The sequence below is a fragment of the Mercenaria mercenaria genome, chromosome 2 (genome assembly GCF_021730395.1).
Source record: "Mercenaria mercenaria strain notata chromosome 2, MADL_Memer_1, whole genome shotgun sequence".
NCBI lineage: Eukaryota > Metazoa > Mollusca > Bivalvia > Venerida > Veneridae > Mercenaria > Mercenaria mercenaria.
In genome coordinates, this window is record NC_069362.1 from 118,017,446 (window position 1) to 118,070,936 (window position 53,491).

Here is a 53,491-nt window from a genome sequence, read left to right on the forward strand (position 1 = left end):
ATAATCATTCAAATTGACAATACTACAAATAAATCCCTACTTACTCATATGCGCTAAAATTGCCTCTACCGCCCGTAGTCCCTCCTGGTGTCAGGTTTTATTGCTTCTTCCGAGTATATAGTGTTTTGATTTTTCTGACTTTCAGCAGAGTAAATGAGATACATGCATGTACATCAATGTTATAAAAAGTGTTACTAACATATCAAAATCACACCAAGTTTACAAGGTATACCAAGACAGGACAGACCAATAATCCAGGGAAGATAAGTTATGTCAAAATCATTTGAAAGACACATTTAGCACTGATAATCAGTTTTGTAGAGTAAACAAGTATCATCATTTTTTTGCAAACAACATTTTTCTCCCCTAAGCAGCAAACTGCAAAATACAAATGAGAGGATATGACTACACTATTTATTTTAACGCAATATTTGTAAAATATAAGATATTCATTATATATAGTTTTCTTTTCTGTCTGTGAATTTACATCTTTGCCTATCACATCCTGTCATACCTGTAAAACAAAAACACCCAGTGTCGTAAATTCTCTGTCATGTATACTGGCATTTTGAAGCTAAGTGCTGAATTCGAATCCTCTAGTTTGCAATTATGTTGGAATAATAATAATAATAACTTTATTTAAAGAAGGTAACACATAAAGATATATAACAGTGTTAGAACATATTAAACATCTTAAGTTTCAATGTGGCATTCTGTAATATTAATCGGTTGCAATTTCATGAAATCAAATTAAAAAAGCGAAAAAGAAAAACAGGTTTGAATTGACTTTAAAATACAATGGATTTAATAGTTTTAAACATTGACTTGAGTATCTTTGTTGAAAGACAGCAATTTATTGAAAATCTGAACGTTTTAATACAAATGCTAAATATTTGCAACTGAATATCAGCTGTGTTCAATAAAAGTAACAGTTTAAAAGATATTACAGTCTGCTCAATAGTAGTAATATTAATTTTCTTATAAAGCAAAACCAAGTTACTAAGACTAGAAAACTTAAAAAAAAATATGATGACGTCTAAAACAAATTATGATGAAGTCAAAAACAAATTATCTTACATGGAATGGAGCTCGCTGTTACAGTAAACAGACATTATGCCGAATGGACCATCATCGTCCAACTCGTCTGATATGACGTTGTGCATAGGTTCTTTATAGGTTAGAGACCACCAATTGTTTTCCCATAGACTTACATTGTAACATTATGGCGTGTACGGCCTTCCATACATCGAAACATGTATATCTAATTACAAGTTTTTCAAGAACTATCTTAGTTCTACCAAAATATTGGACGAAAAACATATGAATAGTGATACTTTATTTAAGTAATTTTCGTGTGAATGAGATGACCCCCTGTTTACATCATTGACATGGCGGGAGATATTCGTTTGATAAAACTTTTTTTAAATACACATAAAATGTAGCAAATTTTGTCAAAATGTATAATAAAATACTCTAAATGCAGTGAAAAACTATCAATTTTGAAAAAATAATCACTTCCTGGGTTTGTTTACATGACTGACCAATCAGAACGCACAGACGTTACCTTATTCCCAGGTATACCCTTACCTCATTCCCAGTAAGTTCCCTGTACTTTTTTGAATTGGTGGTCTCTGACCTAGAAGTTCATCCGAAGTCGAGTCGTTGCTATCTGTTGTTTCAATGTTGTCGCGAATGTTGTTAGAATTACGGAACTCGTCGACTGGAAATATTACGTGATCGTATACAAGATGTACTTCTTCTGGTGTTCTGTTACAGATTGGAGAAACGGTACGGCCACGCATTCCTCTAAATACCGGAGATTTAAAGATTTGGTGCACCATGAGGCCTTTGAGTTCACAGAGACTGATTTGTCGAACATGTTTAAGGCTGTGTTTCCTTCAGTCGCACAGCTCGGAGATACCTTGCGACCGAACATTTCATCAGCAGCTGACATCTCGGCGATTGCAGTTGCCGTGAATAGATAGACTTCTTTATCTAAGAGCATGTAGCGGATCAGCTCTACATACTTGGTCATTTCAAGTAATAATATCTTGCAAATCATTTCCGTTTTAGCTTTCTCAAACTGTTGAAAGGTGTGGTTTATAGATATCGCATTATTATAGACGTCGGTCAGGTTTGAGACTGGAGGTCCAATGTCACAATAGATATCTTCGGTCAGTGATTTATTGTATACCGTATGACCATAGCTTTCTGGCCGTGTCTGTATTTTGTCCGCGACTTCTGTTCCGTAGCCATGAATATTTCTTTCTGGGTGTAATGCGTTCTTGAAATGAGGTACCTTGCGGCTAAAGATTTCCGCACTAATGGTAAACCTCTTGATCAGATGTATGACATGATAACAGATTTTCTTAGATCTGAGGTACTCGAGCCTTGGAGGTTTCACATGGCCGATAACTGCCCCGCATAATTGAATTTTGTACGTTGGAACCATCGCGTAAATGTAGGGCTTTGGCGATGTGGCATTCACAGTAATAAAAAACACGGTTTTTTGAAATGTCAACTTCTTGTTTTTCACTTGTATAATGCATTCGTTGACTGTTTCAGTTCTCGGAATGTTGTCGGTTGGATTTACCACATGACTTATCATAGCTTTGGTCGATGATTGCTTGTAGAGGAACGTTGTCGGTGCGATGAAAGCCTCATTAACTGTTGGGTTTCTATCCGTCGTAGAAACTTCGTGCTTGAACACTTCGCCAGGTACATCAGCATGTTGTTTGGTAGAAAGTGTGTTTCTACGTTTCAATACCTTTTCAAACTGATCACCGCTGTCTCCACGAGTTGTTTCGAGAATTTTACTAGGAGCCATTGCACTGACGTTAGAATTTTCTTGAATGTCTTTTCTTCTTTTTTCTTATCCTTGACGGTCTTACAGCGAAACTGTATAAACCTTCGCCCTGCAGGACCCCATCATCTTCTGAATATTGAATGTCGGCTCTTGGTTTCTCGTGATATCTCAGAAATGCGTCCACACCGTTGGAAAACTGAAAACAACTTGATTTTACAACATTCGATCTGACTTGCTTTTCTTCGTTGAATTGTTTGCTAATTAGACTGTCTACACGACTTGCTACGGTTTCGACATCGGGTTTTAAATATGGCTTCCATTGAACTTCGCTTTCTTCTTCAACTTTCCTCTTCAGCCTTCTTCTGTCAAGTATACTGATAAATCGTTCCGCGGCAGTAAACTCTTCATGGGAAGGATCGCCAGATTTCATTTCTTCATTGGTGTCTACTAGGCCATTGAGTTTTACCAGTTTCTCTGTATGACTATCCTCAACGCCATCGGAGTTTGCAATAAAGTTCATTTCTTGACCAGAAGAGTTTAGTATCGGTCAAATTTCCATCCAGGATAGACGGTATGGAGGTTGAGTCTGAAAAATACAGAAAAAAAAAAACAATATTACCAGCTATATTTCATGTTGCTGAAGACAAGATCTGAAGGTGACAAGGTGACATCATTCGGTCTATCGTAGGTGCCGTTCACATCTAAGATGATTGTGGCGATGATAATATTGATACATTTGACAAGGGCCATTCAAACTATAGTATTCTGCGTGGATAAGCAGTACAAAATACTGATTCTAACACGATCCGCAGCAGTTGCTATATAAACATATAGCGAAATCGCCTATACATGAATCTACGATAAAATATAGCTCTTCCATTCCGCCCTACGATTGTAACACGACTGAGATTCTACTCTGCTTCGTTATATACCGACTAAATACTCGACTTTTTCAGTGTAATGTAGTAGTAATAAAAAGTACATCAAATTTTCTGAAACAAACAATATCTAACTAATAAATTTATTTGTTTATATTTTACCGTAAGAATATGTTTCAGCCCGGTAAGTTTCAACTTCAACACCAGTGCATCTATGTCTGGTCGTGTGTGTAGTTTACAATTTCTGCGTTGTAGGCACCACAAATGTCAACTAGATTCTACTTTGACAGTAAATAAATTATAATTAATTTTCCAATCTTCCAGTCTCAAGTTTTTACGTGTTTATATGCCGCCGCAATGTTCTGGCGTGTATGTTTCAGTGCCATCATGTAGGTGACGTGTACTATTTTTAGAAACTGCATATATTAAAACCTTGAATTAAGTATTTCCTCTGATTTCTATATCCGACCTTAGATGTTATTGAAAATAACATTTTCACGGCAATAACTACTTAATACTTTAATTAAAATTTACTGAATATCGGAAAATTCCGTTTGATCACAGGAGCCTGAAATTCTATCTGTAATGCTCCAAAATGGCTTAATATAAAAATGACCCCTCCTATATATATATAAAAAAGAACAGGAATGAAACAAAACTGTACCCCACCCACTTTGTGTAAACAAGAAACTTCGAAAAACAGCAAAGCATCTCTATACGTGCGGTCTTATTTTGAAGAGGACAAAAAAATCTACTAGAAACACTGCTTACTGTAAACTGTCTTCCTTTTAACTAACACAAAATCATCATTTTCAATACCTTTTCGTTCATCGCCGAAACCATTGCGTGACGTCACATACATGTACCTGTTTCACAGCCTCGCAGTTAATTCGATGTACTTTCACTTCGATGTGTCATAACTAATTAAGGGTCAAATGCAACATTTTTATAAAAAAAAACACAGGATTTCCATACCATATCGCAGCGCTCAGGTTATCTGCCATAATAAAAAATAGTCACTATGGAAGTTTCCAATTTTTAAATTTCCCTCCAGTGAATAATGGAGTTACTTCCCCTTTTGTTTACGTTTTTGTTTTGAAAATATTAGTTGAATACATTGACAAACAAATGCAAATATATAATTTTTATTCATGGAAAAATGAACAATAAATTATAGAACATAAACAATATCTTACCTTTAATTCTTATCGAAGTGAAAGTACATCGAATTAACTGCGAGGCTGTGAAACAGGTACATGTATATGTGACGTCACGCAATGGTTTCGGCGATGAACGAAAAGGTATTGAAAATGATGATTTTGTGTTAGTTAAAAGGAAGACAGTTTACAGTAAGCAGTGTTTCTAGTATATTTTTTTGTCCTCTTCAAAATAAGACCGCTCGTATAGAGATGCTTTGCTGTTTTTCGAAGTTTCTTGTTTACAAAAAGTGGGCGGGGTACGGTTTTGTTTCATTCCTGTTCTTTTTTTATATATATAGGAGGGGTCATTTTTATATTAAGCCATTTTGGAGCATTACAGATAGAATTTCAGGTTCCTGTGGTTTGATGCAACGCTTTCCATTCGTGGGGAGGTTTTTATAATAGCATATGGCCAGCTGAATGACAATCGCGCTAAAATGTAATGCTTCAAAAGGCGAAGAATTTACGTGGTTAGAATCGAAATAATAAATATGTTCCAATAATTTTATTAGTCAATAAAATATGGGCAGTCGTTCGGATGCGAATATTAAATCATTCGTGCTACGCACTCGTGATTTAATTATTACGCATCCGAACTCCTGCCCATATTTTATTAACTGATAAAATGTAGGCACATATTTATTATTTCTTAAATACTATTCATATTTGTTAAAATAATTGCTACATGGAATTTTTTTTACTTTCAATTCAGTAATTCCGCATTTGTTAAAAACTTCGGATTTTTAGTGGTTATGACTCACATGAGTCTTAAAACTTAATACAGATCGTTTATGTTATATAAAAGTAGAAGAAAATGGGTAAAATGACTTTATTTATTTCAATATCAATTAAAATCAGGTCTTTGTTATGTCGTGACTCAATGGTGCAAGGTTTAATAAACAAGACTAAACTTTTTGTAAAACATACATTGTATGTCCCCCACGATGGCTTGTCACATTTTCAATTTTCGTGATCACTATGACATTGACCTTTGGCCTACTATACCACAAAAACAATATGGGTCATCAACTGCATAAGCCTGGTCATGCTATCAAGTTTGTAGATACTGGGTGTTGTCGTTCATAAGTTATTGAATGGAACTCTTTTCAAGGTTCAGGTACCTGTGACTTTGACCTTTGACTTACTAATGGGGTCATCTACTTCATAAGCCCAATCTTGCATCAAGTTTTAAGGTTCTGGGTCAAGTGATTCTCAAGTTATTGAGGGTAAACCGTTTTATATGTTCATATCTATGTGAACTTGACCTTTGACCTATTGACCCAAAGCAATAAGGAAACCTGTACTTTATAAGCCTAATCATGCTTTCAACTTGAAATTCAAGTTGAATGTCTTAGGCCAAGGTGTTCTAAAGTTGATGAGTGGAAACCATTTTGAAGGTTCAGGCCCACATGACCTTGACTTTAGACTTACCCCAAAAACAATATGGGTCATCTACTTCATAATCCCAATCATACTACCAGGTTTGAAGGTTCTTGGTCAAGTGGTTCTCAATTTTGTATGCGGAAACTGTTTTCAGGACTCAAGCTCCTGCGACGTTGATCTTTGACCTATTGACCCTCAAAACATTAGGGGTCATCTACTTGATAAGCCCTATCAGACAAAGCTTAAAGGTTCTGGATTAAGTGGTTATAGAGAATAATAGGTTAGTGCCGTAGATGAGAAAGTTTATCTGGCGAGGTGGAGGAGGTTATCGGATGAGCCGAAGGCGAACCTGATAACGTCCGGAGCCGAGCCAGATAAACTTTCTCCATCTAAGGCACTAACCTATTATTCTCTATAACCACTTAATCCAGAACCTTTAAGCTTTGTCTGATAGGGCTTAGTTCGGACATTTCCAACACAATGGCGATGGTTTCGTTGCAAAATTTCTTATGACAACAATATCGATCATAAGGTCACATGATCAACTGACCATATATCACTGGTCACATGATCAACTGACGGTATATCAAGAAAGATATACGGCACCCTGATATCGGGTCGAAAATACTGCAAGTGACAGGATAAATCAAGTTATTGGGTGCAAACTGTTTTCAAGGTTTCTGTTCCTGTGACCTTGACCTTTGACCTATTGACCCCAAAAAGCTATAGGAGTCATATACTTGATATACCTAATCATACTACCGGATTTGACGGTTCTGGATCAAGTGGTTCTCACGTTATTGCATGGGCGGATATCGTTTTCAGGGTTCAAGTCCCTGTGACCTTGGCCTTTGGTCTACTGATGCCCAAAACTATTGGGGTCATCTACTTAATAAGTTCAATCAGGCCTCCAAGCTTGAAGGTTCTGGGACAAGTGGTTCTTAAGGAGGTAGGTTACCTTGATATTTGTAAGTGTGCATGTCCAACCGGAAGATAACGTGACGATTTACGACGACGTTTACGACAAACTAAATGTGTTTGTATATCCATTCTTCTGGAAATAAATCTTGAACCTGCCTCCGATCTTATGTTTAATGGTTTAATAATGCAGAAATAATGAATGAATTGCCGCAGAAACGCTTCAAAACATTGTTGCCTTAAAATGACGTCATTGACGTCATGACGTTACGTGTCAGTTACCGCGCAAAATTAATAGCTTTTATTTTGAAAGTACGTTATTCTGTGCTTTTTCTTTATTTGAACTATTTTTAAACAGCCATTATTTGCTGAAATACTTTTTAATAGTCTTTTGCTCTGAAAAATGATCAATATTTTGCTTCTTTTATGTAATTATATTGAAATGTTATGCGGAATGTAAGAAAATGGATGATGGTAACTGATGTGATTGGGAATATAGTTGGCTGAAAGGTAACTTATTACGGTCATTTACAAATAAAAATTCGGCAGTTTGATTTGTTATACCTATTTCCCAGTTTCCGTTGATAATTTGTTACTTAAATACTAAAACTAAGCTCTAAAATTGTTCAAATTTCAGTATAAAATTGAGGTGTCTTGAATTAAATTGATGTTACCATGGAAACGAAGCCCGTGACCTATATGTCTAATTGTAAAATTCAAAAGCGTTGACACTGGTCTATTTAAGGAACACAGCTTCGGCTTTTTATTTTCATTTCAACAATATCCATGAGAATAATAGCAGCATGCAGAACGATTTTTCAATAAAAATGTCAGACGACGGGCACTGCTGTAAGTATTTTAAGCAGTGAAATTTGTTAAATTAACTGCAATTCATACGAAAATATTACTAACGTTAGAAATAAGATGTTTTAAAGCTACATTAACAAGCAAGATAATTTTATATAATATTTTTTTATAAGAAATTACGATAAAAAGCAACATATTAGTTATTTTAAACATCTCTGTTGCCATGGTTACTCTAAACTTTAAGAAAAACATAGTATCATGTAAAGTTCTTGGTATTTTGCTAATCATATTACCCAAATATTCCATGTTGGTCAATAACAGAATGGCACTGAAGCCGTCGAAAAACCCGTTTTCATACATAATTGTTGAAAAATGAGAGAAAATGCGTTACCATGGAAACACGAGCCCCGCGACATATACATTTTAAGCTTTTATTAGAAAGCTAATGCGCATACTAGTAAAACTATTAATTATGCAGACTTCTACGGATAACAATGAAACCAAAATACACTGAAAAGTGTTAAATATCCTTATTTTCCTTCTTCTTTCTATATAAAATACCTTAAGAGGGTCATGTACTTCAAACCTGGATAAAAATTGTACTTGAAGGGACAGAGATAAACGGAACTGAGATTGTAGCAGTTAAAACATAAATTACACGAAATACAAAAAATCACTGCGGTTCAACTAATTTGAATTTACCCTGGTAACAAGGTAACCTACCTCCTTAAGTTGTTGAGCGGAAATTGTTCATTTTACCGACAGACAGACAGACCGACGGACGGGACGACCAACGCGACTGACAGTTACAAAGCACTTTGAAAATGGGATTCGGCAAAATAAAAATCTGACAAAAAAGCTGTGCATCGGCCGGGAATCGAACCCGGATCGATTGCTTGGAAGGCAACCATGCTGACCTTTACACCACCGATGCTGTTGACGCTATAAGTAATATAAAGCTACACATAGACAACACTACTATATACAAAAATAAATTACCTGAAGTACTGAAATTACAAAAGTTTTAAGGTAAGATAAAATTATAAATGAGATAATCTTTGCCTTTTGTATATTAAACACCTGTTTTACATTAGCACTAAGTTTTTCAAAGCTATTTTCGATACAATCAAACCTAAGATACGCTTTGAGTATTAAGCACATAAAAATACTGAATCAACATAATAAAACACTTTCATACAGCACAGTGCATTACAGAGCAGATGGTTCCGAATGAGCACATATTTACCACAGGTATACGTATCGGAGCTGTGATGAAAACGGTTTTAATCACAGACTAAGCCAAAAAATAAATAGCCTATAATTATGTTAGGCCTCTCGCAAATTAATCCAACATGAAAAGAACTTACATTTCTATATATCTTCTGAAAGGGACCAGTATTTCACTATGAAAAGTTTAAACATTACATAAAATCGGTTTATATTTCACTATGTATTTTTCATTCTTCAAACATCTGTGGGATATAAACAGATCGGTTTTTTTTATCAAACTAATTCCTCCCAGGTCCAAAATCTCGTGTCTGTAGGCAGTTTTACGGAGTCGGAAAAGGCTCTTTTGCATATGAATTGTATTTTGATATTACATGGCAGAAAATGAAACATTTTTGTGTATTATCACTATCAATCATTATCAATGACAAATTTTAGTTAAGAATTCGTGAAAACCGTTCTTATGTAAAATCCCACTTTATTCCTTTATGCTGATATATTGTGTTTTATGGAAACTGACAAAGAAATAGAAAAAGTAAAAAATAGAAAAAGGATTTTCGGCACAATTTTATCAACCTTTGTATTGATATCAGAACAGTCTCGACCTTTCCTTGTGATCATTTTCTTTTAAGTTTCCAATATATGAAATCTCATAAGTGACAAATAAAAGAACTAATCATCACAAAAATATAAATTTTCCGATGGTAAAACCCAGCGATTTTAAAACATGTAACTTTTATTGGGGAATAAACCCCACTACTTTTAAGTGGAAGATCCAAAACCTAATTTCCTTTTTGTTTCATTCAAAACCCCTGATATATAAAAATGTTACTTAAAACTATTTCAACCAATAGATTTTCAAATCATATCTGATATGATTCGGTTTATTCAATAACGCATAACCAAATGCATATAGAAAACGCCCCAAAGATTTCGAACTAAGCCAGACTCTGCGGCCGAAGTAACTGCTTTAAATTTAATTTAAAAAAACCTTGTGATGAATTAAATGTTGAACTTTGGTAATATTTTTGCACCTAAGGTTTCTTATTTTTAGTAATTTTGTTATTAAGTAAAATGTGTAAATGCCCTTCTTATTTCTATATAGAAAATCTGACCGCTATCGATTAGTGGCCGGAGGAATATTCTTCGGTATGACTTGATCGCTTTATTTCTTGACATCTTTGCACGTTATCATAAATGTAGATGATAATCTCTGAAAGGTATTGACCACCTGTGAATATATTAAATATAGATAGTAATAAAATTACAAAAGACATCTCAATACACTGCAATTCAACATCCTTATTTAAAATACCTGCACTTCCAACACTAAAATAAAAAAAAAATCTTTAAAAAAAAAATAGGGCATCTTTTGGGAATCGAACCAGGATCGTCTGCTTGAAACGTTATATCAACATGTGTAAGTATTACATAAAACAAGATTCTGACAACTTGACAACTCAACCAGACCGTAAAATGCACGCAAACGTAAACTTACCCGGCCCCCGGTGTTTTATACGAAAAATGATCTCATTATAGGCATACAGACACTAAATAGAAAAATGGCACTAAAAATGGTATTCGCATAATGGCGGATACAAACAGTCCTCAGTTTTTTTTTTCTGCTCTGTAGAGCTATTTTCCTTATTTTCTTTGCAATTTTTTTGCTAAAATCTCATGACAGATCTAAGCTTGACATGAAGGTAGCATTTTCATAATGAAATAAAAACATTTCAGAATTTTTCATGAAAACTTAGATCATACACCACCACTATAATTTTGGGTCTCATTTTCATGGGTGGTAAACGCGCAATCCAATTCCCACTGGGAATACGCTAAAAATGGGTTGCGCGACTTCCGGTGCTGGTGTTGCGCACCAATATATACAAAATCGAGGTAGGCGGGTTTTTGTTTTTGTAAATAATGACACATTTACGAATGTTTTCGAAAAAAGCAAAATGCTATTCGACATAAAAATGAATAAAGATCATATGTGTGAAATCAAATACCAACTTATTAATTCAAGAATCAGCTCTGTTATCATGAAAACTCTGCTGGCTCGAACTGTCAAAAAAGCATGGAATCATGAAAAATGCAAATTTTCTAACTCTTTGTGACAGGAATGGCAGTACCGGCGACAGTAACCATCAGAACAAATCAACACCCTTTTCAATATTTACAACTTTATTTACATAAGATGATTATTAACAATGAATAGATGATATGAAAAAAAAACTGATTATAAGAAAGAAAAAAAAAGTTCAGTATCACCAGATACAAAGTTCGTATAGTTCAATTCTAATGTGACGTGGCACAGTTCTTTAATTTAATTGCCAACTTTAAGTAGCACCAAAAAAAAAAATGTAACATATCTTCAGATCAAGTCCCTTTAAACCGTGAAAACGTTGATTCCGTTTTGGCTCCCTATGGTGGTAGGTGATTGCATCCCTGAGCTGACTTCAGAGGATAACAAAAATCAGCGTCTTTGCGGTTTACGGCACAACCATGGGACGAAAGCTCTGCGCTGGGAATATCACATCCAGGCGATTGAAGACAAGTGAACCTCGGGCATTGTACTTCCGGGTTATGACGTCACCAGGTAAAATCGTCTGGCGGAAGAAGCTAAAATATATAACATATGGTAAGCACCATAGTAAAACAAATAAGTCAGGGCATAAAACTGCTCCTTTGGGTACACCATATCTCTGTAGGCTCCCATAAATAATACGTGCTTCTTATACAAAACATATGTGCTACTAAGTTCATACGTCACGTGATTAAAATACGTCACTAATTACTTCCATTATTACAAAAATTACTTACTTACAGTTTGCCCTACTTTGTTATCCAATCAGAGGGCAAAGTTTTTAAAAATATTTGAAAAATATATCACATAAAATACGTTTCGCTTATTTTATGGCATAAAATATGTCACGTATTTTCTCTCGATATTGTAGGGACCGTGACGTCATCGGTCGTAACACAGGGGCGGGATTTATGCAAATAAGCAGGTTATGGAGTACAGATAGCTCAAAGCAAACACACAAATGAACTTTATTCAGCATGGCTAAATATCCAGTGAAAACTGAAAAGAACGGCTGAACTAGTATATATCAAATGTAGTTTGAATAAATGTCTGTCACTCTATCGAATTCGTTTGAAATAATCAACTAGACTGAAAAAGTGTGAAGCCCCAATTTAATGTCAACCTACCATAAGCAGTTTCACCAAAAGTTCACAAAATACAAGTACAGTCACGTAACAATTTCTACTTAAATTTCCATCACAGTTTTTTTTACCAGTGTCTGTAACTATCATGACTTTCTGAACACCTGCTGGTACGTTCACAGTTTCGCTTTCATTTTGTAATTCTGTTTTGGTGCTTTCCGGTTTCAACACACTTGAGAATCTAACGTTTTTCGAAATTCCGTGAATGTGGGATCGTCTGTTTTAAACAAATTTACATGCATCAATTTCTCTGTACGTAAATAACGTTGAATTCCTGCTGCAATATTTTGCAAAGTTGCTTGCGGGTAGGGTTCACCGTTCTTCCGCTTAATTTCACAAACATTTCAAAAGTCCATTTCCAATATCCAGAGGAATTTCAAAGCCCGGCTCCGACGCAGTTTCTGGTTGCAAGTTGCGATTCTCAGCCCATTCTTTCCACACATTTATCGCCCATATATTACTTCGAGTCGTGTTGGCAGGAACAGCGTTCCTCTGCTTGTTCTTGATATCTACTGTAGACATCGGCTTCTGAAATCTACCTGCAAAGAGAAAAGAATATTTATTTAATTCAAACTGCCACAAACACGGTACATGAAAGGGTTTGTGGTAAATTCATTGTCATTCCGATTTGATTGTTATCTATTTTAAGTTTCATGAACTTCTACCAAATGGCTACTGAGAAATGGCAGCGGACGTGGATTTTTAAAAAATAAAAAAATAAAAATGACGGGCATCATGATTATAGCAGTATATTGTTCAATATTTATTTTAAGTTTCATGAAATTCTACCTGCATGTTACTGAGAAATGGCAGCAGACATACGGAAGGACGCATGCTTTCGTTAAATCAAGGGCAATACTCCGAGTAAGGAAAATTGACAAATCCAATAAAAAAAATGACGGGCATCATTGCAGTATGTTGGTCCATATTTATTTTAAGTTTCATAAAATTCTATTAGCTAGTTGCCGAGAAATGACTGCGGACGGAAGGACGCACGGACGGACAACGTACGCCATTTCAATAGCTCTACCACCTCCCTTTCATCAGCGGGAGATAATGAAACATTACAAATCAGAGCAAAAATATTGCTAGAATTTCTAGCTCTATGATCGGTTATCAAAAAGCACTAAGTCAAAAATTAAATTAAAAAATACATACTGTTGCACACTTCTGCTGGGGTGTTCTCTTTGTTTTCTGCTTGATTACTAGTATCATTCTTGGCGTCGTAGAATTGTTGCGTGTCGACAGTAAGGAGCTGCGAAACAGTAACATCATTTTGACCAAACGGAATATAAAAGTTGTCATCGTTCAGGAAATCTAACTGATAATCCAGCTCAGTTTTGTGTTCTGTTGAAAAGGTCTTTTCTGCCATATTTTAGTTACTTTCGACATGTGCATATACATGTAATACAATTCACGAATTAACACTGTAAAATATGAACCCTGGCTAATGGTATTTGATTGAAGTTTCAAGTCAACTTTTTCCCCTCTAGACCTGTCAATCAAAATTCTTATGGGTGGACGTTTATCACTTCAAAGCGTACGCCGACATGGCGTACGTGACTTTTTGCACAGGCAAACTGTAAATCAGTTATTGGTCATATCAATTTTTATAGAACTTATTGCTGCGCTCCGCTACGCTACGCTTGCAATAAATTCCATAAAATTTGATATTTGACCAATAACTAATACTTAAAAGACTAAAGTTAAAGTATGAAAAAAAGATATGAAAAGTTTATAATGAAAAAAATATAGTAATGGAAATGATAAACTGCAGCCATTATTTACAACTACAAATTAACAAAATTCAATGTAAATCAAACGTTATATCATAGTTGGCATCCATATAATATCTAATGCCATACAACAAAACGGACATTGTATGTATATGCAACAGACTGGCACACAATTTCATATTACAATAATATATTACATACATGGTACTAGACTTGCCATATAGATTTAATCATTACAATGCAATGCAGTAATGGCGTTCCATAACAACGAAATGTTTGACGTATGTTTTGAAACAGTGCTTTACAATTATCATGTTACAAATTTCAGTATAAATCTTACATCTTATATAAACGAAACGTTTAGACTCCTCTTTCGAAATAATTTACAAAAGTCTGAAAAATTTAATAAATTATCATGATATACCGAAACTAGCTAAAATCATATGCCGAAAAGTAAATGTTACAGAATTCTGTAGAATGCACAAAAAATTACCAAATAAAAATCGTAATGCAAAAATCATACAAAAATCTAACAAATAAATTTCTTACCTCGATCGAGCATAAATTTCTAGCAAGAAAAATTAATCAGACATAGATTCGTCTATAATGTCGGAAGGTGGTGTGCGCAAGGCATATCTAGTCCAGTCTATTTAAAGAGTAATGTCCCGCCAAATACTAAATTTTATGGGACTCACGGTTACATGAGAAAGAAAAGCAGGAGACAGGAGCGGCTGCGATATACTATAGTTCTGAGAAAAGGCACCTAGTGCTGTTTAAAGCACAGATAAAAGAGGAGTGCTTTTCTTGTATAGAACCAGGACATCAAGAGCAAAAGAGTTTCAGTAATTTTCAGACACCGGACCTCTCCACTGACAGTTATCATACGACTTTCCGCTAAAGACTACCAAGCCAAAAATGATTGATTCATTTCGGCGAAAGGTTGAAAAAAATATTGTCGTAAGATACAGAAATATTGAATGATATTTCAATTTAGTTTCCATAAATTTTATTTTCTTCAAAATTAATAAATAGAATAAATGCCTGCATGCTATATAGGATGCTCCTTGAACAATGCAGTGTCTTCGAACACGACTAGGCAGACACTACGACAAGCAATTAAGTATTAGGCCTTATAAAGTGTAAAATCTGCAGAGTTTTAGAAGAAAACATAATACATAATAATTTTACTTACCCTTGTCGCTTATTTTTGATACAGTTCCAGTGCCCATCTAAATTGTAGTTTTGTTTCTTCTTTGTCGCATTTATTCTTAAACTGTTTTGAACTTTTACTCACCAGTAAACTGTTGCAACTTATCGATCGTTATAGAAATAACGTCTTTTGAACACGTCATCTTCTCTGACGTCAATGAGGTCATATTATTTATCCTTGTACATTCCTTACATAATTTGAAATGGTAAAACTCATAGTCCAGGATATCAGACACTTTTATTTACTTTTATAGCCAAAACGTTTTAGGCCGGTTTCTAAGGTAATTAAGTTCAAAAATCTATTTCTTACAAATGGTCCTGTTTGTCGTTAAGCCACAAATTTAAGATGGCAGCCAAGATACCTTCCAATTCCGTATTTTGCCTGCACCTAAACTACTGAAAGTAATACTCATGACCTGATGAATACTGCTTTAACTTTATCTACTCATCTTTAGTTGGCGGGCCAAACATAAAAAGTAGGGTACTTGGACGCAAACAACTGAAATGAAAGTTAAAAATCAGAGGCGGAGTTGGGGACATGTGAGAGGGAGGCGCGGGAAGTGGATGAGGAGTGATAAGATACCATGTCAAAAACTTAACTGAAGTGCAAAAAAAAATTCCAAAGGCAAAGGCGAGTTATTTGATTTTTAAATACGTAGCTGTTTTACTTTATGACTAAAAAGTTTGGAAACCATTTCAGTCTTCCGTTCACTGTGACCTTTATCTTTGACCCTAAACAAAGAGTTATAAAAATAAATATGTATTTTATACTTCTTTGCCCTAAATCAACAAGGATGGTCCTCATGTCGCGCTTAGTCATCTTGCGTAGTTTGAATGCAACAGCTGTCAGACTTAGTGACTTATAATCTAGATTCGGGAAATAATGACGGACGGACGGAAAACGCAATTCCACATTGCAACTTTTTTTTTCGAAAACGGGCGGATAAAAATGACATGTCCTATATTTCATAAAATATATTATCTGGTGCTGTGAAAGCTAGTATGTCTCGGTAACTAAAAGACGAAAATAAGCATTAAGTTTCGGAATGGACGCATATATAAAACACGCTAACCTCAAGTACGAAACCAGAAAGCTTATGGCAGTTTTAATGGATAAGGTGTCCTCGTAACCAGAATCATAGCCAAAACCATCGTCGAAAACACGAGAAATGTTTTAACCTTCTAATCTACTTTTTGCAATTACAAGCCTTGTCACATTTCTAAACAATACACGGACTATAAGAAAGACCAAATTTGTAAACCTTAATAAACCCAATTTGTCTGGCTCATCAAATCCCCATCCCCCATCCCCCACCCCCGCAAAAAACGTATGTCCAGGAAAAAAATCTACACAATGTTAAGTTGAATATGTAACGATCTAATTGTTAGTATGATAATCATAATGTTATAATGTGACCTTAATATCGGGCTGCCTAAACTATTTCAGGTCAAGAATCTAGGATGTTTACCTTTACCTTATCAACCTCCGCGTAGGAACATTGTCAAACAATCTACTGTACCGATACGGGGAGGTAACACTGTGTTGGAGTTTGTTACCTTGTATTTGACACACTAACATGAATAAGCAGAAAAACAATAAACGGAATTCTATCACTTAAACCGATCCGATTTCTGTCCAACAGATCCCAGACAAAGTCGACTGATCATTTGATAAAACGCAAAGAGATTTTAAAGATATTTTGTAAAACGACCAGTTACAACAAAATTTGCGCCATTTTAGATTTTTCTTCAAGCGATCCATTAGAACTCTTCATACTCTTATAGTCAGTTATCAAACTTGTATCTTTTCATGAGAGTTATGAAATGTGAAGAAAAGTACACATGTACTTTGGATTAATGTTCTTTTAGCTCACTACTTTTTTGACTGGGGCGTGTGCAAATCTGTCGTCAATGTAAGCAGAAGCGTAGGATAAGACACACTGGAAGTACTTGAACGAGCCACAGGCAAAAACATGAGCCGTAGACAGAAGGCCTGCAGGTAAAATTTTTGAAGTCTCAAAAATGCATTGTCTCTTAGCTGATACAGTCTGATACATTGTGTGTGGATGCAAAAGGCAGAAGGGTAATTGAACAGAGCCGGAAGTGGCGTAAGATGTAGGCACATTGCGAGATGACTGGAAACGTGTTTCGATTCTTGACAGCTGATACAAACTTACCATATTTCTAAATCATAAATCTGTTATAAATATAATTGTAGACAGGCATGACAAAATGGGTCGCGACATACAACAATGCGAAACGACAATGCGACACGACACATGACAATAATATCGTAATGTCGTGTCACATTGTCGCCTTTCAAAAGCGCGATATTTCGCATTGTCGCGTCGCATTGTCGTGTCGCATTGACGCGTGTTTTGTCGCGCGTCGCGAGCAGCAAAATAAAAGGCAGACCGCGACGCACGACAAGACACGCAACAATGCGACATGACGCTCTGCAATGCAAAGCGCTATTTCGCATTGTCGTCTTGAAATGTCCTGCGTCGTGGCTGTGCCGGAATCGCGACACACGACAAAGTAGGGACAATACACGTTTTTTTTTGTGTATTAACGTTTGCAGAAGCCCGCGGGAATATTTGTGACCGAGACCGAAGGTCGAGGTCACAAACATATCCAAGGGCTTCTGCAGACGTTAATACACAGAACAAACGGGTATTGTCGCTATTCCTGCATAAAAACATCACACGACGACTAAATGTATTGTTTTCATATGTGATGACTTTACGATTCCGGTACATGCCAAGAAATCCACAACACTACAAACAGCACGTAATGAAGGTTTGTAAACGATTTTTTAATCTTTTGTTATTACAAACATGATATTACCAATAATTGTTTATATTTCTTAAAAATTTGGTAAATAGGAGCACAATTTCAAGAATAATAACTTGACATTCGTGTTATTTTGAGTACGAACACATTTCGAGTACGGATGAGTACGAACGTAGGGACAAGCTTTCAAGCTAACATACCGACTGATACTTACCAAAATCATTTATATCAGACAATCAGTCCTAAAAACAAACAATCGCACAAGTTACACATGATTCTTGGCGGCTTGCCTCAGCGAGCTGGTATTACGTTAGGAATTTAGTGTGAAAACAACAAACTCCGAACGTTCCGAAAATTAGGACCAACCTGGATTCCAGCTTCATCTCATCAATAAAATAAATAACCGGAGACCAAATATTACGTTTTGCAAAGTAACCAGTAGATATCGGGCTTAAAAAGCATAAATTTACCCACACGTTTAGCGGTCATAATTATAGTACTTTGAAACGAAAAGAGATGTTATAAGATCAAAGCACTGAAGGTACTGATCGGGAGCCACGGTTAGTGCATACTTCACTTGAACTCGATTGAGTCACATATACAACAGAAAACTTTCTAATTTAGGACACAAGTGATTTACTTTGCTAGATAAACATGACATAAGTAACATTAACACGAAATTAGGCGCTGCCTATCTGACGGGAAAACCTAGTCATACAGAATCTACTTTCTGCATTCATTTTTCTTTTTGATATTTTCAGTTTTGACAGTAAGCCTGACGGTTTTGCTCTTCAGCCTTTTGTTATGAAAATTATGAACAAAGGCAAATGTTTTAAAATGCTTGGTTTAAATGAACAAGATCAGATCAAATCTTCAAATGTGTCAAGACTAGACAGACGACGGAAAAATAGTTAGGTGCACAGAATCTAGTCCCAAAATGCACCAGAGACCACTAGTCCAGTATATACAGTCGGCGCTACAGGCCCCAACGATCATGTCTTTGCTGTCGGTTCATTTCTCTAATACAATTTTCTGAATCCGGGAATTTAAAGTTTCTTTTCAGTTCATGTACACGTAACAAATAGTTTAAAAAATACACATTAATCCTGTGTAACGTCACATTCAATCTCATAGTATCAGCGCATTTTGATTATGTGGGTGCAACATCAAGTCAGACGTGACAGTATTCATACTTAATAGCAAACTTAGAAAACTTCTTTTAAAACTTATTTTTGTAAAGAGAAAATGGACATCACAATTAATAGGAAACCAGTGTGAATTTAGTTACTATCTAAAAGGCAGAATTCTCTTGATAAACCAACAGTTCCCCATAAAAATAAAAGAGGTCCAGTGTCCCATAAAAATAGAAGAACTGAAGTTGTGCTATCATAAATTAATGGCAATATCTGGTGTTACAGGTTCTTTTTATGAAGTTTGATGTTCTATTAAGTTATTAACATAATGTCAATTGCTTGCATTAATGATAATCCATAATTCCTGAATATTTAATATAAGTTTGTTATGATTCTTAGACTACAATAAAATTAAAACTCAATTTGGCATTTTTTAAATTTTATTAAAGGAAAAGAAAAGAAATACGTCTTCTACAACACAAGATGAGGAGAATTAATTAGAACTAAAATATTTCTGTTATACTGTTAATCCAGAAAGGTCTAATACAACGTATCAGTTGATCCAGGGATAATCATTTTAGTCAATCTGACTAAAATACTTGATCTTCTAAACGAAGATCTGAGAATGACCCATTCACATTCGTCTTCTGTATATTTTGGATTTCCAATATTGCTTTTTTTATTTTCGCAAATCTATTCTTATTTGAACTAATTTGACGACTTGTTTGAATGTCAAAGAGTAAGAAAAATTTGCAGTCAGTCCAAGGTTCGAACCAGAGACCCTCATTTACAGAGCAAGTGCCCTACCGACTGAGCTAACTGGCTATCTGACCTCTTACGACATAAGAATTGTAGATGTCAAAAACCAAGGCTTTTTAAGCTTGCAGAATGTTGTAAGTTAGCTTTTGATTGGCTAGCGGAAGGGTCGTCAGAACGAGGCTATCAATAGCTCGTGTTCAGATCCTAAACGTAGCGTAATAGGATATGTACTTTAGTCAGATTGTCATTTTAGTTATGATCATAGAAACCAGTTAAATAGAAATTTGTCTCTATTGACAAACAACCATTGATATGACAAATTATTATTTTAAATTCATTCTAAGAAGTTCTGAACCAGAATTTTATCAAGAACACAAACTATTCAAAAAAATCAATTTTGTTTACCAGACTCCTAACAGTCTAGGGCTGTGAAAGGGAGACAAGCAACACATGCCTTTCCATGCTTTTGAATTTGAATCTCAAAAGTTTTGTTCAAAATTTACAGACAGAACATTGATAAACTATACGCATTGATGAGTTGTGCTCCAAAATTTGTGACAAATATACTGGGCTTAATAGCATTAAAGCAAAAAAAAAAAAATGCGTAAGAATGATTCGAAGTTCACGCAATTGTCCATTGTCATGAGCAGATATGCATTGTGCAGGTTCCTTAACCCTGTTCTGCAATTTTACAGGTTATGCCCCTTTTCTGACTTTAATATTCATTCAGTTGACAAGGCTGTCGAATAGACGAGCGTTGCTGTCCTCCGACAGCTCTTATTAACTTTATTTGGTCACAGATAGATTCAAAATTTCCGTATAACATCTTAGACACAAAGTTTCCCTACAGCAATTATCTGCAGCTAGCCACAGACAGAGTCGCAGTTTCCTCATGCTTTTTAATTTTATACTTTTCTAATTTTATGTAAGTAACCTTTTGAAGGTATACCTACATATAAGGATTTTAATAGTTTTATGTTGGTGACTTAGTCATTTTAATAGAGATTAGGTTTTAGAATAAGTAAATGTGTATAGATCAAATTGTCTCTTATATTTCTGTATAGAAAGGCATACGCCGTATTTTTTTTTAAAATATTGTAATATTGTAATGTTTTATCGTGCTATACGTATGGAGAGACACAAATAAACTATTTGACTTGACTTGACTTGACTTGACTGATGATTGTTCATAAGAAACTTTATTTTGTCGAATGTCGTCCTGAAAATTATTCACCGCGGCGCAGCAGTTCCGGGAATAATGGGATAGATAGGACAACCGGTGAAGGTGTAGAACATATTCCCAAGTTATACGGTATATAGGCTTACTTTGATATATATATATATACACGTACACATTATCTATAGACGGAAAAACCTTCGGTTTTCGCGTACTAATGTGTGATCATGAGCCAGTACGCAGTGCAGAACGGAGTTAACTTGGGCTCTTTTCGTTTCGTTTCGCGTATTTCGGTTTTTAGACTAACTCTCTACACTGAAGTTTCCCGGGAAATATTAGATCCCACACATTTCTGCACAACGGTTTTGTATATATGCGGTGTACATGTCCACATCTGACCGGATAAAAAGAACGAAGCGAGCCGCTTTCAAGCTTTTTTTTAAAGCTAACCTTGTAAACATTCACGGTTACGTACAAAAACTGAATCGGCGCCGAGTTCTAAAAGGTGAGTAAACAATGGGAGAAGCGAGTACGAACATTGTTGATGCAGTGCATTTGGCGTTGGAAACTGATACAGCAAAACATTCTATGGATTATATTGCATTTTTTATGCTACCAGAAGAGGTTTTTATGAAAGGAACAAGACGCAGATACCAGATGTCAGTCTGCGCAGAAATACATAAAGATTTATGTCCCTGGCAAAGCATTTCAAAAATAATCAAAGGCCTGAATGGCCTGAGTCGGCTAATGATTGATGTACTGACAGTATAGTCTACCAGTTTCAGTTTGTTTTTAGTTTTTGTCTTAAAATTTCATAACACAGCTCGATATTTCCCCAAAATATTATATCGGATACGATTACACTTTTCTCCAGTTTGAACAATATATTTTACAAATTGTGATGATACGAAGACATTTAGCAGCAATTGGCAGTATCTGACATTGAAGTTTACGGTTAAATTACCTCTTATTTAAATCTTTTCATAAAAAAGTTGTTTCGTTTCGTGAAAGCAGCCAAACATAGACGATCTACTTTCGATTTCAAAAACTACAAGAAAATACAATTTAATGTTTCGCCGATTTGTTTATTTCTCGAAAAATAAGAATTAAAATCATTTTTAATATCAGTAGTAACTAAACAAACCAGTAAGAGCTTCTTCTTCCGATAATTTATCCGTTTACTGACTGCAAAATTCAACCCACGCAAAGTTTATAGAAATCATACGATGCGTGATTACGTTCAATGTGGGAGAATGAAGGCTGATCGGCTATGTTACCTAACGCATCCAGACGATTCAGATTTTGTTTTTAAAAAAGCATTGTGTGCGTTTCTGTAATTTTATATACGTTTTTATACGCTTAGAAATTATTAGACATGGGTATTTGCATTATTTCTATACGTAATTTACGCTAATACGCATCTTATCTGGAGCCCTGTGGAACTATTTTTTGTCTTTCGCTGGATGTTACCCAAGCTTTGTAAGCCTGCGCAATTCTTAAAATGCACATTTATGCTTAGTGAGTTACATTCGAGTATTGCACAATTACAAGTCATAAATATGACGACAGATTACATCGTATATTGGTCATAGCAAAGGGAATTGACACAACTTAACTTCATTCATGCAGTGAACTGTTTGAAGTTTGAGAAATCTAATGGAACTACATCCCTTCACTGTGTTATTTGGTCCATTTAGAGAATCGTTGGATAGCAAGGACTCGTCAAAAGGCTTTCAGCCTTTAGCCGACTCAAAAATCGGGTATTAACAGCACGTGAATTACATTGTTTGCACACGATTTTTCTCCCGTTAATACATGTGCAGTTTCAGTGAAAAAAGTAGTTTTTATGCAAGAATTCCAAACTACACATGACAAGGCGACGCGACACGCGACACCGCGAAGCGACGCTCGACAATGCGAAGCAATATTTTTATAATATCGTTTCAAATTGTGGCGCTTTTTTTGGTGATGGAAACGGGAGGAAGAAATCGTTTGGCCCCACCTCCTCAAAGTCTGCGAGTGTTCCTGAAAATGTTGCAGACTAATGCAAATGAATATTAACTTGTAAGCAAAAGTCTGCGACAACACAGAATTCGCCCTGAAATCCGTGACACTTCGCTGAGTATTACCGAGGCTTGTCCGAAATCATTTCGAGTCAGTTTGATAATAGTCTGCATTCACACCCTATGTTTTGTTCTTATGCAATAACTCCTGTGGATATTCAAATTTTGTATAATTATGCCATTTTCTTGTTAGAGGAATTAACTGAGAGAATCAAAGCGAGTAAGTAGACTTTTAGAAAATTCTTTTTAAAACTATTTAGTCGGTAACCAGACGACATGGAATTCAGTGACAATCCTCTGAACGATGGAGTCGTGTGGGAATGCAAAGTCTAAATTTCTGTGCCAAAAAACAAATGGGAATTGGTGATTGATATATTAAAGGTTTACAGTCTGCTTGGCATGGTCACCCTTCAAAACGCTGAACTCCAAAGATAGGCAGTGGAAGTAAAAATACAAAGTTCAAGAAGGTACTACTTATTTTAGATATGTACAAAAGTGCACAGTCTGTAACAAATAATTAAAATATCATTTTCAAAAAAAAATAAAAAATAAATAAATAAATAAATAAATAAATAAATAAAAATAAAAAAATAAAAAATTTGTAGGCTTAAGTGACTAGAAACCGGTTAACCAAGCACGTTTTACATGTAGGCATGAAAAGAGGATGCATAATAACTGTAGTGATCAGCGATTTGAAAAGAAAAAATATGTAAAGATCAAGCAGAATTTCACAAGGTAACATCAGTAAAGAACACTACTTCTGGAAAGAGCGTTAAGTGTGGTAAAATATCTAGAAATATGAAAACATAAAAAAAGCACTTCAGGACTGTTAGATGCATGACTGTGTTAGGTAATCTAGATGGGTTACTTTTCGATTGCATTATGGACAGGATTAGGATCAGTGAAAAAGAGGTATTCACTCAATGATTTCACTCTGAAACCAAATTGTTTCCCAATGGATAAAGAGGGTTTAGATTCATGTACTGACGAGAATTATTTTAATTTCCGGAACCGTCTAGGAATATCGAAACAGTTCTTTAATTCGCGTTTCGATATATGTTACATGCTTTTGAAAGTTTTGACAAGAAAGAATACTTTTTCTCATTATTTTTACAAAGATTTATTTTTTTACAAAATGAAGCTTATCATTGAAAAAAAAAAAGAAATATGGAGCCAGCCCACTCTTCATCTATGAAAGAACTCGAATTCTAAAACGATCCGATTCATTTTCCTATTAAACAAAGAAGGCAGAAAACAGTGAATTATTATACAACAAATCACTGTTCTGACGTCACAATTATTACGTCATGGCGTCAAAAACGGCATAGCGGCGCGCTTGAAAAGAAACCGATTGAAAACGGGCAAATATTTAATGAATGTCTTCAAGGATGTACTTAAAAATCCTTGTTAACGTGTTAGAATCGAAATAATATATCTCATACAGTGATTTGCTATTGAATAAATCATTGTTTGTCGTTCAGATGCGTATTATTATAGCACTCGGGCTGCGCCTTCGTGATATAATTCCTTCGCATCTGAACTCCAAACAATGATTTATTCAACGACAAATCACTGGGTGAGATATATTATTTCTTAAATTTATACAGAACATTGGCACGATCGCCTTTAGGATTCAACCAAAATGATCAGGAAATATAATAAAAACAGACATTATATTGTTAAACCTGTTCAGATGGCATTGACCCCGTTTACACACCACGCTTACGGCCAGTAAAGTTTGTTAATCTGGTTACAAACCATACTTTAGTTTCATCACACAATTAGGCGTTTCGTACGTGTTTCGTTTCTTCAGTGTTTCTTCTAGAAGGGAATTTTAATAGTCACCATGGCACACAGCCGTAGCGATAAACTGCTGTAAGTGTTTTATATGTACTTTTTCATTTTAATGCTATGTTCTATCTTTAATCAGATGTATTTGTTCTCATGACCTTTGTACACCTGATGTTAACTCGCGCAGAAAGAAAACAGAGTTAAGTCGAGCACTCGGTTAACTTATTTCAATTTAACTTTCTTCTGAATTCACAAAAAAATTTGCGGTCTTAGATGAGTTTAAGATTGAAATTTTGATAGCAAATTTTACTAGAATTTCAAGATTGAATTCCAGTTGAGACTATCAATACTGAATAGTCACATGAAATAGTCAATAACTTAACATCTAATTTTAAACATGCAGTTTAGATATAAATGACATGTAATTTACAGTTTCATAATCAAACTCAGCTGAGGCTGAAAATGTTTTGTGAATATGAGGCCAGGACGCACTGTTCACATGCACATATTGGACTCGTGCGTAATTCTCGCCTGCGCAAAATAAAATATTTCCGCCATTCATCCTGGCAAAATTTGTGGGGCGCTTCTTTTCGTCTAGCAGGATCTGCTGCAAGTATAACCAGCATTAAAAAAACATCCGTACGAACTACTTTGGAATTTATTTTTAAATGCATTCTTTTAAAAAACAGGTGAAAAAGTTAATAACTAAGCATGTCATTAATATTTGTCTCACTCTGTCCCTCTGGTCAGATCGCTCTGTGTCTCTACTAGTAGAGGATGAATTATGCGCCTTGTGTGGCTGCATTTGAACTATGTAAAGCGCCCTTGAACGTGAAATTGATCATGAAAAGGGCGCTATATAAATCTGGTATAATAATAATAATAATAATAATAATAATAATAATAATAATTGTTTTAGTTTCCTTTGTTGAGAAAATGTAATATTTTTTAAAGTTTTGATGTGTAAGCAACATTATACTGACTGTATTGATATCGATTTAACGGTTGATTAATGGAAAGATTTAATTGATTAATTAATTAATGAACTTCGTAAACAAAGTGATAGGAGTAAATTGATTCCCCTCCCACACTAGAACCACTCACTTCATATCAACCAAAGTTTGAATTACTCGGTGTAAAATATTTCGTTCTATGTAAGTAAAGTATATTGCGCCTTGAACGCAAAGCGCAAAGGAACAATGGTACGATTGCGATTCTACAAGACTATATCCCCGAGGAACCTCGCAAATTATGTTAAAATAAATGCAGTACTCGCAAATTGGCTATAACTTTGCCCAGGCAAAATGGACAGATGATTTTGTACAAGAATTGGACTTTATCTGGCTTCAAGTAATGAAAGAATCTACTGGTCCTCGTGTTTGTAAGGAATGATTTTGTAATATACGAAAAGTTAAAAGTTTATGGCAAAACGCACCATCGGTATGAACCATTGATAACAACATAATGTCATATTTAAATTTCAGTTGTATAATATGTTTTATTGTATTAGATTGTTGTGCCTTTCTATATAGATAGAGGAAGAGACTTGAGTTTATGAACAGTTACGGCAAAGCGCATTGCAGTACATTCCACAACAAATTCACCAACTCAGTAAACGACCGAACCGCACTCGTATTATTTGTGTGTGTGTTTTTTAACTGAAAGAAGATACTATTCAGTTATTTAGTGCGGTTTCTGTTGATCCATTGTTCAGTTATGAATGCCTCTTTTTTCTTGCCTTCGTTGATTTATATCTTTTTTCATACGTTGATATATCGGCGCCGCTGGTAATGACCGCTACAGCTAACTAACCAGCTAACACTTCAAGGTGACACGCGCAGTAAATATAATAGCTGAAGTTGTATATCTATGTTATATACATCTATCACGGTTCAGTAATCATGCCTGGTAGTTTACCTAATTTACAGTAAATATTAACTTTTTGGGGCCCTCAAGGAGATAAATTTTTGTTACCAAAAACAGTTGAAAGTTAGAAAACTTATTTCACCTTCGAGATGTGATTATTTACTACAAAAAGGAAAAAAAATGAAAATCTTCTCTACAAATGTGTCACACTTTCTAATATGACCTTCACATATTTTTTCTTCTCGAATTACTGACCATTGTAGTAATTATGCATGCTTTTTTCATGTCTACAAGGAAGAAGTGCTTTTTTGGAGATGATATGTATCTAGACACCTAAGCCTAATATAAAATGACTCCCTTTTTATCAAATAGTTTAACCAGTTTTTTTCGCAGAAAGAAACGTTAATATTTGTTTCCAGACTGTGCACTTTATTGCAGCGAACTACATACATCTGAAGTAGTCAGTGCCTATTCCATGTTTGTATTTTTAATACCAGTTAATACCTGATAAATTGTTGTAATCATCGGTGTTTCCAATGCAATAACAGCAATCATAACAAAATGCTTTGCAAGTAAAAAACTATCATGCAGGGCCGTAAAAAATTTGGACTTTGTTTTTCTCATGAAAATCAGTATGTTCACTAGTATCTGTAATTTTGAATAGGCTGGCTAGATATCTTTAAACACGTTTTTGTATTTTGTTTAATAATGTGACTTTAGAAAACCGTCAGCCCATCAGATCTGGTGTTTTTGTATTCAGTTAAGGATATGATGTTGACCGTTTATCTCAGACATCTAAAGTTCGGTCCCCAGTAACTACAAGCTTTCGTTTCTCCTCCCTGGATCTTTTGGTTAAAAAGGTCACTAATTGAAATCCTTCTTTGTTTCATTTAAATTTACCTACCTTTATAGCACATCGCTATTCTTAAACCCACTTTTCATGAAAGTTCCATCATACACTGACGAATGACGAAAAAAAAAGCAACAAACGAACATAGGGGGTTGAGTAATTCCTAGTAGAATTGCCAGCCAGTGATGGTGCGCTACATTAAAAAGACGCATATTTGCTCATGTCCGCATAAGAAGCTCCAACTTTCGGTTTCTGTGACGACTATGACTTCTCATATGACGCCAGTATGCGGACTCGAGAGCGGTTCAAATAAGCTTGAAGCTTTCATCACAATCGAGCTAAAATAAATTAGTATAAACTAAAGTATGCCACGGAAAGAAGTGACGTCACGCACTCAAGTCAGATAACATTTCAATTACAGCCCCTTTTCTACTGGTAAGAAAAGAATATTGGTTAACATTTTGCATGCAGCAATCAAGTTGTATCTCGGCATTAATTTGATTGAAATTTCATAAAAGACATGCTTTTTAGTCAGTGCTTTAGCAACTGGCTATAGCTCTAATTCCAGTTTCAACCTCTTCCTTCTTTTTCTATGTGACCGCATCACACAAATATTCTGGACGTGTAAAATAGTCCCATATTTATTTTTTGTAATCTTGGTATTGTGTGAGTGTGTGAACAACTGAAGACTACTGTTTTAAACAATAAAAACACGCAGCAACGGCTAGAATAATTATGGACTTTATATTTACATTCGAATTATTCGGAATCATTCCGCTCTAGGATTAGGGTTGGGTTAGGGTTAGGGTGGAAATTGGCCCCACCCTAGGGTTTAGCGTTAGGGTTAGTTTTACATAGAGATGTATAGGGAAAACCTTTAAAATCTTGTCTTTTGCCTGAACCACAATGCACAGCATTGTCTAGTGGACCTCTATCAACATTGTTCAAATCATGACCGGTCTATGCACAATGAAATGTTGATTCTTCAGGTGTATTATACTCAATAAGCAATGGCTATCAGTCCTTACAGGGCTTTGATTATCAAACGTTTTTACGTAATTTAGAGAAATCATGTTTGAAAGTATTTCAAATTATTGCCAGTGTTTGACGAAGTTTTGCAAGCAATTAATTCTCATTGCCACGATCAAATTTGTGATAAATTATAAAAAAATAGAATCTAACCGAGTTACAAAAGTCTTGCCAAGTTATGACCTTAATTCAACTGGGGAAAAAAGTCAAATAGTCGGGCGCGCAGTCTTATGGACAGCTCTTGTTTTTCGTCAGTTCATTCGAACTATTCACTGCGGCCGGGTTAATACTATTAGACTCTTAATCAGACCATGAAAGTGTATGTTTATTTTTATTTTTTATTTTGTATCTGCGTCTAAAAAGGTCAATAACTTTTTGGCTGTATGAAGTTACCCCATTTTAAAATTCTGAAATGTATACGGGTAATAAAGTTGTTTATTCCCACTGATTTATAGGACACTTCGTGCGAGATCAAGGCACAATGTCGCTTATGTTGCGTGACTAAATTCGTGGTATATATTCGGATAACATTTGGTCATAATTGGTTAAAAGGAAAATATTTGGATAAACGTAAGATAGGCTTAAGGCAGTGTAGACATATTCTTGCACTTCTATTTGATATATCTTTTCTCTATTCGGAATGTTTTGTCACAATACTTGTTAATGCAGACCTTTCGCATTTTGTAGTGTCAGTTGATTAAACATAAAATTAAGAATAGTGTTCTGCTTAACGCTGACCTTCACTTATTAAAATATAACTTTGTGGGATTAATTCAACAGACAGAAAAGTGGAAGAAAATATGTCGGATAAACCCAAAATCTTAAAGAGGCGGGACTCTAACCTGAAGCAATGGCAAGATGGTCTAGAGTAAGTACATGATATCAGAAATTTATGTGTACAGTTTTTTTTTTTTTTTTTTAAGTTTTTGACATATCAGCTCAGCCAGCATGTGTTGAATATGGATTGGTCATATAGTATAAACTATGGACCGGCGATTTATATAGAGTCATGTAATTACATAAAAATATAATACATGTTAAAATGTCAAGCTTACTATTTTGTACAATATCAGAGACATTTTTATGAAGCATTTAGACAGATGGTCAGAATTATTTTTCGACATTTAGAATTAGAAAGACAAGCATAGATATACCGTTTTGCAGACATTTTAACACAAAACATAACGTAACATTACATAATCTATCTTTGCATACAGTTGCATAACATTATACAAATGCAAATACAGATAATATTACAGATAATGTAGATCGCTCAAAATACAGTGGCTAAAGTTCTTTATAGACTGGCATCAGACGTTAGAGTCCTTTAAAATTAATATCTCTGACATTAAATCCCCTCAGATAGCACTTTCTAAAAAAAAAAATACAGATTTCTTAGAAATTACCAGTGTCATTATGAAGAAAGAAATAAAATTTGTTACAGATTACTTGATGTCAACAGACTTTGTAAGTCTAAGTTCCTTACAAATGTCAGATATCTGATTGCTCTCCGGCATAAATATTTTTCAGATTTTTTTTATTTCTCTTGAATTTTTGCTTGACACTAGTGTTTCAAATTTTTGAACTGTCGGCAATTTACAGAAGTATGGTTTAGAATATTGATTTGAGCCGCACCATGAATTTACGACCAGCATGGATCCAGACCAGCCTGTGCACCCGCGCAGTCTGGTCAGGATCCATGCTGTTCGTTAATGGTTGCTCTAATTGCAATAGGCTTTGAAAGCGAACAGCATTGATCCTGAGGCTGGTCTGGATCTATGCTGGTCGCAAACGCACTATGTTAATTTTCTCATGGTGTGGCTCATTTCATAAAGTATGATATACTGGACATACTTAAAGAAAATGAAACTCATTTTCAAATACACCAACTATACATTTTTGACATTTCCTTTCTTCAGTGCCTTCCTTTCTTCAATTGTAAGGTCTAAATGTTGCCAAAGAAATTCTGAACTTGTTTGTATTAATGTCACTTAGATAATGTTCACGTTTATAAATGCTGTAGGAAGATGATCTACTCGTGTTGCTAATATTTGAATGCCAATATTATGTATAGATATCGAGGACTCTGTTTTTTTTTATAGCGATGACACTTTCGCATTAGTTTGACTAGGATACATTTGACGTGATAAGTCAATATTTTTCTCTGCAAGTGTTCCTCTGTACGTATTTTCGTCAGTATCATCTTTTTTAAAAGAAATAGTATATACATTTTCGCTGTATGATATTTTCATCAAGATTACTTATTTTGAGCCAATATTTAAGATAGTTCTGCACGTAATGGCGTAACGCAATTTACCTCGAAACATAGAATAAAGCCTGGATTCGGCATACGAAAACAAAAATCATGTTATAAATTAATGGCAACAGGCGAGTAAATTTATTACAACGGCAACGTTACAATATTTTCTAAAGTTAAAATATGATATTAAAACAACTGATACGGAAAATATTAAAACCAGCTGTCTAAAATTAGCTCGAAATGCGCTATTGGCAAATATCTCGAAAACAAGAACACGGACTTATACATTTTATTTCACCATATTTTAGGCCTTGTGTTTATTTACGACTTTGGGAAGTTTCATAAAAATCTACGTAGTAGAAAAATTTCTGTTAGCGAAAATGTTAACAAAATTGTGAATTTACAATAGACCCCCGTGAGGAAAATTTGTACGAGTTCAAAAGTTTTCAAAAAATCATGCACACAACCCTTTCATTTTTATTTGCCGTGTTTGCTAGGTACACCTGAAGTTTTGAAAAATCAGGGTTTAATCAAATGCTCCTTTGTAAGAAAAATTTTGGTTCAAACGTGCAGAACTACCTTAATTTTCTAACATTGAATACTTTTCGTAAAAAAGAAATGCAGTTGTCTTATTCAATACTTTTGCTTCGTCATGCCTATAGTTCAATATCGAACCAATAGGCCTATCAAATAATTTGATAGCCGCACCATGAGAACCAACATAGTGCATATGCGACCAGCATTGATCCAGACCAGCCTGCGCATCCGCGCAGTCTGGTCAGGATCCATGCTGTTCGCTTTCAAAGCCTGTTGCAATTAGAGAAACTGTTAGCGAACAGCATGGTTTCTGACCAGACTGCACGGATGCACAGGCTGGTCTGGATCCATGCTTGTCGCAAATGCACTACGTTGGTTTTCTCATGGTGCGGCTCATTTTTTGAACTACTTCTGTATCGTCCCATTATTTAGTTTGAAGTTAAAGGTAGAATGTCACCCCTGTTCAAATATCCTTATTTTTGTCTTTTTAGTGCTGATTGTTATACCCCAGTTTGAACAGTATCGATAAAGATCATTGATCATAGATTGCAAAGTTGACGCCAATTAAAGATCATGATTTTTCTCGGTCAAAGATTGTGACAAAAAAAGTCGCACGGTGACCTTTAAGTTCTTATTTGATATGCCGAGTTGTCTTGTTTTGATCATAAGCCTTTGTTGTTACTGGAATGAGTGTATAATATACACACTGAGAAGTTATAAAAACTTGAAACTTGAAACTAAATGGAATTAAACCTTTTCGAAAAAAAAAACCTCTTTTGAAAAGTGTGTTTATGTGCCGCCGAGTCCGACTTTTGTACTGCTAACAGTAAATTCATTCACACTATAAAATGTATTTTTAGTTGCGAGCTCTTGCTGGTGGAAATCTTATAATATTTTCAAGGACAACTTCGACAAATATTTACGACAGGTTATTTTGATAAATATCTAAGGTCACCGACTTTGAAACAGACTTTTTAGTGAAAGTACTAATAAACTTTGATAATGTGGCAGTTGAGTCCAATAAGTCCAGGGATGTTCAAAGATAATCCGCCATAGATCTATTGCAAAGCAATTATTGGATTTACCTGTATTGGACAATAAACTGTGTCGATTGTATTCAGGTCAACTGCCACATTATCAAAGTTTATAAGTAATATAGCTGTAGACTAAAAACAATGTTAAACCATATCATGCGTTTGTTTTTACTAAATTTGCGGCGGAAATCTCGTGCACAATTGCATCAGCTAAATTTTATCTTAAATCAACGTTACGAAGGGCTATTCTAAAGTAAAACCTTTCTTCCCTCGCAGCCGGTTGTCATTATTGATTCTGTGAGAAATTTGGGTAAAAGCTCGATTTTAGGAATGGTGAAGTGTAGGTTTCGCAATTTGTTGTCACAAATGATATTTACAACGAAATACGAAATATGAATGGTTCCTCCAAACATCGTCGCAAGATGAAACACAACAGAGCCCTTTTCATTAAAATTATACATAATAAAAATAAAATGACATGTTCCTTTAGCTTGAACAAAACTGCCACGCTATTTCTAAATAGTCTGCGTTAGACAACATTGTGATTCACCGGAAGTTAAATGGTCAAATTTGTGTTTCTTTTCAGAGAGCTGCTGGCTTCCGGTATGGAGGATTTCGAGGAAAAGTTATTCAGTTTCCTTTGTGACCACAACGGTCTTGTTTCCATGGACAGATTCAAAAATGTAAGATTTCTTGTCAACAGTAATACCTTTCTTTGCGCAAAAATTGTTGTTTCCTTCTACAGATATTGCATGAGTTCACTCATTTGCATATTTATCTATTATCTATTTTGAACATTGTCATGGGACTTTTTTTTATTATTAATGCCTTCATTTTGGACACCTTCATTTGCACGACGTTTATACTGGCCACATGTCGTAAGTGATTTTCTTCCTAAAGTGGATTGTCTTTAGATGGAAGTCATTTACTTGGTATAGGGGCCATGCACTTTCATCTACTTTAAGTATTTATATAAACTAAAATCTACGTTTCGGTTGTACTGTTATTAAGTATGGTTATCTAAAATGATATGTGATATTAATGTCATCTGGTGACAAAATATTGCAGCAGACATCATAATATTGTAACATCTCATTTATATTTCCTTCAGTTATGACAAAATTAACATATATCACCTGTATATATAATATATAACTAGGTTATTTTGCACTAGACCTATTTCATTCCAGTTCATACTAAAATGCATAACGTTATGATTTATGTTTTTTACCATAAGTTGTGGCTGTTTCCGTTTCCTGGTATAATCGTGCAAAAAATCTGATATAATTTTTCCAGTTCTGGAATGAAATAGACTTAGCGCATTTAGTTCAGTATTCAGGTTGAAAATTCAAACTTCTATCGAAGCAATTTTAGAACATCTTCTGCTGCTTGTTCTACGCTGGCAATTACGTAAAACTGTTCAAGTCAGAATTCATTTTAACATGACATTAGGAATTCTAACGCATTTTCAAGTACCTACCAGTTTCCACTTGGGTGAAACGAAGCATTTTTAGAATGAACAGATAGTGACTTTAGAAATGAAGCCGTCAATTTCAGTACTTTGACCACACATGTCCTAGGGGATGGTACACACTACAAAACTTCAAATTTTCGTTAAGATATTAGATTCTATATGGATTTAATACTTTGGTTATAATTTAAAGTTTGAAATCTTACTTAGGGAGTCTATGATGAAGTCCGAGTAAAATAGTATTGGATCGTTTCGCAATGTTTGGACATGTGCAACTATGCATAGAAAATGACCGATTTTCTCTATTTTTCGCTATGAAATACTGAAACGATGGTGGTGTTCGCTCATTTTGAAAATCGTGGGCTGAAGACCCCTCCCCATCCTTCGTGCTTACGACCGCACCTTCTATTGGAGTTTATAGGACGCGGACACGAGAATCAAATCAGTATACAGTTGTTATCAAAATCCAATTAAAATCAATGAATATAAAGTAATCACGATGGTAAAAGAATCAAAATGACATAAAAGTATAACTTTTCAGCTGCTGGAGGAGACCGGGCTGCGGGATTCTGACTTCCGGTTACGAGAAACTATGTCCAAGTTTCGCACCGTTCTAGAAAGACAGCTCCATGATGAAAATGAACTCAGGGGAACAGTGGACAAGGATACTTTTCTTGAGTAAGTGAATAATGAAAACAGGGTTTCGTGTACAATGAAAGTAGGGTTTTAAGTACAATGAAAATATGGTTTCGTGTACAATGAAAATAGGGTTTTAAATACAATGAAAACATGGTTTCATGTACAATGAAAACAGGGGTTTATGTACAATGAAAATAGGGGTTTATGTACAACGAAAACATGGTTTCGTGTACAATGAAAATAGGGATTTATGTACAATGAAAACATGGTTTCGTGTACAATGAAAATAGGGTTTCAAGTACAATGAAAACATGGTTTCGTGTACAATGAAAATAGGGGTTTATGTACAATGAAAACATGGTTTCGTGTACAATGAAAATAGGGTTTTAAGTACAATGAAAACATGGTTTCGTGTACAATGAAAACAGGGGTTTAAGTACAATGAAAACATGGTTTCGTGTACAATGAAAATAGAGTTTTAAGTACAATGAAAACATGGTTTCGTGTACAATGAAAATAGGGATTTATGTACAATGAAAACATGGTTTCGTGTAAGTACAATGAAAACATGGTTTCGTGTACAATGAAAATAGGGGTTCATGTACAATGAAAACATGGTTTCTTGTACAATGAAAATAGGGTTTTAAGTACAATGAAAACATGGTTTCGTGTACAATGAAAATAGGGTTTAAGTACAATGAAAACATGGTTTCTTGTATAATGAAAATAGGGATGATCTAAAATGAAAACATGGTTTCGTGTACAATGAAAATAGGGTTTTAAGTACAATGGAAACATGGTTTCGTGTACAATGAAAATAGGGTTTTAAGTACAATGAAAACATGGTTTCGTTCGTGTACAATGAAAATAGGGATTTAAGTACAATAAAAACATGGTTTCGTGTACAATGAAAATAGGGATTTAAGTGAAAACATGGTTTCATGTACAATGAAAATAAGGTTTTAAGTACAATGAAAACATGGTTTCGCGTACAGTGAAAAACGGGGTTTATGTACAGTGAAAATAGAGTTTTATGTACAATGAAAACATGGTTTCGTGTACAATGAAAATAGGGTTTTAAGTACAATGAAAACATGGCTTCGTGTACAATGAAAACATGGGTTTATGTACAATGAAAACATGGTTTCATGTACAATGAAAACATGGTTTATGTACAATGAAAAAAGGGGTTTATGTACAATGAAAACAGGGTTTTATGTACAATGAAAGCATGGTTTATGTACAATGAAAACATGGTTTCATGTACAATGAAAAAAGGGATTTATGTACAATGAAAAAAGGGTTTCGTGTACAATGAAATCATGGTTTATGTACAATGAAAACATGGTTTATGTACAATGAAAACAGGTATTTATGTACAATGAAAACAGGGTTTCATGTACAATGAAAACAGGGTTTCATGTACACTAAAAACAGTGTTTCATGTACAATGATAACAAGGATTTATGTACAATGGAAACAGGGTTTATGTACAGTCAAGATAGGTTTTATGAACAATGAAAACAGGGTTGATGTACAATGAAAACAGAGTTTTATGCACAATGAAAACAGGCTTTATGTACAATGAAAACAGGGTTTATGTACAATGAAAACAGAGTTTTATGCACAATGAAAACAGGCTTTATGTACAATGAAAACAGGCTTTATGTACAATGAAAACAGGGTTTATGTTTAGTGAAAACAGGATTATATGTACAATGAAAACATGGCATTATACTCGGTGTAACCAGTGTTTTATATATCTGAAAAAGAAATGCATGGATTAGAACATCGACTTAAACGATACACATACGATATGAAAGAAAAGAATATAGCAACATTTTGGCTTATGACCACGGAATTCATGGCCATTTAATGTCTTACTTAGTTCTATGTCCGCGCAAACAAAGATGCCAGTTTTTAAGTTGTCCTGTAAGTGTGTAATCACTGCATGTACATACTCCAGTCTTCTGATATTTAATTTTTTGTGTAAATGTTTTTGAGTACTGGATAGTTATATTGACAAAAAAGATGGATTGTTTTCTAATGTCGAAATGAAATGCATCTGTTCTTAATATGCGTGAAACTGCACCGCCAACAGATTCCACCGCATTCCACTATTGTCGCCACAAAACCATCTGTCTCAAATAAAGAAGGTCACGGTTGGTTCTTTAGTATTTACTAAATCATTTATGATCGGTCATTTATAAAAAAGAAATGTAGGTTGCCTTTAAATCAGACTTGAGCGGAAAACGTCAACATAGCTCGTTAAGACTTTAGCAGGTGTCAGGAATGAAATAAATATATTGTTTATAATATGCAATAATACTTTTCAAACAGTGAACGACCTGTTGTTTCCAGTGTCTTTATATGCTATATCAAGGTATTATACTGTTTTGATATGGCTTTGGTTAAATACTATATCATTTATTTCAGAGTCTGCATTCTTTTTATCCTCGAAATATTTACATTGAGTTATGCAGAACAGAACAGAATAGAGCAGAACAAGATTTTTGTGAAATAGGTACATAGGGCACAAAACATGAATTAATCAACTGATACTTATTATGTACATTTGTATGACAACACAGACTAAATAGACTACTGTTTTTACAGTTGCGTCTCTGACAACATAGTGGTTATATCAAAGGCCCTGACCAGTCAGTTTGTCATACCAGAGTTCAAACCATTTACAGACATTATCGATAAAATCTACGAATCCTGTAAGGACAATATGCAGGGACTGGTGAGTGATTGTTTGTCGTTTCTGGTTTCATATTTTGTAGTCATCGCTTATTTAGGTCGCTTAGGCATAGGTCATTTTATAAAAATGATGTAGGAAAGGCAACAACCCATTTACATACATTCGGTTATTATGTAAGAAGTATGTTATTGAAAATCATAACAATTCAACAAGATCACGGTACATACATTTTAACATCAATTTTTTCAACGACTGCCCATCATACTAAACATAACTTTATTGTTTTGATTTCCAGCCTGCACAGTATATTCCGCAACTGGCCAGAGGAAATCCAAAACATTGGGGTGTCTCCATATGCACAGTAGATGGTCAAAGGTAAGTGTAAAGGAACGTTGTTTTCCTTACTTTGTAGATCTTGATGGTACCGAGTTTAAAGTAGTGGGTCGTACTGACAGCCGGCAGATTATATATTCTCCGTGGGCGAGTTCGGCAATCTCCGTTTTTTTACGGAGAGCAGCGTGAGCGTTCTGCAACGTTTACATACGAAGAATGTCGAAATGCATATAATTAACGATAATACGTAATTATAGGAACGGAAACCTCAGTGTCATTACGTCTGCACAACCTTAAAACGTTTCTTAAACTATTGATTTGATCTAATTTTATCGTTGGCTTTGGAAATATATTTTCTATTTCTTTCACTTATAAAATAGTTTAGAAACATTTCATGACAACATTTAAAATGTCTGTAATTGGATTGTTTTCTTATTCAAGCTAAGTTTTGTCAATGCAGGTACGACTTGGGAGATACGACCATTCCATTTTGTCTCCAGTCGGTTGTGAAACCGTTGAATTATGCACTGACCTTAAATGACCTGTCCCCGGAAGTGGTTCACAAGTATGTCGGTCAGGAACCTAGTGGGAGATCATTTAACGAGCTCACACTTGACTATCAACGTATGTGAAATTATCTAAAGATGAATGTTTTAATGGATAATGTGAAGTTTAGTGGTAACAGGGTTTTGTTTTTCATTCAGAAATTGCGGCTGTATTTGTGATAGAATTGTTTCTATGAAACAATAGTTATTTTAACATTATTCAGTACAGTACTGTAAATATATATAGGCGTGTCCAATATGAGTTTTCAGCAGAGTACTCGTTCAAATATATCAGAGCAAATTTTAATAAAGCATTCTGAGCTATCATTGCCCCCGTACACATTAACGTGATTCTTTCTACCACATCAGTCAGTAGCCGACTCTCAGGTCCTTCAGATCTTTGATTGTTACCTATGTATACTTGTCTGATCTTTTGTTTCCCTTCATGTCTTTACAAATAAGAAATGCATTTTTTTTCATCTCCGCTTTAATACTGTATTGGTGTCTGATATTTTCTCAATCGAAAAAATATTTATTGCATGTATAAATATTCAGATGTCAATTTCAGACAAGCCCCACAATCCAATGATAAATGCCGGTGCTATTGTTATTTCTTCGCTGCTTAAAAAGGGGCTGGTCATTGCGGACAGATTCGATTACGTAAGTTGTTATTTTCTGCTAACTTCTTTCATATAACTTGGTATATGAAATTGTAAGCGTTATCGAACCAAAGAAATCGAAATAAGCAGTAAAAATCTCTCGTACAACCGTGCCATACTGATGGAATTTGTGCGTACTTTAAGACACGTCTTAGAGGAACCCTGACTCGGTATTAATAATTAAATGTAGGCAGACACATTACAATGGGGGGATGATGTCACCAGATATTGCAACTAAATCTAAGATTCTGAACAAAGACTTTCCAAGGAGGGGTTTTAATAAGCAAATGTGCACAGCCTTTTTAGCATCTCATACACTAACAACACATTTTGAAAAGACTTACACACGGTCTGAAAGTAGTAGATCCGTAATGAAACTCGTCAGTTTCCGTATGATTACGTACTCCCGTTTTGCAATTCGGCATTCTTTGTACGCAGGTGTAGCTGAACGCGCACGCGACTGTCCGTAAAAACCCGGAGAATGCCGAAATTGCATACGGAAGAATACGGAAATTGCCGAATGTCAATACGGGTCCTCTGCCTTTTGACAGAACATAAACACTAGTGATGATGTTTGATGTTAGGTCGCGATAAATTTCTGTAACATCAAAACTGAACTGAATAGAATAAAAAAAGGTAGTACAAACTTCCCGGAGAATAGGTGACATTTTTTCTTTGTAGCCTCAGAAAAAAGATGAGCCCGATTTGAGATTTGTGCAAAAGGTAAAGTATGTCATCACATTTCGTGTACCCGGTGAATTGGAGAAGAGACAATTAAAACTGCGCGTTTACATAAATAATCATAATCTTATGAAAGATAGTAGTTTGTTTAAATATTTATCTACCTACAGGGACAGATTTCTTTAGTGCTGGTTGGCTTACCGTAAAAGAGGCTTAAGTTACAAAACCGTGTTATTATAAGAAAGAGCGAAAATTTGCTTTCTATTAGTACTGATTTTATTTGTGCCTGTGGCCTGCCGTGTATGACGCTTAGTTATGGCAGATATTTGTAATCGTTCTACTTGCAACTGGTTAAGGTATCTAAATACATGTATTATAATATATTATATATATGATGTAGGCGAAGTAAGAAATTGTAAACTATGCATATGTTATTAAACAAAATATTGTATTTTTAATATTTTCTGTGATTTTCAGTCAAATTTAGCCTTCTGTTTTAAACAATAGCATAATCTCTCCACATAGGAGGGCGCCAGAACGCTTCATCCGGATTCATTGTAAAAATATCTTAATAAGCCATTGTGATTTACTCGGGCGGAAATAATAGTCGACATTTTTATATAAATACAAGCTAAGTTTATACAACTTCCTATGTTAGAAGTACAATACTATTCTGAAATACTATATCACGTTAAAGTAAAAGTTTACCTTAGCACTGACAATGTCCTTGACTGTGCCGAAAAAACGCATGTTTCTTGTGTATATAGAAGCATGATAGTTTAATGTATCTGAAAACGTCAGACTGGAAAGATCACATTTAGAAACGTTTATCCTAATTTTTGTCCAGAATTCATAACTGTTGGGTTAGTTTCCAAGTGTTTTTTATTCATCCAAAATCGTTGACAGTTGAACAGCGTTAGTCACACAGTCCGAAAGTCGCAAGTTTTAACCCTTTATAGACCCGACTCATTTGATAGTATAGATAGTTTGCACTATTTAAGTGTTAAAAAAAACTCAGGTCTGGTGGTTAAAGTGTTAGCCGCTCAACCCGGGGGTCGTGGGTTCGAGCCCAACTGGGGTCACAACTATGATTTTTAATATTACACCAGTACTTGGTTTTCCAGGAAGCGGGCTCGAAAGTGGTTCATATACGCTTAAAGCTTTAAACACAATCGAGCTAAAATAAATTAGTATAAACTAAACTAAAGAAACTCAAGTCATTTTATACCAATGTCTGATTTCGCAAATTGTTTTCCGTTAGAAGCTATTGCCACGAGCAACGGCGGTATCATACGATATCTTACATTTGCAGGCCATGGACGAATTACGGCGACTGGCTGGACAGGAACACGTGTCCTTCAATAACTCAGTGTAAGTACAGTGTTTCAAATTTTCAATTATGCCTAAACAATGAGTACAACCGCTTGTGCAAAATATTATATCATTTCAAAATACTTATGTTCCAAAAGTATTTATACTTCTTTTCTTTTTCAAAAAAAAAAAAAAAAAAGAAAAAGGTTTGGTAATTGTGACATCCGATTGCCGATCTTTCACCAAAATGTATTATCTTTAGATAAATGTACTTCAAATGCAGAAAATTATCATCAAATGTGCTTAACAGTACTTAATATATAAACTAATTGTGTGTATAGCTACAATCCTCAAGAAATTCCATGCAGTCACAATTGTTTGTTAAAAAAGCTTGTAGCGTACATTCATACTGTGTTAACCTACATATGTAATAAGTGTGAACTAATTTAAACCTAATGCATAGTACTGGTTTAATTAATTTTGATGTTTACATAAACTATATGTAGTAATTGTTCAAATTTTCAAATATGAAATTTGGGTCTAGTACACTTTTAACATATAATATTTCAGGTACCTGTCAGAAAGAGCGACTGCGGATAGAAATTTTGCCTTGGGTTACTACATGAGAGAAAATAAAGTAAGATACATACGAGGGTTGTTCAATAAGTAAAATAAGCCCACAACAGTCCTACGCCATGAACTTAATAATGATTATACATGTCCTATATTTAGCGAGCATTAATGTTATTACTATTTGTGATATTGTTTCATTCTAGACACTTAAAACTACATTTTTTACTCATTAACCTTTTGTTTAGAATGCAAATTATAATGTTGCTAAATCATGTTTGACTCGGCATGTTTTTTTAACGTTTAGAAGGGTTGTTACAAAAGTTTAATGCAATGTCCAAAATAGTTCAGTTGCTGTATTACATGAATGGTAACAACGCATATGTTTATCTATGTTTCGAGGGTTCAGAGCGAAACTAGTCTATCTGCTTCTATTTCTATGTACACTTAGACTAGTTTCGCTCTGAGCCCTCGGTTTACCCTCTGCAAATTGGTCGGGCTGCGAGTTTTAGCAACTGTAGTGACAGCCCTCTTCAAGAATGTCCGATTCTTGTCATGTAGTTATTTATATCATTCATATCTTCTGCAACGACGATTTGACAGAGTGGAAAAATGAAGAAGAAAGAAATGTAAAAGATGATGTTATAAACATAAAAAAAAAAACATGCGAAGTCGAAATTTGAAAAGAGAGAAATATATAACACACTGACAATAATTGTGATACTTCTAAATTTTAATACTATGACATTGTGTAATTGCTGAAGAATCCTTGTTTCGTAGAGGTTTTATTATCTGATTGTACTTAATTTTCAGTGCTTTCCACCGGAAGCAGATCTTGTTGAAACTCTTGAATTCTATTTCCAAGTAAGTATATCGGAATGCCTTTGTTTTTTTTTATAGATATTGCAGACCACAGGCACGGCTGGTGCAGTAAGAAAACGTTACAAATACTACTTGACTGACCTTTTTGTACTAGAATTAGGGTTGTGCTCAGACAAAACAAAAACAAAAAAAAAAAAAAAACAAAAAAAAAAAAAAAACCCGCGCTTTTTGTACCGCTGATGTGGTGCTGATTTGCGTGACATTTACAGTGTTTTAAGTTAAGTACAGGTTGAATGTGCTAAAATGGAACGCGTGTTGAGCACTAACATGCAGAATAAGAACTCGTATGTGTTGATTCACGTTCCATTAAATTTCACTTATGTTCTGCCAAAACACTTATGTACAGTAATTTTTAGTGGTTTTCACTATCTTTCAGCTGTGCTCAATAGAGGTAACGGCGAAATCCGGAGCTGTGATGGCCGCAACTCTAGCTAACGGTGGTATATGTCCCACAACAGGAGACAATGTGCTCGACTCGCAGGCCGTACAAAATACACTATCACTGATGCACTCATGCGGCATGTACGATTATTCCGGACAGTTTGCATTTAAAGTTAGTATACATGTAGTTAGACTTTCACACTCGTAGCACTTTTAAAGTCTGTCCAGTTTGATTTTGAACCCGTGTCCAAACAGATAGTTTGTGGCATACCATGTAACAGTACCCGAGCGTACCACAACACACCTGTTTATATATGATTGATGATTCACCATACTAATGTTTTAGTTTTGAGCCATGATGGGGTCTCGGAGCGATATGTGTCTGGACGGTTAGATATGCTTTACAATAACAGAAAAAGAAACGTTGAAGAGTCAAAGGAATAGCTAGAGGTTTGATTTACTTCGTCTAAGATTAAAATACACACGAATATTTTTACTTTATACAGGTAGGCCTACCAGCGAAGTCGGGTGTGGCTGGAGGTGTTTTACTTGTCATCCCAAACGTAATGGGAATATTCACCTGGTCCCCTCCGCTTGACCAGTGGGGAAACAGCAGCAGAGGAGTACAGTTCTGTGAGGTAAGGATTAATGTATTCTGGTAGCGTTTTTTGTTCATTTTTTTTTCATTATAATTTACTTTACTTACTATTTTAATGGCAATAGGTTTGTATCAACATTTTAAGTGAGAACATGTTTACTGAGGAAAAATGATTTGCATATATGGAATGTCATTCATTGATGTTGTAGCTAATTGGTCTTTAACCAAGTTGTACCAGAAAAATAAAAAAGATACACACACCACGAAAACGAATGAATTTCATTTCATGATTGTATTTTTGACGCGGTGGTTTGTATCAATTTCAGGAACTGGTAGCTAACTTCAATTTTCACAACTATGACAATCTAAAACACACCAATAAGAAGTACGATCCTCGAGGTCGTGCCGTGGAGTCCAAGGCTCAGGATGTTGTCAACTTACTCTTCAGTGCTTTCAACGGTGACGTCACTGCTATGAGGAGGTAAAAAAAATATTTGCATATCAAAAATGATAGCCCCGCCAACCGCCCAGTGTGTATTTGATTGTTATGAGCGTTGTTGAGCCCTGTCAAACGTGTCTTCTTTTACGTGATATGTTCTGGCCTTGTACTTTAATTCTTGAAGAAATTACTTATAAAATGTTTACAGGTATGCCTTGCTCGGGATGGACATGTCTCTAGCGGACTATGATGGAAGGACAGCTCTGCACCTTGCTGCAGCCGAAGGTCACGAACCGATTGTTAGATTCTTGCTTGACAAATGTGGTGTTAACGCCCATCTTAAGGACAGGTACTGCTATTTTTCTGCTAATTTCCAAATTATGCAAATTACAAACTTTCTATAAAATTCCACATTTAATCGACTTTACTTACTTCTATTATTGCTTTGTGAAGAAAAAAGTGTATTCACTTCTTTTATACAATATATTATGTTGTACGTAAACTTAAATGTAAGGATAATTTTAACACATCATATGTCGATGAGTTGTCATAAAAACCTTTAATATTTTTGTTGATTAGATATAATTTTGTGAAGAGTTTTACGGATTCACGCGTATGCTTGTTTAACCATTACTAAAATGCAACTGTCAGATGTGTGTTGCTGTATCAAGTCAGGTTAATCGTAAAATTCACTTTACATTTCCTCTTTCAAGCATGCATATCTGATGTTATTTTTTTTCCGGTTTATGGACAGACTGAGTCAAAAAGATTTTCAAAAACGTGTTTCCCTTTCTTCAGTTGAACTTCCTTTAGGGCGGCAAGTGATTCTGCCTATGCGACCAGTGCAAACCAAGTTCAACCGTGCAGACTTATCTTGGTATGCACTGTTCGCTGTTCAGTTAGTAAATTTTCAGTGAACACCCCTTCGAATAATAAATGGTGCTACCAGATTGAATAATAGACAAGTCCATTTTAGAAATTCTGCAAGATAAAGGTTAAAAATGCGCCGTGCGTTAAGGTACCGGACCCCTAATAGTTATGTTTAAAAATGGCATTTGTTTGGTATATTCTTAAAGTTGATCATGTTTCGCACTGTGTTGCAAATTTTAAACAACTTTTACCGTGCCGTTTTTTTGTAAATTTTGTATAAATTATGGTATTTCCTCAAGCTCAAGTAGAGACAAATTTCAATGTGATGGCCACTATCTAAAACGTTTGCAGAGAATTCATTACAGCATTAATTTTGACAAAAGAAACATTAAACTATTGTTAAACAATTATAAAACACAAAATAAAACTGTAAAATATCATTTTTCTAGGGTGCCTCAAGTAAACAGATTTAATGAGACAGAATTCTTACTCCAACATTGAAAAAATAAGGTCGAATCCTTTGGGTCTGTTTTGAATTTTGCTCACTTCATTCAAAAATGACCTTGGGGCAGAAGTAAAACCTACCTGCATTTCTTCTACAATATGTAATCTAAATAATGAAGGCAAAATAGAGAACTTTTACCGCATGTAACTCAGTATTTTTAAAGATGTCTAACTACCCCGCCCGATTCAGAGGTAAATTCACTTTGAACAGCAAGAAATCGCTTATAAAATGAAAATGTTCCACTATTGTACAATACATCCATAATAAACCTTGAACTTACTAGAAAAAAGGAAAATATGGAGAAAAAAACATTTGGTTCCAGTGGGTCTTGAACCTACGCCCCCCCCCCCCCCCCCCCCCCCTCCCCCATGAAAATTGCAGTCAAAGTAGGTTAATGGTAGGGATTGAATACTCTTCAAAAAGGAGGTTGTCTATGACGGGTCCAATACCTTAAATCTATTTGTTTCGTTGTAGATGGGATTTCACAGCGTACGATGACGCTAAACGGTTCAAGCACGATGACATAGCAGAAATTCTTTTAGCTTACATGAAGAAACATCCGCCAGCAGACGGAAACACAAAAATTGATGACGTCAGCACAAAAATGGCCAAACTTTCGGCGTAGATGGAGTTTGATATTAAACTTCCAAATACGGCGGCAGTACAGAACGCTTCTTAAGCTAAGAAGAAAAGAAAATAACCCTGCAGACGCTAAACACATTTGATGACGTCGGCACAAAAATAGCTACATTAACTACAACAGAAATATGATATATTGTAAATACTCTTATAAAAAGACATTTTAAACACATAACATATGTTGTGACGTAACATTGAGAGTTCGTAAGTACTGGACATATGTACATATGAAGCTGTATACCAAAGAAAAAAGTATGGTCTTTATTGTGCAAGAGGTTACATGTAAATATATAGTTTACTGTCTGATTTTAACCAAACTATGTATTTTGTATAAATACATGAAAAAGGCGAGACAAAACCTGTTAATACTCATAAAAACATACTTCGAAATGTTTTATTTTGTTTTATCGGTCACACTGCCGTGTTCGCAAAGTCAGAAATGTTAATTTTTTCATCCACAAGAGGTTTGACAAAGGAGCCAGTAAGCGAGAAAATTAAATGTTTGTTTTTGCAATATCAGTTATTTTTAGTAGCTTTGAAGTGATATAAAGTTTTATAATTATGTATACATATTATATGTGTCGTGTTGTCACTGTTTGGCAACTACAACGGTAGCCGTGTGTTTGGATCTGTCCAACATGGCCGCTCAAAACGAAAAAACTATGGAATTTCATGTACGTTCTTGAAGATATTTAATACGCCTTGCTACGTTTCGTTACCAAACTCTGTTCAGTAACCGCGGTAATGTCTAAAGAAGTAATCGCTGGGCTGATATGGCGATCGGAATCATATTTAGCTTAAAATTATCTTATAAACTGATGGAAATTGTTCAGTTTTGCGTCAGATGTTCCAAAATTTCATTTTTATTATATGTAAAATCAAAATATTTGGACTAAATGGATGTAAATATACTTCATGATAATCTCTAGTATATGTATGCACAAACTGTGATATGTACAATGTACCTAAGATTCAAAAGGACACAAAACGTATAGTGAAGTAAAAACATGAATGTAACGGTTTGGATAACAAGTGTACACCGGTTTGGATGACTTAATCTCCTAGGATGTTTGCGGTTTGGACTAACACTTTTAACTGCTAATTTTAAAATAATGTTTGTTTCTAAGTAATGTTTTCATATTTTACAATGGTACATGTTCAAATATGTCTTCCGGCAAACCAAACATGGCCATCAATCATTTATTTATCCCCCCACCAAAGGTGAAGGGGATATTAGAAATGCTCTCCGTCCGTGCGTCTGTCCGTCCGTCCGTCCGTCCGTCTGTGCGTCCGCAACGATCTTTGTCCGGACCATAACTCCAAAAGTACTTGAGGGATTTTCTTCAAACTTCATACACTGATAGAACACATTGGGAGGAAGTGCAGTGTGCAAGAACAATAACTCTACCTTGCCTATTTTTTGAGTTATTCCCCTTTATCTTATTTTCTTAAAAAATTTTGTCCGGAGCATAACCCCAAAAGTACTGGAGGGATTTTCTTCAAACTTCATACACTGATAGAACACATTGGGAGGAAGTGCAGTGTGCAAGAACAATAACTCTACCTTGCCTATTTTTTGAGTTATTCCCCTTTATCATATTTTCTTAAAATATTTTGTCCGGAGCATAACCCCAAAAGTACTGGAGGGATTTTCTTCAAACTTCATACACTGATAGAACACATTGGGAGGAAGTGCAGTGTGCAAGAACAATAACTCTACCTTGCCTATTTTTTGAGTTATTCCCCTTTATCATATTTTCTTAAAAAAATTTGTCCGGGGCATATCTTCTTCATGCATGGAGGGATTTTGATATATCTCGGCACAAATGTTTACCACCACGAGGCGGAGTGTCATACGCAAGAACCAGGTCCCTATGTCTAAGGTCAAGGTCACACTTAGAGGTCAAAGGATACAAGAATAAAAACCTTGTCCGGAGCATTTCTTCTTCATGCATTGAGGGATTTTGATATAACTTGGCACAAATGTTCACCACCACGGGACGGAGTGTCATGCGCAAGATCCAGGTCACTAGGCCTAAGGTCAAGGTCACACTTAGAGGCCAAAGGTCAGATACAAGAATGACTTTGTCCGAAGCATTTCTTCTTCATGCATAGAGGGATTTTGATGTAACTTGGCACAATTATACACCATTATGAGACGAAGTGTCATGCGCAGTTCCCTTCTTTAGAATTACTTCCCTTTGTTGTTACTTTAAATAGCTTTTATTGTAACTTTTTCATTACTAGTCGTAGGGAAAAATCGAGACCACTTTTCTGTAGTACAACAAACATGCTAAATCCAATTTTGAGGTGTATTTTGACCAGTCTCTTCCTGATAAAGATTTTTGTGTGGACTTGCAATTTTTTTTTTTTTTTTTTTTCTTTTTTTTTTTTTTTAAAGATTAACTTCCCTTAGTTGTTACTATAAATAACTTATATTGTAACATTTTTATGATTGACCCTAGGGAAAAAACAAGACCACTTTTCTGTGGTACAGCATAGATGTTACTCTCCAGTTTTAGGTGTATTTTATTAATTTTATTATATATAAGGTATCTCTACCTAGTAAGGAGTTTTTTTGTGGACTTTAAAAAACAAAAGACTTACAATGATTACTAAACAACCACAAAATTAACATTCCATTTGCAAATACAGCTGCTAGAGTAAAGAAATTTGCTTTGACGGGCATATATTGTGACATTCTGGCACTCTTGTTCCCTGTTAGCTTTCCATTCCTTCTTTTTACAGTAGCCATATAGAAAAACATCATAGCTATACTCTTCATGAAAATTAATAAAATTTAGCAGTAAACCACCTCACTACTGACTTATTCTTTCTTCCACATCTTAAAACCCCTGATGCGGACCACATCCTTCAATTATGATATGCCCGGTGGGGGGATTAGCCATGTCTGACATGGCTCTTGTTTTAGATTATTTTAGATATATAATCTTACAAAATAGGGATGTATACTTTAAAGAATTAAACTCATATGTTGATCAATAAGAAGGCTATTTTGCTAGTGAATTTAATAGAACTGATGTTACTGTTAACAATTTTGAAATCAATAATTTTTGAAATGAGTATACACATATCCTTGCAGATGACCATGAAAAAAATGTGCTAAAACTGAGCAAAAGATCAATGTATGCTGAAGATTGCTTTAGTTCGCTACATATTGACGCACACTTCACAAGTAATATTTGCGTAAGCACTTGCCCAAAAGAACATCCTCGTAGAAGTCATGCTCCATGATCTGCTGGAAATACGTTAAGCGACATGTTTAATATATAGTGTTTAACACACGACCGGTACACCTTATCACCTTTCTGTATGTACTAACAGATTTATTACCCCGTGATGGTTTTGCTAATAACAGTTCCAAGGCGATGGCCAGATGTTTGTTTTTTTCTTCTACTTTACAAAATTGATACATTATAGTGTGCTTTTATATTTTGAGAATAGTTTAATAATGTACACATCCGTACATACACAGTTGTAGGGTTCAGTTTAAAGAGGCTGTGATCTTACATCGTGGTTTTTCCTATTGGATATTTTTCCCGTTTTATAATTTCTTTTCTCAAGCGAAGCAGTGAGCTTTTCCAGTCTAAAATACCAGTGGGAGAGGAATGGCCACGAAAAACAATGGTCGACACCATTCATCTTTGTTGGAAATTTAAACGCACAGGCCTAGTACTACGGAAGATAGGCTGCAAGTGCAAGAATACGTAATATTGTTAATTATGCATGACAATTAGGTAAATAGTAGGGCCCCATTAAAAGCTTTGTTTCCTGTCTCCCGATCATACATTTCAAAACAGAGCTTTTAAAAGGAAATGATTCACTTGTTTGTTAACTAGTAAACTGACTTCAGTTCTAATTTCACGACTGGTTATAAACATATCGATAAAAAGGGCAAATATCAAGTTTAATAGTTTGCAACGAAGATCAGCTAGCTATTCAAATGATATGTCACTAAAGAAAGCTAACTGAAAACAAGTACAAAAGGGCCAGTAATTTTGGTAAGACGTAAGTTTAAGTCATAGAAATTTCCCCTCTTCTGATGTTAAATAAGATACCTGCTTACATACATGAACTTAACCATAACTTGCTAAGTCAATATAGCGCCACAATTTCTTTGAATTAGCAGGAGATTCTTGGAGTCTGTGCACTGCATGTCGGTTCATTAGAGTAAACAAGTGTTTGAAATTTCATTTCATTCTTAAAAGTGATAAATGAAGTACCTGCTTACATACCAAAGCTAAACCAGTATTTTTTACTGAAAGAAGCGACATATATCCCTAATGAATTTAAAGTCAGACTTGCAGATCCTAATTATATAACTTTGCATGTTAAATCATTTTGAAAATCGGCAAAAGGATCATACCTTTGTAAAAAAGCAAAGTAGAATAATGGAACATGTACAATGTATATTGCATGTCAGATCATGACATTGAACAACTTAGTTTCAATAAATTCCCACTTGTCATTACTGACATAACATCTTACAAATGATTAACAAAGAGTACGCGGAAGCTGACTTACGGATGTGAGCAATAGCCCTTCGTATTCTTCAGTAGTCGAGATAAATAATCTTTTTGAATGGTGAAAAAGAAACTAAGGTGTACAGGGGTTGCTTTTGAGTTGGTAGAAGAAAAGGCAAACAAACGCTTTTGTTTTATTATTATTTTGGGCCTTTTTCTAAGCATTTACTAATTCCTGTTCTAAACAAGCAGTTGACAAATAGGATAAGCAAATGAGCATTTATTTTAAAAGAAATGAAATCAAATTACCCGCGAGACGGTAGATAGAACCCGGGGTTTCAAAAACGAACGAATTTGATATCTAACCAACCTGGCACTCAAACGTATTTACGTTGCTTTTTGTTAAAGGCGTTTTATCCTATTTATCAGGATATATAGTGATTCATTTTGAAAATGTTCCCGGAAATAAATTTGTTATTAAACGTAACACATTTATATGCACCGGTAGCAAAAATAATTACAGTAGGTACAGTGTTCGTTTATACACAGTTCTTCATTTTAGCTTAGATATTTAATTTTATGACCTTCATTTTATTTCTTTCTTTAAGATTTTATGCAATACATACAAAAGGTTACCTCTGATATCCCAGAAATGAATGAAGGAGATAGATGTGGTTTTATCAACTTTGAAACCGATCTTTCGTGCCGGAATGAGAATTAAATTGCTGTCCAAACCGGTGCATATACTAATTCCAAACCGTATACTGTTTTTCAATTACTTGTATCCAAACCGTTACACAATTGATACGTGTGGTTGACTTTGGATGGTACTTTTTCGCAAACATACTATACTTTTAGATTAGAGATCGATGACAAGATATGTAAAAATGTTTCTTCTTTCTTCTTAACTGATTTTTCTAATTTTACAATTGCAAGAGTTTTCAAAAGATAATTTAAAAAAATCATTTTCGCTTCTTGATAGCCATAATCTGCACGTTTTTATCACTTACTAACTTAAACTGGCATGATTTGATCTATTTATATCGAATAACTTGCACCTTAGAATGAAAACTGAAAACGTAGTAAATTTTTATGTATAAAGATGTGTTAAATCGTACAAAATATCACAACTTACTTGATGTTTTTGACATTTTTTGCTCGGGAGGCCATATTGGACAGACCCAAACACACGGCTACCGGTGTAGTTACCATACAGTGTGTAGTTGTCCCAAAGTAAATGGACGCTTTACGGGAGTACAGTCACGTGACTATAACATCTGCAGTATTGTAGATGTAGAAAGAAACAACAACTTGTGTAAATTATGCAGCCAAAACGCTATAGAATCAGACTATCATTTCATTTTGTGTCGCTCAAGATACGGGTTTAGAAAATGAAAAGAATACTCAGGCGGATGTTCATGTCCTATTGTGTAATGTTAAATGCATTTATATCATTTAGCAGAAAAAAATGTATGCATAATCTTCTTGCCAAAAATTTATTAATGAAGCATATTATTTTAGGAAAAATACTCTTGAAAATTTAAATACATGTACGATATTGTTTTGTTTGTCATTTTCTTTACATGCGTGTACACTTTCATGTACATATGATTGTCGTTGCCATAAGTTTGATTTTGTGTGTTTGTAAATGACCGAACACAAATGTACTGCTGATTGCCAAATGTATTATGATTGCCAAATCAAATTGCAGATCAATCTTAACACCTATAATGTATTGATGATTGATTTCCAAATGTATTTCTGATTGCCAAATGTAATGCTGAACTTACAACTAAACCAGTTGCAGTAATTTTGCGTGCCTATGATTGTCAGTATTGTACTTGCCTTTTGAAGAGTATATTTTGATATAATTTAAAATATATTTACTGCTAAAAGCGTGTATCGATGGATAAAATCCATGTAAAATTGATCCATATAGTATCATTGGCAAAATGAGGCTAAAAATCTAATACTTTTACCCAATGTTTATACGCAGCTATGAAAGAATTTTTAAGGACTATAACACCAGTATAGTTCATAAAAAGGCTCTGAAAATTGAAAAGAACATTTCCATGACACTGATTGTAAACAGTATGTAAATAATGATGTGCAATTTATGCCCGATAGCATTTTAGTTTTCAGACACGTATTGTTATTGTAAGATGTGGCAAAAGCTAAGATAACTGTGTTTTGAATTTAGGTTATGTTAAGTAACAAAATGCTAGTTGTTTTGTACCTTGAACAATAGATTTTGAATTACAGTATGTAATCAAATTTGTTATATATGTATATATAGATCAAATGCTTATATCTCTATAAAGTATCAAATATAAACATTGTCGGGTTTCTTTTATTTTCAAGCCATCAGTGGTACAATGTCGGTGTCAGGACACACTACTATGTTACATTATATCTTAAAAGATATACTTACCCGATTAAAATTGACAAATGAGATAAGCAAAACGTGAGTGCAATTATCTCACTGACCGTCCCAAAAACAAGAAATAAAGACATTCTGAGCCAATTTAGCCCACGATTGATTCTGCCTTTGCGACCAGTGTAGATCTTGATCAAACTGCACGGATCTTGATCAACCTGCACTGTTCGCCATTCAGTCAGTATCTTTTTGTTAATCATCCCTTTCAACAGTTAATGGTACTGTCCAAATTAAAAGATGGACAAGTTCATTATAGAAATTTAGCAGGGTGAAGATAGTTTATCGAATAGACATGTAACGAACGTATCGCCACATGCCTGTTTTCATTAACTTTATTAAGGCACATTTATACGTACGTTCGAAAAGGGGAGAAATAGAGCAAAATGCACGATATCTCTTCCTGCCAAAACGAGATTAATTTTCCCTTTGAACATCAGATATAGCAATATTTTAAAATCTGGTGTTCGCATTGTGAAAGATATTTTAATCTTACACTGAAACAAACATATATCTTTTGTATATAATGGCAAATATGTAAATACTTGATAATGGTTACTGTTATGACAACAAAATAGCTACTTTCCATCCACCGGGAAGGATCCTTCAGTATTGGTAAAAATTGCCCTACGATATAATAAACATCCCAGTATAAAGTTTTAC

General features: G+C 34.8%; 2 protein-coding genes and 1 non-coding gene across 7 annotated transcripts; 1 reads left to right on the top strand and 2 right to left on the bottom strand.

Moving 5' to 3' along the window:
• Positions 1 to 424: 424 nt before the first annotated feature.
• Positions 425 to 15,482, bottom strand: LOC123563013 (uncharacterized). 3 transcript variants are annotated; one of them, XR_008370032.1, is made up of 3 exons: positions 15,375 to 15,482; positions 13,605 to 13,701; positions 12,083 to 12,985 (listed from the first exon to the last, which is right to left on the bottom strand). XR_008370032.1 is itself a non-coding variant. In XM_045355573.2 (2 exons), the coding sequence occupies exon 2, from the start codon at positions 2,825 to 2,827 to the stop codon at positions 1,730 to 1,732; it is 1,098 nt and encodes a 365-aa protein (XP_045211508.2). In that variant the 5' UTR covers positions 2,828 to 3,392; positions 15,375 to 15,475; the 3' UTR covers positions 425 to 1,729. The 3 variants fall into 3 exon arrangements, 1 of the variants encoding a protein (XP_045211508.2); XM_045355573.2 differs by lacking the exons at positions 12,083 to 12,985; positions 13,605 to 13,701 and adding an exon at positions 425 to 3,392 and having other exon boundaries at positions 15,375 to 15,475; XR_008370031.1 differs by lacking the exons at positions 12,083 to 12,985; positions 13,605 to 13,701 and adding an exon at positions 11,048 to 11,840 and having other exon boundaries at positions 15,375 to 15,477.
• Positions 8,854 to 8,925, bottom strand: Trnag-ucc (transfer RNA glycine (anticodon UCC)). The gene has a single exon. It is a non-coding gene; the product is annotated as a tRNA-Gly (tRNA).
• Positions 15,483 to 17,188: 1,706 nt separating the features above from the next.
• LOC123565041 (glutaminase kidney isoform, mitochondrial-like) lies at positions 17,189 to 52,730 on the top strand. 3 transcript variants are annotated; one of them, XM_045359037.2, is made up of 16 exons: positions 17,189 to 17,390; positions 33,270 to 33,366; positions 34,696 to 34,832; positions 37,410 to 37,539; positions 37,793 to 37,872; positions 38,291 to 38,454; positions 38,944 to 39,035; positions 39,716 to 39,757; positions 41,028 to 41,086; positions 41,597 to 41,663; positions 42,410 to 42,460; positions 42,855 to 43,031; positions 43,366 to 43,497; positions 43,784 to 43,938; positions 44,105 to 44,245; positions 45,746 to 52,730. In XM_045359037.2, exons 1-16 carry the CDS (start codon positions 17,365 to 17,367, stop codon positions 45,894 to 45,896), a joined length of 1,701 nt encoding a protein of 566 aa, XP_045214972.1. In that variant the 5' UTR covers positions 17,189 to 17,364; the 3' UTR covers positions 45,897 to 52,730. The 3 variants fall into 3 exon arrangements, with proteins under 3 accessions (XP_045214972.1, XP_045214970.1, XP_045214971.1); XM_045359035.2 differs by lacking the exon at positions 17,189 to 17,390 and adding an exon at positions 29,356 to 29,720; XM_045359036.2 differs by lacking the exons at positions 17,189 to 17,390; positions 39,716 to 39,757 and adding an exon at positions 29,360 to 29,720.
• Positions 52,731 to 53,491: the final 761 nt, after the last annotated feature.

Coding starts and splice junctions, on each gene's coding strand:
- LOC123563013 (XM_045355573.2), bottom strand. CDS start 2,827: ATGGCTCCTAGTAAAATTCTCGAAACAACTCGTGGAGACAGCGGTGAT.
- LOC123565041 (XM_045359035.2), top strand. CDS start 29,653: ATGTCGGATAAACCCAAAATCTTAAAGAGGCGGGACTCTAACCTGAAG. Junction 43,032..43,365: donor CCGGACAGTTTGCATTTAAA/GTTAGTATACAT, acceptor TACTTTATACAG/GTAGGCCTACCAGCGAAGTC. Junction 44,246..45,745: donor AACGCCCATCTTAAGGACAG/GTACTGCTATTT, acceptor GTTTCGTTGTAG/ATGGGATTTCACAGCGTACG.